The following is a 72,089-nucleotide window of genomic DNA, read 5'->3' on the forward strand; positions in this document are numbered from 1 at the left end:
AGCTTTTACATTCCTTCAAAATTCCTTACTAGTGGGAATGGCCTTGACCTCCCTGAGAAAACTCTTCAGCATCAATGTTGTCATTCAGACTTTTGGACCTTCTTTTCTGGGGGTGGGGGGTGAAAACCTCACCTATTTTGGGTATTGCTGTCCAACAAAAGATTTCATCACAGAGTTTCATCACAGAGGTAGTTCAAGAATGCTGCTTCTCATCATTCTCCTTCTTGCCCACACTCCCACATAAGTTTGCATGGTGTTTTCCACTTGGATTAGCTGCTCCAGTTACAGCCATAGGCTACACTCCAGCTGTATCTGCATTACTAAGGTAGTTTGGGGATTTTACTTTGCACTTTAGTCTGGTGCACAGGCATGAATGCTCCTTCCACAACATGGTTCAAGAACGTTTGAAGGACAAGTGATAGTTTAGAGTTTGCTGTTGTCTTTACAGGCTGCACCATACCTGGGGAGTTCCTGGAGAAGTGCACCTGGTTTAGTTTCCTTAGAGAGAAGCCTAACTTGTACACCTCAAAACCATTCTGTGAACCAAACCAAATGTTGAAAAGTGGGAATGACTGGGGCACTCCTTTCAAAGCCAAGATACTATTCCAGACCAAACGTGGACACAGTCTCCAACACTGCTTTCGTCAAGGTTGTGTGTCTCTCTGCTTTGCAGCGCTGCGATTCCTCTGATAACTTCCCCCAGACTGGCTGAGCGAACCCAGAGGGAAGACAAATTCCCCCACGAAATTATAGGCAGATTTCCTGAAGCCCAAAGGCCCACACAAGCTGATAGACAGGTGACACACGGAGTGAAATATGTGGTGATACAGAGTGATTTCTGTGCTAATCTGTACAAGGCAATGACTGTGCCTCTAAGGTGCAATTCTTTGAACGAACAGTTAAGATCAACCAGTACATTGAGTATCCAGATCTATCTCAAGATCCTCCTACTCCAAACTTTGTAGGAAGGGAGAAAACCCCTATTTTTATAACGTTGAATAGAAGAGTTGCAAGTTACTGAGTGAAGTGTCCAGGAAGTACCAAAGCACCCAGTCTTTTTATTACAACATTTATTTTAGTATAGAAGGCACTTACAATACAGAAAGAAAAAAAAAAATATGATAGGCACCAAAAGTGAAGTTAGAATTAAAATGACAAAGAAACAGTTTACCAGACAAAAGGAGCACCCTTCCCTGTTAACAATACAGCACACAGAAATGAAGCTATTGATGACTAATTTTTTAAACAGTTGGGGCATTTTTTTTTTTTTAATAGAAAAAGATAAGAGACTGTTCTACTGTGAACTGAAATTAAAAAAGAACCCCTCCACACACCTGTACAAGGATTTAGGAGTTGGTGGTGTTCACAAACATGGGGCCTTTCAGCTCCGGCACTGCAGGAGGTCCTGGTACATCTCAATGAGGTGAGCGGCCTCTCTCTGCCCAGAAAGCACAGCACCGTGGGTAGTGGAATAATACTTCCTGTGAGTGGCCTCCCCTGAAAACATCACCTGCATCGGCTGGAGAGGACAAGAAAAGCAGAAAAGCTCAGCAGCTTTGGAAAGCAGACGTGAGGCTAAAAGGAGACAAAACTTTCCATGCCCTCCCACATCCCCACGAGCTGACACCAGTCTTTTTAGAGTGCTGGTTCTCGAAATCCTGATGCGGTGCACCACGGGGACAGGCACAGCATGGGTCTGTCAAGGTCAAGCTTGTCCTCGTTGCTATGCGGAGCTGTTTGCAGGGCTGAGGCACCATCATAGAGCCAGACACTAGCTCCAATGACCTCAAACAAATCTGCATGAGTCACTGAACACCTTACTTCTCTGTTGACTCCTCTTTTTGCTCCCCCAAATTATGCTTCAGTCTTTTAGGCATTAAGGATTTATTTTTCTGGACTGCAGTTTCAGAAGGAAAAATAGTCATGTCTCAAAACCCACAGGGTGAGACACAGTGTCTTATCTCTTACATCAATAGCTAGGTGCTTGCTAAAATTGCTGCCAACTCAGTTCTGAGGCAGGAATTGCAGGTACCTCTCTTCCCCGAGAACTACAGAGAAAGATTCCTAAAGCTCCTGCTACCTTTTTTAATAGAATTCTGTGCCGAACAAAATTACATGGTGGGGTCGGGCTCTGGATGGAGAAGATGGACTAGGTAGATGCTTAGAGGTTGCATATTCGTCAGCCATTGTCTTTGGATTTGGACACATAACCCTGAATGACAGGGTGAGTTTGGCTTAATACGTTACTGCTCATCAGCTGAGCTCTGGTAACTATCTCCATGTGTGCTCTTGTTCTCCATGCTATATTCAGAAAGCAAAGGCAGTGTCTGAGGAGCAAATTCATTGTCTCCTGCCAATGCATGAGTCCACCAGCCAAGGACTGGGCCTCCCTCACCCTCTACTGCCAACACAGAAAGATTTCCTAATATGCACCTCTGACACATTCAGACCTAGCCATTAGCAGGGATTGTGCATTTAATGCTGCATATTCAGACTATGCTTTAAAACAGAGTAACGTGCTTTCCTAGGGAATTTTGAACCGGCCAATAAGGCTAATGGTCTTTAAACACAGAGATCAGAATTCCAAAAGTCACGCAGATGCCCAGCTCTCGATAATTTCAGAGAGAGATGTGGGAATCCCTGAGATGTTGGGATTCCAAACATTAAAGGTAAAATCCTACATACATTATTTGTCTAGAGGGGTATGTATAAAAAAAAAAAAATGGAAAACACACTAATGGAGGCCCAACCTGTCTCTTTCAACCTCCCCCCAGAAAACCCGCTGCCCACCATCATGTTAGTCTTCTTCCCACAGAACTGACTGGGGCCATACTTACAGCACTTTTGGAGCTTTCAGCATAAGGCAGTGGTTTAGCGAGTTTCTCTACATCAGCCCCACTAGACCCAACTTGGGTGTAAGAGTAGGATCCACGGAAGTTGGGATTGCTGCCCCAGGAGGACCGCAGGATCCGGCGAGGTTTCGGAATGTTTGGATTCCCTGGGTGGAAAGCAGGAGAAGACAAAAAGTAAGATTGTGTCTCAAAGAAAACATGACGATGCCTGTGCAAGTTGTGGAGTGGTATGTGTTCAGTCTGATTTATTGACAATACATCCTAGCAGAGCCTGCACGCTACAGTAAAGAGGCCCTAAAACATATCTCTTTTCTATTACTGAGTTGTAAATATTTATAAAACAGAAATAGCATCCCTTTTAATCTCAGCTGCAGTGTTCCATTTTGGGAAAGATCATTAAAATGCTTATGTTCCTAAGAGATTGGGAAGCTTCAGGGAACCCTGGATACAGTTTGTTTGAAAATACAGAACATTTCCTGGTCTCATTTGCCATGGTGGTGATCAAGGTATGATTCATCTCACCTAGGTATTTAATTGGGTGCCCAGTCTAAACTGGATGTTTAGGTAGTCTTGTGAGAGAGGTTTGCCACCAAACAGGGATGGAGATAAGGATGTTAGAAGGCAAATCCTCACTATGCAGGTGCATAGGAAAACCTGTCAGAAAGTTTTCAAAACCTGTATTACTCACTCCAACTGCTACCCAGTTGCTCCCCATAATTAACCTAAAATTCAACAGACACATTTGGTGGGATGCATATGGTATGGAAAGAAGGCTTTTGAGGCTGGAAGTAGGATTTCTAGATTGCTGTAGGATTTCCACTGCTAAAAGGATATAGGACCTAAAGTTGAGGGGCACCTGAGGGAAGCAATGATAGGGCCATCATCAGCCATCGTCCCCATCCCAAAGAGTACAGCAGCACATGGGATCCAGGACTGTAGCCAAAGCAGCTCACCAGCTGGTGCCACAAGAGCCTCTGGTAGAACTGAAATAGGGAGGGTCATATGTTGGAAAGCCTCTTGCTAGGCTGGTTTGAGACCATCTCAGCATCATTAACCAAGATTTTGTTGGTGTCCTGTGATCATATCTGGCTTGGCAGGAGAATAGGGAGAGGGGACATGGAGAATTGCAATGAAGATAAATTCTCTCTGCAGGAGAGCTGAGACCCACCCTTGAGGCAACCTCCCATAGCCAGGCAAGGTTCAGCTACTGGAGTCTGTGAGATTGTCAGCACAAGAAGCAAGAGTAATTGAAACATGTTTACATCTTGCACAGTTCCTCTGCCCGCTTCAGACCCTGACTCTGTAACACTTCAGCATGCTTAGCCTGCTATGAAGATGATCCAAATTCCCCCACTTTCTTCATCAGGGCTTAGAGAGGGAGACATCCAACTGTAAAGACTAGTTAGGCACTACATTATTTAGTCCTACTAAACAATTATTTAGTCATGCCTTTAATTCCTTAAAATCAGGAGCAGGTTACATCCTGGGTTCAGCTACTGTTTTTAGGAGTATCATGTGTCAGCCAGAACTATGAAATACAAGGCTAAAACAGAGCAAAGGTACCTGGATGGCTTGCCAGAGCACACTGTGAACACTTTCTAACCACTAACCCCCAGATCAAAATATGGCACAGACTAGCAAATAAATATACCCTACAAACAAAACACATCCTACAAATGAATGTTGTTTCAGGAATAAGAACTGAGCATAACAAAGCCTCTAAAATATGCTCCTCCAAGAATCTTCAAAGCAGGAATGCCTGGGATGGAAGTGAAAAGCCCAAGGGAGTCTGAGAACAGGGAGCTCTCAGATGCGTCAAGGAAGTAAGTTATCACGTTTTATTTTTAAGGGCTGTGGGAAAACCCAGGAGAACACACCATGAAAGCTGTTAGACAACACAACACCAAACAGGGCCAAAGCATTCATCCATCACACTGCATTACACAAAAACAATCACACAATGGATTTTCAAATAAAAGGAATCTCTGCAGTGGGCTGGTGGTGCCTCTGCTGTAGCTGGCACATATTCTCATGTTCCGCTGTCAAGGTACCCAGCAGATTTTCAATACAGGAGTCAACAAGTAAGATGTCAATAAAAAGATGATCAACATTAGGAAAACACAGTGTTACAAGCAATGAGATGAGGGCTTGTCAGCCTGCAGATAAGGCCACAGATCTGCTAAAAGACTGAAATTTGTTAATGAAAGGGTTTGTGGAGTCATCAGCCCAATCAACGATTGTATAAATCCAGCAATATTTAATAGAGCAATCGTTAAAACTGGTAAAAGCAACAGCTTTGTCTCTCTCTAGTGTTTCCCACGGATGACCTTGTACTGTGTATACAAGCAGGTGAACAGCAGCCTTCCCACCAGGGAATTATTCTTCACGTAGAAACTTCATCACAAGGGAAACTGCAGCACAGCAACATGAAGCATGTGGCACTGGGCAGATGGCAGAGCTTCAGGCAGAGACGCCTGAGCCAGCTGCCAGCATGGAGCAGGGCTAAGGAGCCTGGGTGCACTAAAACACAGCTGTACAGCTCCCAGAACCAAAGCCAGTCTCCTTACCTAGCACTATGCTGTGAGGTGCAGATGTACCAGCTCTTGTGAGCTCCTTTAAGGACCTCCAGCACATCAGACCGCGTGAGCATGATCCACGTGTCCATTGTGCAACTATTGTGCCCCTGCACTTCTGCATTTATGCACCTTTTAATGTGAGGAGCTGTTTCTAAGAGAAAAATCAGGAGGCTTTCATTTCTGCTGCACACAGGAGAAGCTTGGTTGAAGGTCAGACAGGAATGTGTAACACAAGCTCTGATCCTGAACTGTTGTTTGCAAGACAGAAACTAGAAAGACTAGGAGGGCCACACTCATTCAAGGAACGTATTTAATTGGACTTTCTCAATCTGCCCTTAAATAGATGGGTAAACACGTGCCTTTCCCTGCAGATAAAAGTAACAATTAATACAGATGTGGAAACTTCTAAGTTTCCAGAGAGAGACAAAATGGCTAAAAAAGGATCTTAGCCGCCACTAAAATAGGAGGGCACAATCTTTATGCCACAGATTTCCACTTGTGAAGCTATGGAAGATAACTCTGTGTGCCTCAAACAATCTCATCTTTATTCAGATACAGGGAGGTGTGGCTACACAGATTTATTGGTTATGGGGCTGATTATAAGACACAGGATTATCATAAAATCAACTCACAGATCTAAATTAAGACACCCAAATTTAGTTGCCTACCAGTGAGCAAGGTACCTAAGAGCCCATCAAGGCCAACAGAGATCTGTGGTACTACCCACACACTAGCACCTACAGCCACCAGACAGACATTAGGGTATCCCAGGCATGGGGCTGGTAGATACGATGCAGAACAAAAGAGATCCATTCCCCTCTAGAGAAATAGCTGGAAGACCAGGAGGACAACTCAGGGCATCTCCAGCCACAGCTTGACAAATCAGCAAGTCCTTCAGAACTGAGCATGCCTGCAATTACTGCCTTCAGGCTTCTAACACTCTCAGCTTAGCCAACAGAGAAACCAGACCAAGAATTCTAATTGTTCGAAGGTATCCCATTTAATCAGATTTAGAGGACACTGCTTTTCAGCCATCCAGTTGTGAAAACCAGTAATTGTCAATGGTTCTTAGGTTAGAACAATCCTCAGAGCTTGTCACAGCAAAGCCAGATAATCCGCAACACTAACCTGCATGTGAAATGTAAGGTCACAGAGGCAGATCATCTCCTCTCAGAGAGGCATTCTCAGTGTGAACTAACACTGAGTCTAAAAAGTGGTTTTAACATAGGACTGGTCTAACATCCTCTGAAGCCAAAGCAAAGGACTCCATGAGCAATGGACTGGGAAAACACAGCTGAAGATGGGAACCCACTTGGTAAAGCATTAATTCTTTAATAGAAGAGTAAGAAATAAGAACTTGAGGGATTTTATAACCAGAACATGAAAGCTACAAAAGGCAAAGTGAGCAATAAAAGGCTCATACTACCTACTTTCATTACTGAATACAAGGATCTCTCTATACCCAGTAGAGAAAAGCTTCTTCTTCAGATGTCACAGAGCACCAAGTGACGTATGGAAGATCTGAACTGCCTCATGGAAGAGTCTTTCTTTCCACTGAGCTTAGGACCCTAGGAGGACTAGTTTCCCAACTCAGTTAGCTGACTTACATGAAGTTGGGTGGTGGGAAACACTTCAAAAGCTGGGTTTGGTGGTGCTAATTGGACCAGAGGAGTCCATTCATTTTCAGAAATAACTACAGTTAGATCACAGACAGGAGGCTGCTTTGTCCCCTCAGAGCCACCTCCCAGCTGGTCTAACCCACTCCCACACTCCCAATGAAACAGATTAGTGGAGAAGATGGTAGGTGCATGGAGACCTGAGCACGCTTCTGTTGTTTAAGCCTGCCTGGCACCTGGTCCAGACTACCCTTGAGGTATTGCTTCTTCTGTGAACTTGCTAGGGAAAAAGGGAGCAAGGGTAACAGGATAAACCCAGCTACCTTAGCAAGGCCATCCTGGAAGATCTGCGAAAAGGTTTTCTACAAACTAACAAGTTTTGGGGGCAGAAAGTGGAACAGGTCATATTGTGTATTGGGTGCTCCAACAACAGGTTTTCTTCTCGCAGTTTTGAGCAGCTGAAAGGCCACCTCTCAGCTTATGCACAAAATGTTCATTGCAGGGCAAGGCCCTGGTAAATTCAGTCTAAAATTCTCCAGGGTTAGATAACCCAGGATTAGCAGAAGGCTGAGACAGAGCTCACACTGCTGAAGAGTCTGATGGACAGTGACCAGGTGCAGTATCAGCTGGAACAGCAACTGCAGCACATACCGACGACCCAGTGCCAACATATTTCCATCCTGGGAGGAAGAAAGGAACATCCAACACATGTAAACAATAACAGCGAAGGAGCCCAAAAAGGAAGAGCGAGAGTATACTCCTATCTGCCAAACTAAGAAAGACCCAAAGAGCCAAATTCCCACTGACGAATCGAGGTGTTTTAAAAAATAAGCCGTCTTAAGCAAGAAGAGCTGCAACAAACAAGGTTGTTTATACGCTCTGGGAGACACCAGCACTGGAACAACTTGGCTGTAAAGAGGAGAATAGCCTCCTGCTACGCCTGCGTAGGGCAGCAGTTGGCCTGCTGAGGTCAGGAGGAAAGAAGGCATGTATGTATTGACATTGCAACACAACGTAGGGATACCCAACACCGCTCAAAACAAACAGCTCGGGAAGCTGCCCAGAGTCCAGCATTGACTGATTCATCCTACTTCTCTGCAGGCTGCAGGGGAGCCACAGGTTCATCATCCAACATAAATGCAACACTGAACAAGCTGAAACAAGGATTCAGTTTTGGTCACTGCACTAGGGTTTCTGAATCCAAATTATACCCTATGATTTCTGAAGAGAGTAGTAAAATGTAAAACCTCCCGAGAACCCTTTCTCTAAATCTCTGCGTTGTCGGTAGCAAATGTTCTGTAAGCACAGAGGAAAGCTACACTTGTGAAGGCAATTTTCTGCAGCTAATTGGAGATCCATGGACAAGAGCTAAGGATGGAAACCCACTGGGTGTTGAGACTTGGCTAACACAAGCTAGCAAGCAGATATAAATAGCTTAGTCATAGGACCCATCTCTAGAATAGCATAAAATACACCTAATCTTGGAGGACACTGCTCTTATAATTGCTTATAATTATGTATAAATCCAAAATCCTTGTTTCAAGACTGCCAATAAGTCAACCGCTATTTCTTTCAGCATTATTACCTTATGCTTGAACTTATACAGTGTCCCCCATCAGAGGGTCTCTAGTAACTCCATAGAAACAAAAAGCCCTTTCCTTGGTAAGGTGTGCAAGCTCTAGAGAAGTGACTGCAGACAAACTAAGGCCCAGCTTGTTCAAATATTACTACCTTTAGTGATTTCATCTTGGATTTTCTCAGCATAATACACATAAGATCTGTCTTGCTCCAACTGCTGCCTTTAATGTGATGTGTGCTCAGTACATGTGAAACCTGTGAAGTCCAGGAAGATTTAGGTGAACCACCCAGAAATGGAAACTCTCCGAGATCAATGGATTCGTTGAAATTTAGGCCAATGAGATTTCCATATAGCCTCATGTTAAATGGAAGTCAGGGATGTGATTCAACCACTGCATCTCAGCTGATGTAAACAGGTTCAACTCCACTGGCTCTGAGCGAGCTATGCTGCTTTCCACAGCTGAGATCAGTCCTCAGGAGTACTGAGTCAGACAGCTCCAGCTGCTGAAGAGTTATTTGTGATTAAATAAAGCAGAGGATGTGGAATCCTCAAGCACTTCTGCCCACCACTTCCTGAGCTGGTTATCAGCCCCTCTGTATAAATAGCTTTCAGGAACACCCAAGCAGGAGGTATGCTGGAAGCACAGGCACGGCCCGTTCAAAGGGACATAAAACGCCAAAGAACTAAAAATTACTTTAGTGCATTTCCTTCCTAGCGGTTATTCAACAGCCCAACCCCACTCTCCCTCTCCTCTCCACTCACCAAAGGAACCAGAGCATGGCTGACCTGTAAATTTACGTAGCATTTCGGTGCAGGTTTCTGCCACAGTTTCATCATCACACTTCTCCATAATCAAAGCCTCTTCTCCACAGATCCAGCCACTCAGGACATGGCCGTACCTCTCTGGTGGGTAGAGTACATCAAAGCTGCAGATCTTCTTGTACCACAGCTCCTCGGGATAAGTCAAGCTCTCACTCTCTGCCTCATCTTCCCAGACAAACTGGATGCTGTTGCATTCAGAACTCCAGAAAGGCTCTTCGAACTCCAGGAAAATCTTGTCAGTTGTATTGATTCCTAGCTTCTCAATGGCCATCACCTTCTCCTCGGGCAAGCGGGGATGAAACAGGCTCTCGTGGCGTTTCTTCAAGACTCCCAGGGACACAGTCACAATGACATGGTCAGCTGGGATGAACTCACAGTCCTCGCACTCTACGAAGACATCGGAGCCCTTGTCCTCCTCGGGGAGGTCACTGTTGTGGTCAGCCACCCTCTCAATCTCCTTGCTGACCGATTGGTTCCAGTGGATGCACTTGACTGGCTTGCGGAGCTGAATGACAGACTCGGGAATGGAGCGGGCCAAAATCTCCACAATTTTAATGAAACCGCAAGGAATGATGTGATGAGCCCCAGGGATTTCAGTCCATTCCCCAAATTCACTGAGTGAGACTTCATCCATGCTGTGGGAGCTGCTCTCACAACTCTCTACCTAAGGAAAAGCAACACAAAAGCAACATTGTCACAGAGCAACTCATTTTGCCACAGCACAACACTGCAAGGGTACAGGGGAGCTGCACAAGCTGGGAGTCCTGAATACCACTCTTAAACCACATTATTTTTGCTATTAAAGAAGTGTTTGGCCATAGGACCTGGCAAAATCAATCCTTAGCTTTCCTTCCAGCCAGAGAAACCATGTTGTCATTGTAACAAGCTGCATCAGCTTGTGTTGTATCGGCCACGGTTGCATCATCCAGAGTTCAGAGATGATGTCTTTGCTTCTGCATGATTCTCGGTTACAGTTCTGACTGTTTTCTATCATTTCAAACCCACTTCACTGGTCAGGGACTGGCTGCTTGGTGCTCCTACAACAGAAGCTGGAGTTATGTTAATCAGATGTTCTTTCCAATGTTAATAAATGTTCCCATGAGGAGCCATGAAAAACTTTTGGCAGCTATTTCTGCTGTCTGCAGCTTTCAACATGCTGTCAAACAGTCAGCAATCAGCAAGCTAACAATCTGCCAGAGGTGAGAGGACCCAGCACAGAAGGAACTGAAGGAGACAGAAAAGGGAAATGCCAAGATGTGAGACACTTGTGTTTGATTCACTTGATGTGATTATCAAAGCTTTAGATTCAGGACCTGTTGGTTAATGTTTGTAGGAGTATTAGGTATAGCTGTAGCTTCCAACAGTCCCTGGAACAAAGGCAGGATGTTTGGCCTGTCTTGTGATAAGTTTCTAATGATAATACTGATGCATGGGACACAGTGATCTTAAAATCTTCAAATCACCGGAGTCACAATGATTTGCACACTGTAATTCTTTAAGCATTTTAGACAAAGGGAACATTACAATTCCTTGCCTCACCCTTTGGCCAATTATTCCAGGCCTTTCCATACTTTAACGGCCATGTTTGGAAGCCTGGCAAGTGTAGACCCTTTCCCTGTGGAGCATCCTGGCGCACGGCAGGAATCTCTGTGCTGGGCTAAGATGTCAAGCAAACAAGTGAAAGTTGTACTGAGTAGTTCACAGGCTGCTCCTGTGACTGTACTGACAAACACGTGGTTGCCCCTTCCTGGTCATTGCCCAATGACTCCAGTGAAGACTGAGCAGGCACAAACTGCTGGGACAGGTTGCCAGCAGCTAGGTCTTGAAGACCTATCCTCTGAGTCTGCTGTGGTTCCACCCCATCTGATGGCTGAGCAAGCACTCTCCAACACTTACCCAGGGTCAGTTCTGCTGGCCCACAATACAAACCCTGCACCCTAGGTCACGCAACAGGCTGCTCATCCTGCCTGGATGCTCCAACAGGACACTCCACATTATAAAGATAACAAACAGTGATGACTATTTGATTCTTTCAACTATGAAGGAAAAATGCCAGGGAGAAAAACAGGCAGCTACCAAGCCTATACTTTGCCTGAGACACCAGTTAATCCCCACTCTCTCAGCAACCACTCTGATCTGATAGTCTTAAGTATCAGAAGCCTTGTTGTTCTCAAGTGTTTACACATGAGAAGGGATTTGCAGGAGTTGCAGAAAAGTCTCTGGCTGTGGCAACCTGTAGCAACCGCAGAAATAACCACCAGGAAAACCAGAGCTGTATCAAATGACTAATATTGTCTGCATAGGTGATGTTACATGGATAACATGATAAATAACTAGTCTTTATGTGGCAGCTGTGGAGACACCCTGTGATACAAGCTCTTGGGTTAGGACACTGAGATATCAGAACAGCGCTCAGGATGCCTGGGTTCAAATCTCAGTTTTATCAGAGAGATAAAACTGACTCTTTAGGTCTTTATTTCTCTTTATTTCAGCTTCCCACCTGTAAATGGTGAATACCATACACTTACCCACATCACAGAGTGCTTCTCGCCTCCCCTGCCTCATTTCATAAGCCTTTAAGTCATTATAATTGAAATAGGAATGACTGTTACACTTTATTTGTGGAGTGCTTGATGCAGCATTAAGTCCTCATCCCACAGAGATCTCATTTAGGCCAAGGCATCAAGGAGATAAAAAGAACAAGGGAAGCCATAAGGAAAGATGATTAGGACATGGGTTTATACAATCTACCTTTGATTTTATTGCTTTACCTTCAAAACGCCTTCTAGGGATTTCCTCAGCAAATTACTAGTATCAAAGTTACATTTATTCTGGTCTCTGAGATATGGACAGAGACAGAAGGGGGTAAAAAACACTCAGGTAGGAACATGGAGTTCCAAGTGTAAGGCACAAGACACAACATTACTAAAAGAACCTGACAATAAAGTAGCTTCAGGTGGTGAGAAAACATTAAATCACACCAGAAAATTTAACAAGGCCTAGGAAAGCCCCTTCTAATTAGAAAGCTGGAAGTTTAAGATAAGAAAAAAAAAAAAAAAAAAAAGAGTAAAGGCATTATTTCTTGCAGCCCACTGTCTTTGGATATGCAACATGAGGAAAAGCTGTTAATATAAACACAAACTTCCCCAGCTGCAAGTGACCACAGAAAGCAATTCCCCAGTGATGGGCAAGGCTTAGCCAGGTCTCTGAGGTTCAAGATTTGTCTGCTCTTAGTTAAAACGAGAAAAACCAATGACATGCACACACACCTTAAGGTACTGCTGGATCATAGCTAGTTTCAGCCTCTTGACGGCCTCTGTGTCATCCGGATCGGCCTTGACACGTTTGCGCACTACGTCCCGTGTAAAGACGCCCACACTATTCTGGCTCTCAGCATTGACTGGTTTACCTCGTTGGAAGAACTCCTGAGTCAGGTTATAGACCTGCCAGAGACAGGACAGAAAGACAGACAATGTGATTCACAGCAGAATCCAAGCCCCGTGCGGGATGCTTTCTCCTCCATCCAAACCCAGCACATTCAGATCACCTTCTCTTGCCAACTTGAGAGATCAGCTTTGGCAGTTTATTGTGCACACTACTCCAACACCATGTCAAGTCGCACCCACAGCTATGCTGGTTAGAAGGCAGGAAGCAGCACTTCCCTCCAGGCAAAGATAACCACCCTGTTACTCACCTGCAACAGTCTAGTTAATATTAAGTCATTAAGTTAGTATTACTATTAAGTTATTTTTTAATTTGAGCATGTCCATTCTATCACTTGCAGAAGCCCAAGTGAGGCATTCCTGCCATTTTCAGGAGCTAAAGCCTATCGTTCAACCAGCTGTTTAGATACCGCAGCTGGATCAGTAAGCTAAGCAACGGCAGACTGCAGAGCACCTCTACAGAGCGGGCTTCGGTTTGCTCTGTGTAATTTCTGGCTCTGCTGAGCAGTGTCACAGCCTAACTTGGCCCCAATGTCCATCCAGTCTACTGGGAGTGAACTCAAGCACCAGGACCTACACTCTTCCTCGCATCTGACAATAAAGCACCAGCTCTTCTCCCACCTCAGTCTCTCAGGTGCAATCCCAGGTTGCAGGGCCCATACATTTGACTGCTCTAACTGGGAACCAGCCCTTCCACCCTCTCCATTATTTAGCAATAATGCCCAGGAATCCACTAGGGTGGGGGAATTCAGTTTCATAGTTACTTTTCTGTTGTCCCCAGAAAAATAGGAAGCAACCAACGCAGGCTTAGCGAAGGAATTTTGTATGCACACACATTTGACTTGAGCATGAGACAGGTATAGATCCATGGAAAACCATGACATCTCTAGTAGTTCCCTTCCAGTAGCCAGCCTGAGGAGGACCCACAAGAAATATCCCCTTCTAATAAATCACTCCTCTTTGAAGGACATCTTTTTTTCACTGCAGTTTTCTACCATAAAAGCTACTTAAAAACAAGAAAACCACCATCCACGTTGGCCATCTGCTTGTGGCTGTCTGGAGTAACCAGTACTTCTGTCTGTAATATTACCAGGAGAGCCTGCAGTTGAATCATGGCCCTTCATCTCCATGGAAAAACTCCAAGGAATCTTTTAACACAGGAAAGCTTTTAAAAGATGCCTTTGCACAGAAGTGCAACTCATCCCATTAATGACTTGTTTGTCCAGAATTAGTCACCTTCTTATTTATATCATGCCACAGGGGTGCACAGTACTCTTGTAAGCAGAGAGGCCAGATCCCATCTCAGTGAGTTTTTCCTGTCAAAGATGGTTTGATTACAACTTATGATCCTTTTTTGGAGACAAATTATTGGGACATACTGAGAAGTTCAACTCAAAAGTAAATGCCTGCTAGGAAGCTGGCAGAACTGTGGCAGCCTCTCCTTCAAAGGCTCCTAGAGCCTCCCATTCTCTGCTGATACAGCTAATTCACTGTATTTTAGTTTCTTCCCACTCCAATTCTCTCCAGAAGCTTGATTTTCTCTTGGGTTTTAGGAATGAAGTGAATTTGATGAGGCAAAATAGAGGGATGATGAGGAAAGGGAAGTAGTGAGGGAAAATGCATGGCAGTGGTAGAAGCAAGAGACAGCAGGTCTGTGAGTGAATGCAGGAAGGTGAGTAGATAAAGTCAAGTAAGGGATGAGGAGGAAATTGAAGAAGAAAATAGGTGAACGAATGAAAAAAGGGGAAAATAAACTACAAAACCAGAGAAGTAGTAATCACAAGAAAAATGAGTGGAACTGGTGAAGATAGAATACAATCGCAGACACTGATTGGGTCACAGTCTTTCCAGGGAGATTTCCAGACAAGAAAGGTTGAGACCAATGCCCTATATGAAATGAAGGCTTCCAGCAAAGGAAAGGAAATAGTGCCTTCTCTGTTCCCCAATGCTAAAAGCTCTTTGGCAGTTTCAACATCCCACAGTTCTCAGGTCCACTGATTTCTGAGGCCCAAACCACTTCCAGCAAGTACAAGCTGCATAGACCTTGCGTCAGCATAATGCAGCTCAGCTTTCATAAGCTGATTGCACACTATAAGCAGATAACGCATTCACAAGACAAGCAAAGCTGTGTTAAAACCCAGCTACCATTTGGCCAAAAGGCTAAGTGAGCCATGGGTATGTTTTTATTAACCATTGTATTCTTCATTGCCCAACAGAGAAAAGAGCAGAAATGCAGTTCTCTGTGCTGTAAACATCAAGTCAAGTCCTTCCTATATATGTTATCCCATCGATCAGACAGCAGGTATGTATAATCACCATCAGGATTTATTATTTTTTTCTCAGAATCCCTGTTATTTCCTTGCTTTTCTCTTCTTGAGGGTGCCAAACCATTTGATGAAGAACAGAAGGCAAAGCTGTTATAGGCAAGAAGCAAAAGGAGAAAAAACAGCAAGTCCTACATTAAGAGATACTTTGTCATAATAAAAGAATCAAAAAGACGCTCAAAATGTATTCTTTAATGTACACATGCAGCAAACACATCCTGTATAAGAAACTAGGTTCTTATCCTGTGTAAGAAAAGGTTTACTAGAAGCCCTCATTTAAGGTAGATTTCCAATGAAGTATGAGCAGAATTGTACTGTCTGGAGTTGGAGTTACCTAGGCTTTCCTTCCCCAGGTGGGAAACGGCTCATAATAACAGAAAGCATCATCATCATCCCTATGGGACCACCTTTGAAGTCACTGGGAACAGGCATTTGTGAGATTTGAACACATTCTCCTTCAAACATTTCATCATGATGTGATGACAGAAGGGCTCCTGAGAGAGTTCAAGTGGGCTTTATCTCAAAGATCCTGGTGAAAGGTAGCATCAAGAATGACCTGAAAGATTCTGCTCATTTTCTAGTTAACCCTACAAAATATCCATGCATCCAAACTGAGAGCACTGTGCCCATCAGCAAGGAGAGCTACACCATACACAGTCCAGACTCATCTCCCTTTTCTATTATCACACACTTGATACAAGCAGGGGGGGAAAAACAAAAAACCAAAAAACCAAAAAAACAACAACAACAAAAAAAGGACAGACCATCAACTCCCACCTCCTACTACTGGCAAACTCACATCCCAGCACAATGACCTCATCATTTCTCACTCTAAAGCTCTCCCGGGGTTTAGACCGAACAACTGGCCCTAGAAGCCTGTCTGCAAGAACCATCAGCAGAAGCAAAAGACACAGAACATCTCAAGTGACCATTCTAAGCAGATTTTCTTCCCTAATTCTGAGGGTTTACATACAATCCTGCAGGGAAACGGGGCTTAAAGTCAGAAATTAAAAGGAGTTAATTGAATGGCCATAATCCCAAAATGGCTTCACTTCAGCTTACATCTTCTGTCTTCTTTCTGACCAGCTTTGGGGCATCCCACAACCAGGGTCTCTGCAGAAAACGTGGGTTCCACCAGGGATGTCCTCTCGCTTACCCACAGGCTTCCACCTACACGTTTACTACATACGTGCTCTTCCACCACAGGAAGAGGCAGTCTCTTAGGAAGAACAAATCTAAATAAAGAAGCTTCTCAGCACTGAAGGAGATCAGGAAAGCACATCCCAATCCACACTCCTTCCTGTCAGCGCCGGTGACGATCCGTAGCATTGTCTTTTTCTCACTTGGCTTAAAAACTGCAGTGACTTAATCCCCGGTCAGTAAAAAAACCTCGATGGAGATAGGTCCACGCTGTTACCAGGCCAGACATCTGTCAGTGCAATAGAGGGGCAGGGAGGGAACGGTGACTCTCAGTGGCCCTTTGGTCCTGCTTTCTATGATAATGCAAGGCAAGGCACTCGAGCTTAATTGGGGATGGCAGGAAGCCCAGCACAGGGTGGGGGTGAGAAGGGTGGAAAACTTTCTCAGTCTTTGGCTGCATCTCTCCCCCAGGAGCTGTGCAGCACACAGGAGAAAGCTGACAGATAACAAGGTCATTAATTAGCTGATTGTTAAAGGGAGGGTTCCTGTGAAACAGGTCTTTAGGGACCATGTCCTTACTGAAAAGCCTATGTAAAAATAGGCACTTTTTCTAAATCAGGCTGGCCGATGGACTGTGAAATTCTTGGGCAGGTAAAGCAGTGTGATTTTTCACCTGCATTTAACTTGTCAAGTTCACCACCTCCCTCCCACCCTTCAGAAATACCTGGGAGATGGCCTTAAATACCTCTTTGGAGAGCGAAATGAAGACTTCGCAGGGACAGAAGAGCAACTCTGAGATAGGTTGTCCCTATTCACATCTTCCCAGCAGTTAATAAGCACACAGAGACACTGAAGCTGCAGACGTTACCCTCAAAGGTCACACTCCTGTCGCTTTTCTTTGAGGGTCATGCAGATGTGGTATAAGCAGGCAGAGGCAAAAATCCTCTCCCAGCCCCAGGATTCCCCCAATTATCCTAGCAGGAGTGGAGAGAGAAAGGTGGGAAGGTTATGAATATGTGGCATCGCACCCTTCCAATGCTGGTGCCCTCTTCCTTTGAGAGACTGACCAAATGAACTAGCAATGACCCTGAGCAGCTCCAGCCCCGCTCAGTACACAATCTAAGAAGGATAGTCGTAAAACAACAGTGCCTGGAGAGCTGTCCTGCCAACAGCAGGCTCGATGCCCTTTCTCATGGTGCATCGCGTGGCAATGCATGGTTGGAAATCCAGGTAGCTGCTCTGCAGGACTGGAGACCTTCCTTGCAGGCATTGCTCAGTTTTCTAGTGCTCCCACGGAGGAGGATTCGGGTCACTTCAGTCACAAGCTTGTGATAGATATTGACCGGCTTCAATGCAGTGCAACAGCCTCTCAGTCAAGACAGCCTCTCATAAGAACACTTCTGCTACAGAAATGAAGAGCTGAGCAGTCTTACTGCTGGCTTTCTCGTACCCAAATAAAGGCTTCTGTGAGGCATCCCTACAGCTATTAAAAAATTCAGGCTACTGCAAACAAAAAGAAGCAAAACTTGTACTGAAGTAGAAGCCGCCAGCCAAAAAAGATTGGGTAAGTGCCCGGAAAAAGCATAAGGACTTTCCAAATGAACTAGCGAGGCAAAGCTCTGGAAGTACCGGGGTGCCTTGCCTTTCACACCAGGAAAATTCAGCACACAGAGGAGAGACTTCGCCTTGCTAGGCTCCAGCTTCAGTGACTCCACATACCCAAGTGGAACACTCGAGGGAGACCCTCTGCACTTTGCATTCACTAGAATTTGGTGTCCAGATGACAAGATGATTGGGGCTAGAGAGATACAGATGGAGAAACAGAGCTGGAGGCATATGCTCGAGCCCAAGCACGTGGCAGCTGCTGCAGCGAAAGAAGGGCAGTGTGTGAGTGCATGGGAAGTGAGCCGGCTGTGCAGGGGAGGGCAGGCATTTGAAACTGTGACAAATTTAGCCCCATTCATCCAGGAATACATTTTCCACTGTTAATGCCAGTGCTCCATCCCTGATTAGGCTTTGCATCCATCATGCAGTTGCTGGTTGTCGTGTTTGGTTGTTTTGGTTTTTTTTTTTTTCTTTTCAAGCCAGGACAGCGTGTGTCACAGCCTTTGCTATCTCAGCCTCTTCTAAAGTGGGAGATGCAGCCTGACAGATGATATGACATGATGGTGGGATTGCTAACAGCAGGCTGACCCAAGACTCTGAGAAGGGTCAGGGAGCTCCTACAAGGCAAGAAAGGAGCCTGACCCCAGGATTTGGTGATCTGTAAGGTGGCTTTTCATCCTGGACGACTTCAAGATGTTTTAACAAAACCTCCCAGAAAACCTGCCTCCTCAAAAAAACAGAGATGCAGAACTGAAGACCAAATTCCTACTGCTCCTCCTCGGCACCCATTTCATCACCAGTTAAAGCAAGAGAGTATTGGCCAGCCAGGATGAAGAAAAATGATGGAATGGACTTTAGTGAAAATGGAAAAAAAAAATGCAGGGGGAAGTCAGGAACTTAACAAAACACAGAACAGAAATGCACCAGGCAGACTCAGCACTTGTAAACAGAAACATTCTCTGCACCTTATGCGAGAGTAAAAGGTCCCCAAATCCACACGCCTGCTGCACATGCTCCTGACTGCTCACCCACTGGGGCACTTGTATTTCATACAGTCTTTTTTAACTGGAGCTTTTCAGGAGATCACATAGCTCGCCTTAATTCCCACTTTTCCTACGCAGCACAGGGAAGAAACCACAGTCAGCTGTCTTAAATCACTAAAGATCATCCAATCTGACACCCCAAAGAGGCTAGGACAAGAAGCTCAACAAAACCGTGAGCTGCCCCTGCAAGAAAGTCCAGCACACTTTGAAGGAAAACAGAGAAAGCACCTCCCCAGCAACAGCAAGTAGAGGTTGGCTGATGTCCTCTTCTTGGCTTAAGCTGTCCCTTACATATTTTTTTATCACAGGGAGTAGCTGTAGACATTTTTACAATCCATAAATGTGAAAGCCTTTTCTGTCTCCTAGCGATAAAGATATCCTGTGGCAACGATAAGCTAATTATGTGTTGCTCAAAGAAGATTAACTTTTAATGTGTTGTTCTCTCATGTCACTGGCTGCCCCCTTTCTCTTGCTTTAAAAGAAAGGGTAGATTTACCAAATTAATAATTTCTAAAACACTGGCACCTTGTTATAGGCTTTATCATATTGGCTGTACCTCAAAGCTAAGCAGGTCTCATCTTTATATTCTCTTCTCATTTCAGAGTCTGCCTGCCTCTGACACCTTTGCTTTGCTGGAGATTTTCCTGTCATCTTTGAGACAGGATGATCACCAAGCACTGCATGCAGTTTGGCGGTGTTCCATTTACATAAATAATGCTGCTCACTGCAGTATTTTCATATACTGCCTCTTTCTTTTCTAGTCTTAGTCACTGTTAATCTTGCTCCACACACACCTCACCTGTCTTTTTTTCCTGGCTGGCTCTGGTTCCGTTTTCAATCCAGTAATTTGAAAAAATTGTTCAGATGAATTATCCCCATCTGCATTTGTCCAAGAAGAATTCCCTCCCTGCCACAGGTTGCTAAATTCCTTCCATAATGAGGAGGTTTCTTTGAAATTCCTACTACCCCTCTCTCAAACTGAAATGATTTTGTGCCACCCCGTCACAGATTCCAGTTCAGAGACCCAGGGCAGTGTCAGAAGTCTTTTCAGACAAAAAAAAAATCCCCATTTCTGCTGCCCATTCAACTCTTGATAATTCTTTACAGGCTACAGTGACTTTTCTCTTGGTGGCTTTCTAAATGCTCATGGACATATTTTTAAACACAAAGTATGCAACAGTAACCTGAATCTAGTGTGTTTAGCCAAGCGTCAAATACTGGTGAAGTTCACTGTCAGATGATAATCTGAAGGTTTTAGGCATGGCTACAGCCTGATGAAAATAATAATGTTTTGCTCCATTTTATATAACCCACTGAGAGATCGCATTACCTGGAGGACTAGACATTCTGCATTGACCCCCCTGAATGTACTTCATAAGTGACATTAAAAAACATATGGGGAATAATTATAATTAACTTTGGCAAACCTCCTTCTTTCACTTCACTCTACCTAAGGCCAAATCTTCCTACTGAAAGCAGGTAGAACTAATACCAGTCCTTCACACGTGTTCAACACACAAATCAGTAAGAAACCCCATTTTCCCTCTGAAAGAAATACTGGAATGACAGCAGCAGTACCAAGTTACATGAAAGTAAGTTTGGCCTTTTTGTGAGTCTAACATCAGCTAATTGCTTTTTTAGCAGAGGTTAATCTTTCCACTAAACATGCATTTTCATTTCCATCCTGCAGGCTTCTATTTAGTGTTTTTACGTTCTGCATCGGTAGTTGGTTGGTTGGGGTTTTTTTTCTGTTTGGCTCTTCTGTCACATACTGAGGCCCTGAACTGAAGAGGAGGTCACCGAACATAGAGCAAAAGAAGTTAAAATAACCTTAAATTTAAGCCCACGCTGGTCTGAGTCTACTAGAAAAGATGTTCCTTTCCTTCTGATGCAAGAAAACTTGCAATTCCTACGATACTCCGCTGACTTTGGCATACTACACAGCACACTATGGTATTTATAACGTCAATAAAATGTCACAGGGCTACAATATTTAGCTGGTTGTTGCTAAGGTTTTACATTCTACTTTGTTTAGTAATTTGATCCCTCCTTTACCCTTTTAATTAAGTAGCAACTTTCTAGAGCAATGACTGGATTTGCCCAGCAATAGTTGCTGGAAGTGATTAAATTGATGACAAATGTGGAAAGATTGTTCTTCCTAACAACAGTGAGTTAATCCCGCATCAGGGACAAATGGGGTATAGTTATGCAAATGAGAGCAAACTAAGTGTTGATCTTTTGCAAAGAAATTAAAGACATTACTGGTTTTCTAGCTTTGTCCAATATCCAGAACCTTAAAACTGTCAAGGGTCCCAGTGTTTCAGGCAAATCTACAAACTGACAAAGCAGCTGAATACCAACCTCGTTGTATAAATCACTGAATTCTTCAACCACATCTTTCGGGATCCTTTGCCCATTGTTGGTAAGATGATAAGCCACCCCATTCTTGGAGTAAAGACTGATCCGTCCAACACTTCTCTCACCATCAGTAGTCTCTTCAAGTAAACCATTGTCTTCTGCTAGATGATAGACTGGGTTTCCATGTGAACCATGAATCCACGTAGCTCCCAGTTCAAAAGTGGCGTGCCCTGCAGGAGAGTAAACCAAGCAGACTAGTTACAGAAGCCCATTTTTCTGAAAGCGTGTCACACTCAACCCTAAATAAAATGTACATGTGCAAAACCAGAACAATTGCTCAAGGACACCACGTGTTTGAACATCACTTAAGCGAGCTTTCTCTGTTAGACAAGGGCAATGCCAGTGTCCTTCAAACCACTCTTTCAGGATACAAGTTTAGATAGTGCTAGAACGATGGGATGTTTCCAATAAAGATACATCACAGTGACACACCTCTGATACTTGAGGTGAAATTCAGAATCTTCTAGGTTCCCAGTTCTTATCATGGTTGTTGCTAGCTGCTCTGTCCTTGCTACTTGGCCCTTCTAAAACATCTTCTCTAAACCTGCACTTAAGAACATGACCAGAAAGCAGAGAATGTACTGCTTGGACTGCAGCACAAGCCATGTGCTAGTGAAGGGGGTGTGGGAAGGAAAAGAGCTGTAAGAAGCCACACTGTATTATTGCAAAAAGGACATATAAATATACTTACATAAATATTAAAGTCGTAGGGAAAGAACAGAGTACCTAAAGACTTCAAATATCCACTGTATTCGAGAGGAGGGGATGCATACCCAGACACAGGAAGAAAAGCATCTACAGCAGGGAGATACAGGAAAAAATTGGATTGCCCTGGGACAGCAACATTGGCCTGCATACTGAACTTTATCCTATGATTAAAAATGCATGTTATTTACAAATATACCGCAGACTAACTGCAATACAAAAATGCATTTCCATTCCCCAAATAAGTAAATAGGTTATAATTTATTACTTATGCCTTTGAAAATTTAAATCAGGTTCTTTAAAAAGATGCACTGTAAGGTTAAACACCAAATACATTTAGTCTTCATCACCTATACTCTGCCTGCAAAACATAAAGAGTTTGGTCAGCCCTGCTCTCTCCCTTCCTTATAACTAATGGGGTTTACACCAGGGCTCTGACCCCTCCTAAGCCAGCGCTGCCACAACTGGGCTGATAGCACAGGGAGATGTTCAGCAGCTGAAAGGAGGTGCTAAAAATAATAACCCTGGGTCATGTCCTCCACCCACACTTTTATACATTCTCAGAAGTCCAAAGCTACCTGTTTTAAAGTCTGACAAAGCTGTGTTCTCCCAGCATCCCAGCCAACACCACACTGTGCAGCTCGCTCTGCAGAGGTGCGTGAATTAAGTGGGATAGTTAATAGGATGCTGCTTGATGAAGAAAGGATTGTGCAGTTACCAGTCATCGTATACTGTTTAACATGTAAATATATGCTCAGACAGAAAGACACTGCAGCACTGCTATAATGCAGTCAAGTTTAACGGGTGAAAGCTCGAAGAAATGCTGCTCTCCAGCTGAGACACTGCCTCCAAGGGAAGCTCCACATATCTTGTTTTTCAAGCAGACAACCGCCTCATCATTAAGGAGCATGCTTATTGCCCTTCAAAATATGCATTACGGGACTCGAGAGCGCAAGATTTCTATGTGTACCTAAAACAAAGCATGTGCTTCAGAGTGTGCAGCATCAAGTCACAAACGTGTGAATATTTAAGGCGCCACAAACTCCAATACACTCCCAGAGCACCCAGCCTAGCGGAAATGACTGCTGTACGTTGGCAGCCAAAGGTACAAAGCTCATAAATATTGCATGCAGCAGTCACCTTGTTAATGCAATCCTCCTGCGAGTCATCACATGCCAGATCAGCAGCAGGAATACTGCCTGCTGCTTTATGTCAGGAGCTTGCTCTCTGCTACACTAACAATCGTCCTGTATATAGCCCTTATTTATAGGGCACCTCATCTTTGAGAGAAAAAAATATGCCAGCAGGTCCCACTGTATTGGTGCCCAGTAACAATTATGATGTGTTCCAAGTTCTCCTGTCTTCAGTAGCTGTGTGGAATATAATCAAATACCAACAAATTAAAAATAGTCATTCTCGCCTGTAGAAACTCACTATCATCACTACCAAGCAGATAAGCCAGTTGTTACCTAGTGTACGTTACATGATAAATTATTTAAAAGTGTAAAATTAAATAACATCTTTTTGAACAGAGATAGCTGATTTACTTGCAGGGCCTTAAAAGATTTTAGTTTCAATATTAACCTACTTTGAATGAATCATCCGATACAACAAAAAATAGAAAAAAATCTGCTTCCTATTCTGTGAATATAATTACTGAGACACAAGCAGCAGTCAAAACAGGCCTATACACAACAATATACTATACCAGCAATTTTCCAAAGGAAGGCACAGGTTGTGCATCATGCCTTCTAAATACGCATGGGAACTTTCACATTTCCCTTTGCAGCCCTGACTATTCCTTGGGCATCCTGTGGTGAAGTATCTGCAGCAGACACAGGTTTTATAGATCACGTACAAGAAACACACTCACAACCTACAAACACACAGACCCTCTGCCTCACCTGTGCTAGAAATGATGAACCAAACCTCTGAAAATCCAAATTATTCCCCTGTGCTGAGTAGCAACATACTCTATGCAGTTGAGGGAAAATACTGTCCCCTACAAGACACAGCATGGCTCAGTGAGAGTAGAATTATTAGAATATAACCCTGAGAAGGTGCCACAGATCTAAATTTTATCTTTAGTCAAGTGTGCAGACAGGGGAGTGGCCAGAGAAGTTTAACATTTAAATGCCATTTAGACAAGCAGATCAAAATGGTTGTGTGTTGAAGACCCAGAAGAACCACTTCTGTAACAGTTTTTTGTAAGCTTTAGCCAGTTCTGAGAAAAGAGCAGGTCTTGCATGCCCCAGGTGCAATCTTGCTGCTCCAGGCAGTACAGAACAAGAAAACACCCCGCAGGACCATGCTCCCCTTTTGCCCTTGTACCAGGGATTAAGGAGGTTCTGAGTACATGCTGCTTCTGAAGATTTCACCACCCAACAGAGCTCCAAAATTATTTGGCTAAAGGGCATGGGAATCTGCAATGAGCACAAGGAGTCAGAACATGGACCCACCTTGGGAGAGAACTGCAGTCCATACCTACACAGCAGAACTTTGATAGTTTGCAGAAGATAAGAAAAGACAGACAGTTTGTAGTTTTAGAAAGGTATTAAAAGATCGACTTTGGATTCCAGTCCTCTGCTCTGCAACTAACAGTTACATCTACAAACTGCAAGATCCCCACCAGACTGAAAAGCCTGCTCTTGTCTCATGTTAGTTAAGAAGTGTTAATGAACAGGAGGTAGATTCCCAGCAAAAGCAAAGATATAAGTAACCGGTGAAGGTGTCCAAAGGTGAGAGGATTGGTCTCAATACTAGTACAACAAAACTATTTCACAGGTGCACTGACAAAATGATATATTGCTCCCTGAAGATTTCAGGCCTTTAGCACTTCCCTCCTATCACAGACATGATCCAGGATATTTTTAATACAGTGTATTGTGAGTAAAGGACACACTTCCCATTCTAACCTCTATGCCAAGTCTCAGCAGAATGTAAAGTGCCCTATTCAAACCCTGGAGATTAGACTTGTCTGACTGCCTTTTCATTCATTTCCTTTCTGAAAGCTCATAGGACCCTGCTGTTTATTTACTGTAGTGAGTTTATCGAGTAAAATATAGTAAGTGATGTAAGCACCTGACAAAAAAAGAAAGGAGGGCAGCAAGAGGCCAAAGTTAATAAATATAGAGTGGGATCAAGAAACAGAGCCAGTTAATTGAAATCAGGAAGGCAATTCAGTAAAAGTGAAGAGCATTTTGCCTCCTGTGGAGAAGAGACAGGCAATGCCCTTCTAGATACCAGGGAAAGTTTCACTGAGTACTGTGCTGCAAAGGGTAATGTTTGTTCCAGTAGTTTTGCATTTAGAGATTTTACAAGCCCTTCCAATTGACATGGGATTAAAATATCCAGTGTCTGCACCTTTATTACACACTGAGAAAGGAAGCCACAGAGGTAGGAAAGCTGCAAATCAGGATGAAAGGGTACATTGAAGAGGTTTTTCCAGAAGCCTGATTCACAGTGGGTAGTGCCCTACACAGTAAATTAGTTCTAGGGAAATGAATGGGGCTATTTGTGAAACAGAATAGCTTGGAGCTCACCCCTTTGCAAGTGATGTAAGTCACTGAGAAACAGCCGTTTGCTAGCCAGGAGATTTACTGACTGCTCCTAGTCAAGAGTCAAGCTTGAAAACGGTGGAAACTGTCTCAATACAGTTATTTAATCACGGAACGCTTCTCACAGACCTGTTACACAGAGCTCTTCCTGTACGAATGAAAACGATCACCAAGGTCTTTATTTTATAGAAGAATGGGTTTGGAGCAGCCCTCCCTCAGAAAAGATGCACAAGATAGCTCAGATTCACCCATCCACCCTGAAAGGAGCCCAAGGTTTTATGTTCCTGACAACATTAAACCTCAAATAACCTTTTGCATATTGCACCTTGACTGAAAAGGCACATTTCCAAGCTCAGATTAATCTAATGACAACACAAAGCCTTGCTAGCAGAATAAAGCAAGCCCAACGCATTATTCCCAAAATGCTGCTCTTACCAAGTTTCACACTTTGCACGCGGCCTCCAATTCGGTCAGTCGCCTCAAGGATAGTTACATCCGTGAAACCGCTTTCCAAGAGCGCTTTTGCTGCTGACAGGCCTGCAAGCCCAGCACCGATAACTACTATTCGAGGCTGTCGTTTTCTCTGTAGGCCACTACTAAGAGGATCATCCGTGCTGTCTGCAGATATTTCACAACTTTGCATGCCGTCCAAGCTCTCTTTCTAAGGAACCTATGGAAAAAACAAACAAGCGTGTTGAGGGAACTCGGCTCAAACTTATTCTCTGCAGTTAAAAATCCTAAGGAAGTCTATAAAAAAAAAAAGTCCAGCAGGAAAGAAAGAAAACTTGTGAACTAGACCCAGCCTTCAAAATGGGATGCATAGTAAGGATAACTGAGGTCAAACTGGGATGCAACAACTTTTTGGCCTGGAGCACCAGTACTGGAAACTCCAGAAATCTCCACCCTCTTGTACCATGTAGACTATTCCTGGAGAAGTCAAAGGATTTTGAAACTCCCATCTCTTTATATAACCTCCAGAAGTGGCAATTTTGTGGTAAAGACTTTTAAAAAAAAAAAAAAAAGAAAGAAAACCGCATGCCCAGTGCCAACAAGCATCCCCAGTGCCTACAACACAGCAATGAAGCTTCACTTTGCCTCTGTGGCAACCGCAAAGCATAAGCTTCAGATCATATAACTACGGGACTAGGTAAAGAGGATTTAGCTCAAAGCATGGAGATCAGATATCAAACCAATCATTACAGAAATGGTACAGACAGAAAAATGTTTCAACTGATGAAAGCCAAAAAGAGCCAGCTGAAAAATTCACAGCCACATGATGCAGCCCCTGGAGCCAACACTGTCCTGCCACATCAGGATCAGCCTCAGTCTTTGATGGAGAGGTTCAAACCCATACCAGTCCTGACTAGTCCAATTCTACCTCCATCTACCCAATGCATCCAACTGCTCCTCCAAGCAGTATCCTATTTTAATTTGCAAACTCCTAGAAGTCGTCTTTTTAACCACATATACCCTTAGTTCTTGGGTCCCATTACCTTATTTTAGTACATGGCCTGAGTCCATGGTTAAGGTTGAACCTTAATCAGGGATCATCAGTGTAGGACGTCTTTATACATGAATGTCAATGTCTAGTCATCTGGCTCTGGGTAGGTTCACACCTGCCCTCAAGAGCATGAAGAAACAGGGTACAGAGACCCATACTCCACTGGCCCAAGCAGACATCAGTCCTGACTTGCAAAGGATAAACACACAGCCCAGGATTCATTGGCCCTTGAATCAGCAGGTGCCCAATGATTTGGATAAAGCTTACACATAATTCCTAGCCTTACCATCTTCACTACCCAATGCTTACTGAACACAGAGAAATCCAAGGAGCTAGTGTGCTGCCTCCACCTGTTGCTGAGCTGCTGGATACAGCTTCTGAGCTCTTCTCCAATTCTCCCAACACTTGGCCAGTGTCAAAGGCTCCTGTTTCTCTCTTTCATCACCAGGAAAAGAGTCAAACCTTTGCACTTAAGACACTGCTGGACTACTGCAGTACATGATCACGTGTACTAATGAAGTACACAGCAATATCGGTTTCATTTGCAAAGTCCCTTTTTTCTCTGGGATCTTAAAGCCTTTGTGTATGTTGACCAAACGTCTCCTGCTCTCTGTGAGAGAGGTGACACCAGACTGCAGTCAGCAGCGATTTAAGCAGTGGTATAAAAAGTAAAGTGGTCCTACTGGAGCTCTTGACAACTTTTGAAAATGTTTAGTTTCAGCTGGAACAACTTCAGCTCAATCCAGCCTATCTAGGCTCACCTGCAAGAGAGATTAGCACAGTGCCTGTAACAAACTCTGCTCCTGCCAAGACAGCTTGTTCCAACTGCCACTGAACAACGGAACAGGTGACATTGAGCCAGCTCTGGCTGCAGCCACGCTAAAAACTTCTACCTGCGATTACATCAATCATCTCACTGTTTTCATCTCCTGACCAACAGATCTCAACTAGCAGATATTTGTCATAGGGAGCCAGACATCGGTGTTTGGAGAGTTATTTCCAAGCTGAAGTCAAACATGCCAAGCATCCAATGCTTTCTAGTCCATGGCAAGAGTCATGAATCATGGTCATCTGACAAGTGGAAAAGCTGTGAGCAGCTAAAATCAGGCACGGGACTTACTTCTCAGCAAGCTGGATTCAAAACCAGTACAACAGTCTGAAGAAGTAGCAGTGAACAATTTCTTCCCCGTTCCACAAGAAATAGTAAAGATCTGGAGCAGGCAGCAGGGTGGAGGATGCAAAGCTCCTTCCCTACAGCAGCTGGTGAGATGGGTTCAAGTTTCCAGTTGCAGACACCTTAGGACTTGTCTCTACTTGGCTTAGATGCGGATTCATTCCTCTTGTGGACTTTCCTCACCTGTGACAGGAGTGTTTTGTTCTTTATCTTAATCCACTCTGAAAGTGGATTTGCAGAACAGGTTAAGATAAACAGGAATATGGCACTCCAGGTATGGAGGGCCTCCCCTGGAAGTCAGTTGGGAACTGCTCCATGATGTGTAGGTTAAACCCTCACCAGTCAGAGGCTGATATGAAAGACGAAACCACCCCTCAACAGACACAAGAACACACATCACAGAGATGAGGGTCAACATTCTAGTTAAAAACTGAACCAAAAAGGAAACATCACTTTCTCTATTTACTAGTGCAGGACTATGGGAAGGAGCTGGGCTTCCTACAAAGAAATGTTTTTTCCACCATCATTTTTATCTTCCCTTGAGGTTGAGTGAAGCCACTACATTTCTCGGGTGCTGTCAATCACTAGTCCTTTACCTCCCCTCCCAAGCATGCCTATTTATTGACTTTTAATCTAACAAGATAAGAAGTGAAATTTCCCTGGGTTCTTTTAAGATGGGCCCCGAACATTGGGATCTCTGTATTCAGAGCTTCAGCAAGTCATATTGAAGAGTTTGGGGTTGGTACAAAGAGGAATGACCCTCTTCTGGTCATACTAGCTTCCAGCAGTAAGTCCAATAAGGACATTGTAAGGTAGAGCTAATGTCCAGACCTCTGAGCATAACAACCCCGGGGACTTCTGCCCCTTGCATTTGCCAGCTCCTTTTTGAATCCCTCTATACTTTGCAACAATTTTGTGGTGAGGAGCTCCACAGTCTCTTAACCTTATGCAAATATTAATGTCCTTTCAGTGGTTTCAAAATGGCTACCCAATGAAAATTGAGGACATCCCCAAAAACTATGTTATAAGAAACAGTGAACAGTCATTCCCTGTTCACATTCTCTTCGGTGCTAAGGACCTTCATATATGATCCTAGTCATCTCTTCTTCAGGAAGAAATAAATCTTAATCTGGCTAGTCCTTCCTCATTTGTGAGCTATTATAAACTCACAGCTGAAATAACTCTTATTGGAAATGTCTTCGGGATTTATTACAACCCATAGACATTCTACAACACTCTCTACTTCTCATCCAGTCTCCAGATAACACTTTGATGCATGTTATTTTAATTGCCACAGTAAATAAACATCTTTTCTGCCATCTACATCCTATAGAAATTGAACCATTTAGCTCAGTTCTTTAAGTACAGCTTTCCTAATCCTGGCTTGGGCAAACTCATGTGAATTCTTCACATGAAAGCTTCAAGAAAATGTTTTCCCCTCCTGTTTCAGCATTTTAATATTGGATTAGGTGACCTGCCTAGACAGATGAGAAAATAACGGGGTATTTTGTGTGTACAGAATCCTGATTTAGAAGCTACCCTTAATTAGCCAACAACCTCTACCATATGATCGGCAGGGGAAGGCAATTAAAATTTAGCAAGAGCTTAAGCTTTCCAACCAGGATACATACTCCATCGTGAAAAGAACAGACAACATAAATATATGAATCCCCACTACACTTTATTTCGGTATCAATTATACGCTCTGTTAGGCTCATAAGTAAGACAAGCACATAAAACATGGTCTGTTACGTGCAATGTTCTGCCTTCAGTACTTGCCAAGCCACCAGCCACAGCTTGAGTCAGTGAATATTACTAGGTCCTCTGACACAAAGGTAGTTTGGCTTTTTACTTTTTCTTGATTGCCAAAAAGGGTTGTTTCTTTTTTTTTTTTAAATCACAGGCTAAGAAGTGTTAGCTGTTGTACTGTGAATCTCTGAGGCTGTAATTTTACTTTGTGTCCATCTAAGAGCATGGGTAGTACTAAATCATAGCTTGACTAACAGTAAAATTCCTCCTGCTTTGTCTTGCTTATAGCTTTCCTTTGAGATAGCTAACAGGCACAGGCTATCCACAATAAAATTAAATCTAAAAAAATCCAAATACACATCTTCCTTCTGTCTTAAAAAAAATAGCTTTGATCCTCTTACCTCTTGTGCATCTAAGTGTCTCACTCATGATATTTAAATAACCACTTCTTCCAGACCTGCTGCCTTTTCTCAGTCTCTACCACCATTCTGCCCTTGCCTCCCTAGGTGCCACTACCTTTCATTCATCCCTTCTCACTACCATCCATTTCCTTCATTCAAAAAAATACCTAAAAACAACCCCCCTCCAAAAAAAAAACCCCAAAAAACCCACAAACAACAACCTTGAGCTCAACTGCTGTTTCAAAGCAGGCAAATCTTTAGAAAAATATCTTTTCAAAGATGGACTTCATTCTACCAACCCAGAATCATGAGTTTCCATTCCTTGCATTCGTACCCTTCAATCCTATGAACTCCCCATCCCTTAATTTCTGCTGATCTTAGTTATGCACCCAGCCCACTGACTGCTCCCAGGGAAACAACTCTTCATCCACATAGAGGAGCCTTGTTAGCTCTCCCCAGGACTCCACACTTATTGCTATCCTAGCAATAATTTAAGAAATAATTTTGAACAGATTCCTTTCTTTCATCCTTTTAACAAAGATATATTCTGGTTATATCCTCTTTAACGCAGAGTGCCTTCTACTTATTTAAGTTACAGTGGCCCCACAGACAATGGCAACCTAAAAACAGCATGAATGCAAATGTCACACTAGCCTCCTCTACCTTTAATCCAGCAGCAATAGCAATAAAGTTCAGAGGTATGTCCACTTCATGATTTTTTTTTTCCTCATTTTTCCAGTAAAACCTTGCATGTCACAAGGAAAAAGCCAGAGAATTAAGGCAGTTCACAACTGCCTTCCTTATTACAACAATACTCTCTGATCAGGCTATTCTTCTAGGACCCTTAAGAAAAAGGTCACCAAGGCTCCAAGAATTTAAAAATACAAAACCAAAATAAACAAAAACATTTCTCAAGGAAATCTGCTATTCTTAGCTCACTCAAATACTCTTGTGGTACTACTGTCCTAGCTGTGATGACACAAAGACTTAGGCAAGGCAACATACTGAAAACAAGGCTTGCGTGCTTAAAGGCTTGTCTGGTGGTTGGTTGGGTTTTTTTGCTTTGGTTTTTTTTTTTCCACCAGGATTGGTTAGTCTTAAAAAAGTGACCTTCCTCTCCCTTCAGACTTCGTATCACACAGCAGGTTGTCTTATACCCATGAGCCATAGCTGTGAGCTCCTGGCATACCACTGACCACAATCATGGTCATCCCAGGTGGGACTCCTCTCACCCCATTTCATTACTTGGGTGTCCAACTTGCATCTTCTGTCTGCAGCCTTTCAGGCGATGGAGAGGAGTAATCCATCCCACTGATCTTTGGCATACCTATCTTAGGATGGACAAGCTGAAAGGAAGCTTACACACCAGTTTAAAACAATCACCTAACCTTTCCGAGTCCTCTTACGTTAGCAGTTTAGCTAGGATCAGGAGTTTGCTTTGGAGTGACCTCAACACCTCCACTTCCCACGCTTTCATTCATGCTGTGGAGTGGTACTGAAACAGCCAAACAGCATCACTCCTTGTGGATGAAACTAAACTACAAGATGCACTCCAGGAGAGCCAAAAGGCATCCACAGCCACTAAGGGGCATTCATGGGACCAGCGTACAGCAAGTCCAACCTGAAGCCTCCAGGGACATGCACTCGCAGACACGGGGACCTCAGCACTGACTCTTTCACTCAATCTATCACCTCATATTACCATGACATACTTACTGATCTAGAAATAGCTTTTGACAGCTAAAATGAGGTTGAGAGGAACTGCACCTCCAGAAGAGGCAGCCAGTGGCTACACTTCCACTTGCTATTCTGAGACTCCTGCACGAGGACCTGGTGTTCTTTAACCACACTATTTGCCTGAATTTTTTAGTCCTTCTGTACAGTGTTGAATTGACAGTCTTCACATTAACAAGCGTAACAGCCAGTCTGGAGGGTGAGAAATGCATCATCAACACAAACAAATTCCCTGCTGACCGCACAGACCAAGCAGCTCCAGCATAAACAGACTAAAACTTACCAGAATCATTTTATTCCATCTAGGTTTTTAATTGATGGAAATTAAGCATCATCCTTAATCAGAAACCTAAACAACAATATTGTGTTTGTTTGAAAGGAACTCAGATAAAAACAACAAGACTTCATTTCAGTTGAAAGACTAAAAGGAAGCACAAGAAATAAACACACTAATAATAATGAAATTTATTATTTTAAGTGCAACTATTCAAGATACTATCAACACATGAAGGGGCACTACATACACATCTGTTTATAATGCAGGTTTGTCACCACAGTCTGAAAATGTTTACAAACAGAGAATACTTGACACCAAAGGATTAAATCCATCTAAGCAGAGACAAAGCGAGATTGAGCAACCAAGAGCAGAAGCTAGAAAAATTCAGAACAGAAATAAGGTGTCTATTTTTAACAGTGACACTAATCAGCTGTTGAAATACTTTTCACTAAAGACAGATATGATATTGCTTGAACCTTTTACATCAGGATCCAATCTCTCATAGACATTTTCACTCCAATCCCACCAGAAGACACGGCTGTGGTGCTAAGAATGCTCCTGCCTATTCGATGGAGGTGGCCAGGGCAGATTTGCAAGGCAAAACTTTGTGGCATTTGCACCTCAGGAATCTACCATGATGCAGAACTGTATGTCTGTGACCACACGCATTATTAGCATAGTGTTGTAGAGATGGAGAGCACACATGCAGGTGGTGTCCAGCGATGCCTAAGGAATGGAAATTTGCACAGACCACCCAGTGCAGGACATCTCCTGGGCCTCAGAAAACTAAGAAAACACCCAAACAAACAAACAAACCCCAGCAAACTTTTTGATAGAGTTTCAAAAGCCTTTTTTCAATAGATGTAATAATCTCTATTATTTCATCAACTGCATACAGAAGAGTGGTTATCTGAAAGCACTGTTAGCAGAGCCCATATGCAAAAGCTCCACAACAGAAACAGCAATGCAACTTATTTAGAAGATGTGAAGACACTCCAGTGTTTAGGCCATTAACTCATCACGCAATCCAGCACTGCTTGTACTGAGCAACTGCATGGCTGTAACGAGTAACCTCTATCTAAGTAACTGCAATAACAAATTTTTCAATTATCACCTCTAATGCATCTTTTTTTCTAAGCTGAGGGAGAAGTGCTTGGAAGGATTATTCTAATGAGAGCAATTTTATCTCCTTTAACACCTTTCCAGGCTTCAGACTCAGGCTGTCCACTGAGCATAGGTCAGGATAGAGCAGATAGTATCTCTGAGTAGATAGGAAAATGAAGTGGAAGGAGATTGCTGCACTGGCCCCAGCACTGCCTGTCACCAGCACCTCCCGTCGCTGTTAGCTGTGGTTCTCCGTGGCCCTTGGCACAACAAACATGCATTTTATAACTTCTCCCTCTTTTCCCCTTTCATCAGCCTTCTCAGAAGCAAGCACATTAATCCTTACTGCATGTTATTTCAAGATGCTCTTTCCAAGCTCTCCAGGCTGTAAACATGTCAAATTGGAAGATATGTCTTTTTTCCTTCTCCACATAGCCCCCTCCTCTTTAATCCAGAAGGTTGCACGCCAAACTCACTCACAGTCCTTTCCAGAATCACCATTGATATCAGCATGGGTTAAGCCTGGACACCCTTTCAACAGAAGGCAGGAGCATTATTAATTGAACTTAAGTACTCCACGTCAGTCAGATACGTGAGTGAAACAAACCTGCTGTTATAAACTGCCTTTGGACAGTAGTTGTGCAAACACCAACCCGGCAAGGTTGCGTATGCAGTGCAACGGGAGGTTTATTGCATCGGAAGCAGACACACCTCGTTTACTCAGCTACCTGGAGAGCTGCAGGAGCAGGATAATGGTCTGCAGCCATCTATGTAAATACCAGGGCCCTTCCCAAGCTCATAAACCTGTGTCACTGACAGCATACGCACCAACGAGATCAAGGTTAACTCGTGTTACGCCTGCACATGCTGGAAACTCGCCTCCAACCGCTGGGCTGAAACCACCTGGAAAGTGGCATTTCATCATCATCCTCATGCTCAGGCTTTATCCAATTCAGTATTTTAGTCTAAACAGGTTTGCCAACTGGATGTGGGCAGCTGGAGCAAGTCACTCAGCCCCAGACCAGTCCTGCTGCCCTCTTTCGCAGGCGTAGGCAGGCAGCAGGTCTTGGCAGAGGAGACCTGTTCTGACAGCTCACAGAAACTGGAAGTGTTGGTCAGAAGCAGACCCTGAAAGGCTCTACTCCAACCTCCTGCTCCAAGTAGGACCATCACCAGCACGGTCTCCTTGAATGCAGTGTTTTCCAGTACTTGAAACAAGCAAGACAGATCCAAAATCCCTGCTTTTGCCATCAGTGCAACTTCATCCCTTGCTCCTCATCACCTCTTCATGCCTGACTGGAGCTGGGAGCCTTGCAGATGCTGCATAGGGACATGGGAGCCTTAGTGAGCAATTCTCCCTGGACCCAAGCAGGTTTTGAGTGGACCATCTCCATCATCTCTGCAGCACCCTCTCTACTGCATCCCACAGCATCAATACAACCCATTTATCCTGTGTGCCTCACCTTTGCCCCCCAGCCCTGGTGATGGAGAGATGACCATGCTCATCTTTCTCACTGTGGTGGTACAAAGAAGCCAGACAGCTTTTCACAAAAACAAGACAGCAGTCCTGCTGCAGACGAGCAGCTGGTATCCTGCCTTATATTTCTGCAGGCAGAAGCCAAAATGAAATGGTTCAATTTCCAGAGAGTTGCTGGAATTTATAGGGGCGGCTGTGAGAGAAAAACAAGTTGGAACTGAAGACAAATGCTACCATCCACTAAAATTTGCCCATGTAAAAGCCCAAGCCATCAAATGTGGCTTGAGGCACTAAAAAGGCTGCAGTTCAGTAGCATTGATCTTACATTAGCATCTACAAGCCCCATTTACAAATTACTGACCCACCCCAATGACTGACAGTGAATGCAGAGCTGGATCAGACATCAAGGAAGGAAACGCAATAACAACACACCACGCATACTCTTAAACAGCCGCATGAACAAAATGCTTCCTGTTTTACCCATATGCCAAACATGCAGCCTTGCACCCAAAACATCCTCAGCATCAGTTTTTTGAAGGCAGCAGAGACCTTCAGGCTGACTCTGCACTCTTCTTTCTCTGGACACATACCAAAAGAAACAGAGGGAAATTACAGCATTAACCTTTGCCTGTCCAAACTCAGGTCTCCTCCAGCCTGAGAAGATGACCTTAGCTGGGCTGCCTAGCCTTTATTCTTGTAACAAAACGTTGCAAGCCTTATCCTCATTTACCCCCTCACTTCCAGAAATATCACCTCCCTACATCTCAGGAGAGACAGAGATGGGGCCATACTAAATTGTTTCCTCTTCCCAGGCTGGGAAGAAGCTGTGCTTCCTCAATACACACACAACAAACAATGGACTCCTACTCCTAGCGTGACCACTGATGGTCTGTGGGATCTCCAGCAAGCCATTTCACCTACCTGTGTCATATAAGGATGACCACCCAGAGCCACCTCTGTAAAACTAGTCTACTAATTATGAATGAGAAGCAGCCCAAAGCTGCTAGATCTCAGAGTTGAAGCCATCAGACCTTATACAGGCTCCAGGCTCTGATGACAGCACTACTCTGTGGTCCTGCACTGCTGGCCTAGAAGAGGAAGCAGAACTGTTTAAGTTCTTCAACAAAAACAAGAAATTGTTCTAAGAAACAATATTTTTCATAAGTGTGATCCAAGACAGCTGTCCCCTTTGCCTCTTCCTACAACACTATCATCCAGGAAAAATGCGGGGGAGACAGAGAGAATAAACTGCCAAATCTGACATTTTATAATTATCTCTGAATCAGCAAAGATGGTGGAAGAGGCTCCACGATAAGACCTCCTGCTAGCTTAGAGGCACTGGGCACCTCCTTTGCCACCTGATTTTCTGAGCAGCTTATCTGAAGCTGTGTTGCAAGAAAAGACATAGTTGGCTAGTGTCCAAATCTCTGAGCGATCAGACCAGCAGCCCAGGGAGAGTAGGAAATGTGGACCAAACAGCATCTGTGCTAATTGAGTCTTCAAGACAAGGAGGGCCGGGAAGCATTGCAACAAGCCACCAGCTCCCAAACCCATCACACGCAGACTAGCCTCCCCGCTGAGAGATGATTTGCAGAGCTGGCAGGGGAGCAGGCTAGGCAGACAATTTCAGACAACAAGCCAGCAAAGATGGAGCAAGAAGGGAGCAGAGCTCACTTTGTAAATGGGTGCCACAGTTCTGACTTTATAAAATAACCTGTTGAGGAGCACACAAACATCACATGTGATTTATATACCAGTGAGGAATCTGCTGCTGCAGCCAGTGAACCTCATTGAATAATACTGACTTCAGGCAAAGAAGTGTCAGGATGCTTTGTCTTGTTACACCCATATCCCTGCACACTGACGTTCAGTTTGCACCGACTGCAGCAAGTATTCCAGTAACACACTGAGTGTCTCCCAGAAACACTTGCCCCAGTAAGCCTCCTCCACTCTACAAAGTCACCAAAAATTTGCTAACCGGGAAAATTTCTGTACTTTTGAATGTTTAGAGGCGATTAAAACAAAACAAAAATAAAAAAGGGCCACTGGATGGTTCTTTTGATCAGTAAACCACTGCACATTTTTACCACTGTGATCCAACTTGTTTTAATGCCTGCAAATATCCCTTGAGTCAAATGAACTTGTTCAAAGCTGATTCACACCAAGGCTACTTTTTAAATTGGGTAGTTGTTGACAAGTAGAATATATTTAACAAGCCCCAAGCATCTTGGCATGCAGTATAAGACTTCCTATTATGAGTTGGTTTTTTTTTAAAGCTAACATATGGGCAAAGCAGGTTGTCTGCCATAGGGCACTTCCATACAGAGCTTGGCACTAACAGAACTGCAAGGATATCCAAAAAATAAACCAAAGAACATCATGCCAAGAACATAGGGGATGAATCACACCATTTAAAACTCACTGATAAAATGCACCATTATATGTTTTTCAAATCTTTCTCATCTGAGGGAAAAGAAAGTAAAATAAATCAAAATAATTGGCTGGCCTATAGCCGATTCTCAAGCGCATTCCTCTGGCTGAAGGGTACCGTGAAAATACAGCAGGCTCAGCCAGCTCTCAGATGCTGGGATGGGAGCAGACTATCTTGAACTACTCTTCAAAGGCTGCTCTGACAGCCTGCTGGAATACACCTTGGCCAGTGGGTCAGCATCTTGATTTACAGTATGGGAATAAAATTAAGGACTAGATGGTTTCCTCCACCATCAGAAGCTCCCATTGAAGTGCTAGGAGGCAGTCACCATCCCCAGATGATTCCCAGAGAAATGGCCTGAGAATGAAGACAAAGGCCTTTCAGGAACACACAGCAAGGGCACCCTGTGATGGTAAGATGGGTCAGCTGCGGTCAGACTGGCTGAGCTTTTGGGACAGTCTTGGAGGCATAAGTCTCTTCCTTCCCCTTTTTATTGCAGCTTTTCTGCTCACACAAAGCTGGTTAGCTCGTCTGCAGCTCAGACAATGACTTCCCTGCGCCATGCGGTCTAGGCTATGGCGCTTCTCATGCGGCTAGTAAGATCAGAACACTGTAATGCTGTGGTTCATGTGCTAGAGGCTACAGTATTACACAGGACACAATTAAAAGTAGTTTCACAGCAGTGACAAAAAGCACAGCTTCAGCATGTTCCTTGCACAACAGAGGAGCAAATCCAGAAAATCCTCTGCTCAACAAATCCCCCGAAGACAGAACAAGTATATGCTGTAGCTGACATATCAGCATCCCCTTTATTTGGGGAGATTGCAGAGACAGGTTCAAGGGCCCACCTACATAGAAGGCTTCCCACAACATCTACTCCATCACCAGGGACAGATTACACTGCCAGAACACTCCCCTACCGCATCAGGAGCAACTGGAGAAAATAAGGACACTAGCGTGGTATTCACCCTGCTGCAGGGAATGCGATTCCTCTCTTAACCCTGGTGATAGAAATCGTGATCTAGCCACAAATTCTAACACCTGTGGTAGAAATCACTATGTTTCCACATCCTATAGACCATCAGGGACCTATCAACACTGGGAGCTGGCCAGAACCTAAACCAGTACAGCAAGATGCAGTTTGGCTGTGTTAGCCTCAGACAAGACAGAAGGTTAATAGCTCAGGTTAGCTGTTGAGCTAACCAGGACAAGCAACAACCAGACCCAAACTGGCCTGCCTTCTACTGTGTCTCTACAAGCTTGCCACACCCTGGTTGACCCTGTAGTGGGAATCTTCCCCTTATTTCCAGCTCCTCGATCACGTTCAGTATTGGGAGGTGTCTGCCACTGCTAAGCTTCTCGTGAAAGCAAAGCTTGGTGTTTCAGGGCTGTAAAAGGAAGGAGAGACAGACAGTAAACTACAGAAAAAAAGAGGTTACAAAATAAAAACACTGGCATACTGGATCAGAACAATGCTGCAAACAAGTTTCCTATGGAACTTGTATTCTGACTGCCAAAAAGAGCTGTACACTATCCCATCTGCATAACCCTGCGATCTTATCTTCACTACCCTCCTTCTCTCTCCGACTGTTTGGGAAACTTAATTGATAAAAACAGCCTTGATTAAATAGGAAGCTTGCCCGTGTTTGCACAACTCAGAACACAATGGGGTCTCAGTCAAATAAACACTGATGTCCATATTACATTTGGGAATTCTCTGTGGTTGGGGTTTTAAATTCATTGCACCAAGCTTGGAAGCAAAGTTTCAACAGGAATCTTTTCTTCTCCTCCCATCCTGTGTAATAGGAGGGTGAGACAGGGAATGAATCTGCATGCAGAGAGGCTCAGTACTGGTTCCAACTCAATGTGCACATGAGGATCATTTCGGGACACACCATATGAGACACGCTAGCCCAAAAGCAATTATTTTTTCTCACCACTTCTCAGAACCCAGACCTAACAAACTGCCCTGAAATAGCAGCACAACTCTCTAAATAGCATCATTTCTTCTCTATTGAAAGCAACACCCACACTGAATCTTTGATTTTAAGCCATCCCCAAAGCAGTTACCACATCTTTACCATTCAAGCCACAGGGAAAATCATTAAATGCAACAGAAACACTAAGGGATCAGAAGCAAAATTAGAAAAGCCGAACACCTCACGGATTTACTCCCACAGTAACTGGATTGACTTCAGCCTGGAACAGACTAGACGTGACTCCAGGAAAAGCATGTTTGTCCAGGTGAAGATGTATTGAGGGGACTTCTCCCAGGCTCGTGCTTTGCTGGAACATTAAATGCAAACCACATGCTCCAGCTTTAAGACAGCAGACACATAACCAGGGCTGCCTTTAGCACGCTGCGATACACACCGTCTTCTCCATCCTGCTGTCTGCACAAACACACTCACATATCAGATGAGAGCCCAAGGAAAGGGAATTCAGGTTAGGAAGCATGTCCTGAGATCTCGATGAGGTCTGGGCCATGGCTGCCAGACTGGCTTTCTGAGATTTTTACCCACCAGAAGCTTGCCTTGAAGAAGACAGGCATTTTCCCCATCATGCTTGAGGTGTGGGGTTTTGAATATGACAACAAGAAATGTTTCAATACAAAAGCACAGACCTTCTCCTAACGATACACTGTCTGCATTCAGGTCATCTAGAGATATCCAGAGGAAATCGGTGACTGCTACAAAAAACATAGAAGAACGCATCCCTGCTGTAAAGCAACAGAAGCAATTCACCCTGCTGAGTGATTTTCCTCCTGAGTGCTAGGCACACCGAAACAGAGCAGAGAGCAGAAACAGCTCATGAAAGACAAGGAAAAGAAGGGTGGGAGAAGAAAGAGATGAAAACACAACATTGACACCTTTGGCTTTGTTTCCACCTTGTTGCAAACCTCAATACAAACACCAAGGATAAAATTCTGTCTGGAGATTCCAACAGAAAACCTCCACCAGTCGACTTCTTGTGCTTTGAGGTTAGTAAGTGCCCTGCAGGCAACTGCAGCCTGGAGTGCCATGGGATGCACACTAATGATGGATTATCACTTCTGCAAGGTGCCTTTCATTCCTCCTGACACACCTGAACTCAAAAACATTTCTTCTCTGTGATAATTAAGACATTTTACTGAAACAAAGGGAAGTTTACTTTGCATTGCTCCTCTTCAGGAAACTGTGTCTCAAACAGCTTTACAGAATTAAGATAAAACATTGCTCAGAAAGAGAAAAATTAAATAGCACAGGCTGAGGAAAAAAAGAGAGATTTTAGATCTAAGAGATTTTTCACAGAGCAGGAAGACTTGTCATGTGGTAAACAGTAGAAACCAGAACTGGGACACTTGTGATTTATCTGTTCTTCCACAGCCTTCCCATGTGACTGGGGGTAAAAGAATGACAATCCTACCCATAAGTTGCTAAAAATATAGCACAATTTCAATGTGTTTAGATGGGAGCTCATTTTATTCAGCATGTCACGCTTTATCCTTTCAATACTTCAGCTTCACCATATGTAAAACAGCATTAGCACCTAGCTGTGCCAAAAAAGCATTTTGATTAATGCCCTCAAATGAAAAGGAATCAGTGTAAAGTATTAGATACCCACCAGGACTGAGCTATGTGGAAGTCAGAAGAGATAACAAGCCAGTAAATTTCAAATCACTGTTTGCATCCGCCCTATAACTACATGCTGAAATCCATACAGCCTACAGATAGGCTGGCACGTTGGCAAGAAAAATTTGTCATTTCTAAATTTAGCAGACACTTCAATTATTGTGCAATGCTTCAGAAGCAACAGAGATATAAAGTGGAGTTTGTAGGATGACTATTTAAACTTAAATGAGAGCTCTACTCACTGAGCAAAGTCTTTTCTTAATTCCCTTCCTGTTTGGACAATTTGATCCACTTCTTTTTTTCCACTGCAACCGCAAGGGTCTGTCCTGCAGTGAATGGATAGGCTTTTTTCTGGGATAACTTCCAGGTTAAAGAGAAAGGATTTACACTTGAATGAAACATAGGCTCTGTATTTGGAAAATTTGTTTTGAAAACTTGGGAAGGAAGCAAAGCCTCCTTCATTTAAAAAGGGACTCAATTAACATTCTCCAACAAGTCTTCCTATCGAAAGAACAGTACTTGCTGGGGGACATGTGATTTGAAACTTGTTCTCCTCACTCACAATGTCCCTTTCTGAAATACAGGCTGCTGTTTTTCAGAGACACGAGGATCTTTGCACAGCTTTCCAAAGGACTGCCTGTCACAGTCAAGGCCTTGACTCCAGACATAAGATGTTCTATGACTTAGGCTCAGGAAACTTAAAATAGTGCTTAAAGACCCTAATAAAGACCTAGAGTGACACATTCACTCTGTGAGCACTGTGGATCCCCTCTACAAGGACAGCTCATCCATGCTCAGCCATAACCACAAGATGAATCCTCCCAAAGAGCTAAGAAGCATCACAAATCTCACCGCCTTGTCTTCTTGAAAACATACAGCATTGCACATCTGGTTTTGGTTTTAAAACATTTCATGAAGAAGACACTAATGACCAACCAAGCAGGTGTTCTGCTTTTGATTCATAAGTTACTGGGTGTGGGTTTAATCTGCAGCAGGCAGCAGCCAGACAGGACCACCATAATGGCTACCTTGGTTTTGAAAAACAATCCTGGAAGTGCTGGGCATGCCTAGATATTGCCCACGCAGGAGGAAAACAACCTGTGCCATTATTTTCTTCCAGCCAAAGCTAAAGGGAAAAAAAGGCCACTGACAATTTAATATGGACTTCCCTTATCAACTGCATATGACAGAGCATTCCTCACCCTTTAATAAGTACAGGTCAAAGTCTAGCCCAACTCAAAGTTGATGATGGATTGAGTATGGGAGTTTACTTCAATACACAGCAGACTGGGGTGGGAAATAAAGGTATTATTAGTGTATATTGTTACAGAAAGCATGCAACCTTCACCTCATTTAACACTTTGGGGAGACCATCTATAACATACCACTTTCATTCGTTCCTTCTGGATGCCTCAAATTGAAATCTGACCCAGGCACGCAGCAACGGAACCGAACAGTTACCCGTAGCTACTCACTGTCAGTGCCTCAGCTAGGAGGGCAGGCTTTCTGTGTAGTGAAAACAAAGACACAGACTCTCTCCAGAGCCTGTCCCAGTAATTTAGATGCTGAGATGTGAACTACCCTTTGGAAAAAATACCATTTTCCCTGCTGATCACGCTTTTAGTCCAGGCACTAAATCAGGTGTGGATAACTATAAAAACTTTTCTGCATTCAACAGCTATTCTCTAGTTCATCCAAAATAAATTGGTGGTTTGGGAGTTTGTCTACACTGAAATGGACCAAAACAGTTACACTGCAATCTTTTCCCTTCATCCAAAATAAAAGTGATTTAGGGCTTTTGTTATTTAATAAGATTTTCCATGGGAAAGTCAGCATGCTTTAAATTCACACCCTGCTTTACAGTGGAATAGTTTTCTCACGTGGACAAGTGCCTAACTCTTAACCTTTGCTAGGCACAAAAACACAGATGTCAAGACAGGAAGCATCAGAGAATCCTCCAAACCTCCCATATAAATGAACCACAAGGTACTTTGCACAGCTGATAAATGAGCTGCTTGATGATAAACACACTTAACAGAGTTTACATTTGCTTAACACACTTAAAGATTAAGAGGTCTACTACTGTCTTTTCTGCCTGCTACAGACAGATGTTGGACAGCATGACAAGCTGAAGATAACTTTTAGATGAGGTAAGCACGCTGGAAGTGAAAAGCCCTAGACACTTCACCCAAGATACAGGGCCAAAAGTTGGGTTCAACTTGAGCCTTGTGTCAAAACCCTCCATCGATCCCAAGGGAACCCACAAAACATTTGGACAGGACATGTTTCACATAGTCACTCTCCTATTACCTTGAGCTAAAGATCCCCTTGGCAGATGGATCTTTTGTACCCAGAAACATCCCCTGAAGATACCTTCTCCTGAGAATATAATAGGTGGTGACAACTCATGAAATGTGCTCATATCCACATCTTTCAATAAATAAGCTAGCTGCTGGGAAAATATAAACACACATCTTCTACAAGAGTCTGACTTTGTTGTCATTATGCCTTTGAAAAGAGTTGATCCCCTCCAAAAGTTTTAAAATAGGTAAATGCAGTAACTGCGTCTTCTCAGGAAAGAAAGGGAAAAGTATTTCAGTAATCAAAGAGCTTCTCTCTTCCATGTAAAGAACTAGTCACACCCACCCCTGTGCAAGCTTTCTGATCCTGTCCACTGTGCATCTTCACATACTGGAAACAAGCTTTAGGACCAGGAATGTGCTGCAAAATCCAAGTGTCCAGACACGCACAGGACGCCTCTCTCTGTTACATCACGCTGGATTTAAAAATAGGGATGAAGTTATCCTACATGTTAAAAGACACCTCTGAAAGGGATTTAACCACTAGAAAAACTGTACTTTTAAAAGTAAAATTGCCTGGCTAACATAGGCAAAGTCTGAAAATGTTGCAACTCTCTGCTCTAGGACTCAAATATTAATGTAAATGCTGCAGACATACAGAGCCTCTGCCTCAGAAAGCTCCTGGAAATGAAGTGATGGGGACACAGACCATATTTACACCGCTGCTCCACTGTGCATCTTCTTGTGTCCATTTGTCACCAAGCACATCTTTCCCTCCCTGCTCCAAAGCAGATTAAGCTTAATATACTTATGTAGTTGTGAAGTGTACTGCCTATTATCCAATTAGATAGCTAACGAGATCTGAGTAACAGCACGTAGGCACAGATAACTGTTGGCTGATATCTGGTACAGATTAGACACGTTCTTTATTTTTCCAGCCCTTGCAGAAAAAGGGTTGGGATTCGTTCAAAGGCTGCTCTGAAGACTGGATTCAGGTAATTGTTTAATTTAGTTTGGAACCCATAAACACATCACGTTTGTTTCCTATTGATCTCCTGGAGCCGTTATATTGCAACTGTCCCGTTACGAAACTCCTGATAAATCTGGCATGGCTTGCACATTTAAACTTTCAGTGCGGACAGGGGCAGAGCTCACCACCTTCAAGGTCCCTTGTAGCTTCAAAAAATCTATGGAACAACAAAGGATCTATGCACCAGCAGGAAAAAAAATGTCTGTCTGTACAAAAGTGATAAGGATATTCAGGAATGCAATCTTTATTTATCATGACACTGTCCCACATGACATTCCCATAAGATACAGCTAAGAAAACACAAACTAGATGTAATCACCACAAAATGGCTGCTTGACAACATAGTTCTTGGAGCAAAATTATCAAGGGTTTGCTATCTAATTGGGAGGGCACTGGAAAGCGGGTCCAGCCAGGCATAAGAGCTGTGCAATATTTTCATTACAAATTTGGATGATAGACTGGAATGTATGGCCATAAACCCAACAGATGATTCAGCTGGGAGGATTTGCAAGCACTATGGTGTACAGGTTTAGATTTCCAAATGATCTTGACACACTGTTCCAACATCAACAAGAGGAAATACTTAAGAAAGAGAAGTCACAGGTACAAATGCAAAAATGGGGAGCATCTTCCTATACAGCAAGACTCCAGAAAAGACCCTGGCATTTTAGAGAGTCAAGGTACAATTGCAAGGTTCAAGAATGTCCCACAGATGCATAAAGGCAAACCTCAGCCTGCAGTGATGATACATGGAAAGCACTTAGCTACACCTTGCAAAGTTTTGCCCTTAGCTGGTCACTGCTGTGCAGCTAATACGCTTTTTATAAAAGCACACTGGAAAGAATCTTGTAGAGAACAATAAAATAAAAACCACCAGGTATGAGACTAAGCTGGATCCATTTAAGCCAGACATGTTCCTAAGAGCAAACTAGCCCAGGCAAGCAGGCAGGCCACAGCCTGAAGGAAGCCTCCTTCTTCCTACATCCAGCAAGAAAAATTCAGAGTTTAGCTCTTCTGAGTTTAACACTCCGGCTTTAATCTCTATTTAAAAAACAAGCTAATGGCCATAAATGTGGATGGAAAGCACAAGAGTCCATGGGCTTATCAACACAGAAAAAGAGACCAGAAACTACTTTTTAGAATCCCATGTGCTTTTACTTCACACCCCTCTTCTTCCAGCATACTTCCCCCATAGAAAAACTCCATGTAGCCAGTCTGAACACAACTTTTTCACTGTTTTGAAGCAACTCCCTCATTAGCAGATCTTTTAAAGAGTGACCATCCTAGAGACACTTAACCAGTCCCCACAAATGGGGGGATAGAAATTGGATGGGTAGAACACAAGGTGGTTAAATTTTGCTTGGATCATTGAGCTCAAAAGGTAGCAGCCAACAGACTGAAGTCTTAACTGGCAGCCCTTTACGAATGGTGTTCCTCAGTGAACAGCCAGTACCAATGCTGACACTGTTCAACGTCCTAATTAATGCCCTGGATGACAGGATGGAGAGCTCCCTCAGGAAGTTCAGAAGCAACACCATGCTGGGGTGAACGGTCAATACACCAGAGGGCAGGACTGCCCAGCAAGCTGGAAGAATGGGCTGAAGGAAACCTCATAAAGTTGAGAAACAGAAGTAAGAATCCTGCAACCGGGACAAAAAAATACCCATTGTCAGCACAAACTGGGGACTGGCTGGCTAGAGAGAAGCTCTTCAGAAAAGCACCTGGGGTCCTGGTGGGCAATAAGGTGAACAGGAATCAGCAGTGTGCCCCTGCAGCGACAAAAGCCAGGCACATGCTGGGCTGTATTGGGAAGGACAATAGCCAAGAGCTCGGGGAAATGGCTCTTCTTCTCTTCTTGACACCAAGCAGGCTACATCTGGAGCACCGTCTAATTTAGCTGCACTCCCCAGAAAAGACATTCACAGAGTTCAGTGGAGCACCACTAAGGTGGTCTGGTCACTGGAATACATGATGTAAAAGAAAAGAATGAGGGAACAGGGTTTGTTTAGCTTGGAGAAGAAATGGCAGTTAGCGGGGGATCTAATTTCTATCTTCAACTACCTAACTGGGGGGTTACAGAGAAGATGGAGCCAGACTCTTCTCAATGAGTATGAACAAAAGGACAAGAAACAATGGGCATAACTTGCAGTAAGGGAAATTCTGATCAGACAAGAGGAAAATATTCCTCGCCATGAGAGCAGTAAGCATGGCATCAACCTGCCACGATTGACTGGAAAAGGTCCGAAACTTGATCAGAAAAGTTCAGAAGAAACGTACCTACGATTCTGGCCTTGCTTGGAGCAGGAGGTCAGATGAGAGAGCTCCAGATGTCCTATGCACCCTAAATTACTCTTCAGTTCTAAGAAATCATTATGAAGAAACACTGAACAAGGGATTTTGCCCAGTAGCCTACAGCACTCTACACCTGTTCAGCGATAACAAGTACTTTAGACTCAAAAGCTGTCAATAAAATACCTTCCACATGACTAAAGATCCCTGTATCTGTAATTAAGGGAGAAAAAGAGTGGGGAAGAAAACACTAGAGCTTTCACTGCTATTTTGCACAGAACAAGAGAAACTGGAGACTCACGTTATACAAGTTACCATACAAAAGCCCTGCAAGAAAACTGTGAGAAATTCAAAGAAGATACGTACTGATAGTTCAAACAAACAAAATCAAGACTGCTCCTCCCTACCTGCTCTTGCCACTGCAATAAACATGAATTGATGCCAAGAGGTGTTTCAGACCTGTCCAGACCAGCCTTCATTTTGGTGTTAGCTTCTTCGGTTGTCTCGGGACAAAGGCTCCCTGTATGTAGACATACCTTTCATACATATTTCCTACTCTCTCCCACTGAAAGGTATAAGAGGTGTTAATAGATCTAGAGAAAATGCCTGCAACAATACACATAGACAGGTTGGGGTTTTTTTCCCCCAAAATAAAGTGAAGCACTCTGCAAAGTGAAGCACTTAAATACAGTTCAAATGAAACTGCCACCGTCCTCTGAGTATCCTGTAAAATGAACCCCCTAAAACCTGACAAAACAGATACAACTACGGTGTACAAGAAGGTCAATGAATGCAAACTACAGTGTTTTGTGTAATGTGGACATCTGTCCACCTGGAAGCAGCAAGACCCAAATTCACCCAGACAAGACAAGCAGCCCTCAGATATCTGTCTCTGTCACACGACAGCCATTTGGAATAATTTTCCTGAAACTGTAATGATCAAACAACAATCACCTTCAAGCAAACAGCTAATTGTTCCTTTAATGTTGGCTGGCTTGTTACCCAGTTTACCTTGGTAAGTAATGTTTCTAGTGCTTATCTGCTGCATTTTCTGTCATGTTTTATGTTTGAGTGCTACCTCTCCGCTCAAAATAATCTTCACAGTCACATTTTACCAGCTTTAGAAATGCACGAATAACTGTATCCTTCACAGAAAGGAAGGGATAGTACGTACAAAATCAGATGCATAGAGCATAGCCACTGCAGGGAGGGAGAACAGAAGGTCACTCGTGAACTACAGCTGGGAGGTCAGATCAGGAAAGCACAATTGCCCAAGTCACAATCAAGCTAGTCATGGGGAAGGACTTGGTGAGAGCAGCTGGCAAGGACCTCCACCTTACAACAGACAGGCACTATTCTGGAACAGTCAGTGAAGATCCATAATACATCTCTGTGGAAGAGATGGCACTTGAGCAAGAAGAGCATATGCCCTGTTTCTGTGCTGGGTAAAGAATCATAGAAACACAGAATAGTTTGGGTTGGAAGGGACCTTAAAGGTCATCTAGTTCCAATCCCCCTGCCATGGGCAGGGACACCTTCCACTAGACCAGGTTGCTCAAAGCCCCATCCAACCTGGCCTTGAACACTTCCAGGAATGGGGCAGCCACAACTTCTCCGGACAACCTGGTCCAGTGCCTGACCACCCTCACAGTAAAGAGCTTCCTCACATCTGATCTAAATCCTCTTTCAGTTTAAAGTCATTACCCCTTGTCCTATCACTACATGCCCTTATAGAAAGTCCCTCTCCAGCTTTCTTGTAGGACACCTTTAGGTACTAGAACGCTGCAATAAGGTGTCTCCGGAGCCTTCTATTCTCCAGGCTGAACAACCCCAACTCTCTCAGCCTGTCCTCATAGGAAAGGTGCTCCAGCCCCCGATCATCTTTGTGGCCTCCTCTGGACTCGCTCCAACAGGTCCATGTCCTTCTTATGTTGGGGGCCCCAGAGCTGGATGCAGTACTGCAGGTGGGGTCTCACCAGAGCAGAGTAGAGGGGCCGAATCACCTCCCTCGACCTGCTGGTCACAAGAGACAAAGCCATAATGAAACCTTCCATGACAGAATACTTTATCTGTGCTGCTGTCAGCAAAAAAAAAAAGAAATGCATCCATCATACTCCAAAGTCTATATATGAGAGTTATAAAATTGTATCTGTCAGCTCAGTACACGTAGGTGCCAGATGGAGCACTGTGAGCAAGTTTGGGGCCCTGCAGCTCAAGGAGGACACGGCCCAGACATTCCCAAAGTCTACCGCAGAGGACTGAACAGCTCGCTCTGTACAGTAACAAAAGGGCAAGAGGTCAGCAATTTTCAACTGTAACGCAAGAAATCAAAGTCAGAAACTAGGAAAATCTTGGTAATGGTAAGAACAGCAAAGGACGTTAAAGGATCACCCAGGGAGGATGGGGAAAGTCCATCACTGGAAGCTTTTAACAACTGTGTTGGACAAACATCTGCTGGGAAAGTTTAGATAGATCTGACCCAGTCTTGGGACAGGAGGTCAGATTAGACAACTTATTAAGGTCCCTTCCGGCCCTGCTGTTCTTTGTTTGTAACAGAAATATGACAACAGAACCTAGCAGCCACAGCCCCAGAGCACACGAGCTTCCCTAGTATTTCCACAATACGTCGGAGAAATGCTGCGAGATCCCGTGCGCAGCAATTGCCCATTCCCATATGGTGACTTCTCCCTCCATTCCTAGAGCAGCAATACAGAGATAACACAAACAATTGGTCTTACAGAACAGGCGCAGGAACGGGAACTCCCCAGCACAGCCTTCCCAATGAGACAGTCCCTCTCACATCCCACAGCATGGGGATGGTTCTTAACAGGAGCCTATCTGCACTTTTTCCCCCATTCTGCCTCCTTCACATCTCACCCCGCAGTCAGAGGAGCTCTCTCTTTTTTCTCTTTAGGCCTTTCTTCTGTTCCTCCTTGGAATATTTTTGTGTGCAAGATCTTCAGGACTGGATCCCCTTCATGTTTTGGGGAAGCCCTGAGCAAAATGTCTGTGCTTCTACCAACAAAAAAGCTTGCAGATCATCTGCTTAGCATTACAGACTCCCGTCTCCTCCCCAGCACTGCCTGTCTCTCTGCTGGGCTGGGAGCCTGGCATGAGAAATCCCACCTGCATAAACTCTTCATGCAGAAATGCCTAGTTAGTACTGACCTTTCGGTCATCCCCAAGATCTGCAACCTTCAGTGCTTCTTACCGGCTTGCCCGTGGCAGCCAGCTATTAAGAGCAAAGCTGACTTTATGTAGCGTTCTCATCAAAACTTTGGATCCCCTCCTAACGCTCTGCTGTGCTGCACAGGGAGCCTACCACACAGTCCTGGATCCCACCCCAAGGGAATAGGGGGACAAAAAGGGTAATGACCCAGTGCTTAACTCTAAAGCCCATGGTCGCATTCAGCCGGTTGTCAAGTTCTCTTCAAAGTCCAAATAGAGGCACCAGATGCTATTGTATAACTGGAGCAATGGTGTGAGCTCCCCATGACTACAAAAGGGACATTTAATTTAGTCTACTACATTACTGGAAGCACTGTGCTTCTGCAAGCATTAATTAACGGCACATAGCGTTCTGTGAGATCAGACCATCCAAGCAGCAGAGTGTAAACTGCAAGCCCCAAAGTACTAACCTTTATCTCAGGGTTAAAGCTTGACATATCAACTTCAGCAGTACAGAGGTTTTCGGACTTTTTGCTTCCTTGTGCATCCCCCACAACTCCTCCCGGCTCATTCTTGTAAGTGCAAAGCCAATCTCCAAGCTCTCAGTCACATCTGTCTGCAGAAGCACGCAGTGAGCAAGATGACAGAAGTGGTCCGAGGCAGAAAAACCCACTCGTGTGTGCGTGTTTGTGAGTACACCCCAGCACATCTGAGGGCACGGTTTTGCAACCCCAGGAAACTTAGATCTAAGTTTGCACTGTCCTTAAGGACAGTCGTGACTGACTATGTAGTGCTGACAGCAGCAGTCATGGGACAGGCCAGGGATTGGATCCAACTGAAAAATAACCCTATAAAAATAAGTAATAATCTGCTGCCAGGTGTGTGGGCTCCCTGATCAAGATCTCTTGCCCAGTCACACCAGAACACGCACAAGAATAGGACCAACCCTTTCACTAGAAGTAGTGCCTTCAATTTGTGTAAGTCACCCATGAGACTATGCCCTGATGGGGGTGGAGAAGAGTTATGCAAGAGAGGAAGCAAGCAGTCGGAGACAGGACAGCACAGTGAAAATATCTTAATGCAGTTTCACTGCTGACGCCAGGGTCTTGCAAAACGACACTCCTTCCAGCCACCCAGACTTTCCGAAAGGGTCTATGATTTTTAGGAGTTCAACCAAAGGATTACTAGACACGCTAATGATGCACATCTTCCTGGCAGAGTCCTCTGGGATCACAACTGTAACTGATTCCAAAAAAGAAAATCCTGTTAGAAGAAGATTGGAGATCAAAGCAGGAGGTTACACCTACATCCTGGAACATGCATGCCCATGGGACAGAAGAATTTTTAATTCTATTTCAGACTGAATGTCTGTCCGTCCAACAGAAACATTAGGTTAGCACACTTGAATATTACACCTGTACAATCTCTTTGGAAGAAAAACCATTCCTCACCTGCCCTGCAAAAGGAATTAAACTGAACAGAACTCTTAGAAAGGAAAAGAAACTGCTCCTTTCCTATGCAATTCCCAGCTTAGGGATAGGCCAGGACTACCTGCTTAGCTTAGCACAAGGTATTTTCTGGATATCTTAGCTACAAGGTAGCATGAGTAGATACTTCACAACAGAAAAGATCCAAACTAAAGTGCCTTTTTTTTTTTTTTTCCTCAAAGTGTGCAAACATCATCATATCCTGTCCAATATTTCAGTCATTCCAAACATGCCAGCAACCTACACTGTTAAATGCCACTCAGCTAAATCTAGAGGACACACTTAAGAAAAATCTGGCATTATGCAGAATAATGAATGATGAAGAAATGAATAACTAACCATCCATTCTTCAGAAATTATCTACCTTCATTTAGTTCTCTACTTCAGCCAGCAAAACAAATATTTCCTTATTTCTTAAAAGGTAGTTCCTTTCTTTGAACTCAGTAGGTTAAAAAAAAGAAAAAAGAAAAAATTGATTTTAATGACATTTTCAAGCCATTATACAGACTTTGCAGACCTTTAAAGACCTATTGGATAAAAGAAACGCAAGTGACCAAAACTGAACATTTCCCACAAGCTGAAATTGTCTTTATTTATGTCAGATCAGCTCTCTGGGCTCCCCACAGCTGAGAATCTGCCTCGCTCACTGTGACCTCCATTCTGCCACTGATCTGCTCCGTGGCCTCCAGCTCTCTCCCTCCATCCTCCTACTCTCAGAAGAGAGATAAACGTGGTCTCAGAGGATGATGTGGATAACGGCTCTGAAGAAGGAATATGCAACAACCAAAGCCCTGTGTAAATCACTACTCTGGGGCTACAAAATTTGTTTCCCTCAGACCCAGCAGTCTCCCAGCCACCATCATTTTAAGTTATCTGAGAGCACTAACAATAGCCGTCTTGTTTTACCGAGACTTAAAGGATGGCCTGGTAGCAGAGAACTACCCTGAAATAGCTCAGGGATCAAACTCCAACATGAACAGCAGGGAGGGGCTTTTTGACTCCCTCTTGCATTACATTCCTGCTGATGAGCTTATCTCACACTACCTTCAGAGCAATCCAGGCCTTCCTTGGTGCCAAAAAACTCCCTGCTACATCCATCCTTACAACCTCATGTCCCCGGCCCCAAGATGTCACAAAACAAAAACTCCAGTGGCCATAAAAAAAAAAAAAAAAACCCAACACACACCAAAATTGCACTTAAAACCAAGGGCATGATTAAAATTAACCAAAGCAACACCACTTTTTAAAAATCTACTGCCTTTAAAGATCTCCAGATGAAAAGGTCACCAATATATACAGTGCACCTCCCAAAGCAAAGGTCTGTGTCATGCTGCTGTCAGGCTGAGCCTGCAAGCAGCTTGTTATAAAAACCCCACATGCTGTGTTATCCACAGCTGGGGTGGGCAGCGTAGGGCTGCTGGTTGAATCCCCACCGCCTGCAACCTTCCTCCAGCCTGCAGTCCAATCCTTACCCCAGGGTCCCTCAAGGGTGCTGGCTCCAGTACTCACAGCCTTTTCTTCCCATACAACGAATAAAGAACATGCTGTATATTTTGGTGATGTGATGGACACACTCTTTTCAGGTGAAGGTAAAGGACACTGCCACAAACTCCACAAAGAGCATACGCCCTGGACAACTGAAGAGTAATACCAGTGCAACACCAACTGATGATATCCTACTTAAGAAAAGACAGTTGCTTGTGTCAAGTTTAACCTCAAGGGGCTTTATTACAGGTTGCAGTGGACTCTCAGAAGGTACAGGGAGGAGCTGAACCCCACAGGCTCCCCAAAATATGTTCACGACTCTACACAGACACAAACACGGGACCTCAAACTTGAGTTCTTACAAAGCCACTCTCCAGGGTAGAGCCGCACATCATATGAAACAGCTGCACCACATCAACACGCTCTTCAGGTGCCACAATGCACATGGTGCTAACGGGAGTTGCCACGAAGTTTTATTTGCCAAGTAGTTCATATTCCCACCCACAGTATTGCTGGAGTCTTTTCTTAAAATAAAAAGAAACCACAGAAACATCAGATTTAAAAAAAAGCAAGGATTTGTAACCAATTTCCATGGTGACTACTATAAACTCAAGTGATATTAGCGTGCATACACCCACGTGCCCTCTACGTGAGCTTGGAACACCTGGACACATCAAAGCCAACACATCCACAAGAGCTGATGAAAATAGGACATATCATCAAGGTGGCTGAAAATTTTCATGTTCCTTCACCAGGAACACAGCAAGGACGATAATGTGGTCTGGAAACACCACAACGTTTTGTGATGTCATTTGTTATCATACAAGGAGTCCATCATACAAGGGATCAGTTGCATTCATTTTTTTACAGTGTCACAGACCTGCTAGCACACTTGGTGTGCAAGAGGATTGGAGCCCCAGCTCCTACCAGCCAGGAGAGAGCACCTTGCTCACCAGCCGTGGTGAGTTAGTATCCCTATCCCACATTACTGCTGTGCTACAGATTAATTTTTGCACCCAAGCAGAGCAGGACAGATCCTGGAGTCAGATGGTTTAGATGCTCTCTTGAGAAGGAAGAGTTCAAATCCATTCTTCACCAACTTCGTTTCCAAGAGGTAATCTTTATACCTCTCTAATTTATGATTTACCACTCTGACACAGTGTTTTAGCTCACCAACAGAGCTAAAAAAAATCAGTTATTTAATTTCCTTAGACTTGACTTCATTAACTTCTGGAGAGGACTAATGTTTGTGGCCACTGGGAAAAGATATTTCTACATTTTTCCATTTTCTGGTCTGTTAATTACGGTTACTGAGAGAAGGAGACAGTAGTTAGATTTGTGAAATACAACAGGCTGTGTTTTAGTATTTGTCAAGGGCATAGAGAAAATAATTTCTATTTCTCTTTTACATAACTCAATCATACAAAGTAAGTAAATCCACATACTTCAGAAGTCAGCATCAGCATTCTCCTTAGACCCTCATTTGGGCCAGCAGGAAATTAGTTGGAGAACCTTAGATTTCATTAGAAGGGATTACTTTTCTGTGGGATTACAGTCACAGAAACCATGAAGCAATACAACTGGGGTTGAGAGGACAGGCAGCTATACTTCTGTAGCAGGCAGAAGGAATACACTACATGCAGGAATACCCCTCCAAGCTTGAGGCAGAGACGGGCAGGAGTCCCGCTAACTTTTGCAGATGGAGGATTGTGAAAAGCCCAAATCATACTACTTGACTAAGGTGGAGACCAGTAAAAGAGCACCATCACACCTTTTGACCAAAGGGTCCTGTAGGGAGCCCATAAACCATAGGTACCCTTCTGTTTGTGAGGAATGTTAGCAGTTGCACAGAGCTTTCCAAACTCTACCTCAACTGCTCCATCCCCACCAAGTCAACTGAGATTCCCCCACCCCAGGAGAAGACTGTGTTTCAGAGGCACCACAGTTAACTTGTGACAGCAAGTCAGGGCACATTTTGGTGGGAGAGACACAACAGAGAGAAAGCCCTTCAAGTGAAAACCAGAGGGCTATCCAGCAGCACTTTCAGCAACAGCAGAGATGAGGACAGGGGCTCCCAGGACACGTGTGGTGTGTTCGTGGCGTTCCAGCCACACACTCTGCCATTTCAAGAAAGCATGGCACAAAGCAGTACAGCTCAAGAGCAGCTGCTCCACCGAGCCAAAGGATTGAGAAGGATAAACGACCACAGTACCCAAAATCAGCCGGTATTTTCAGGACTTAAAAGACCCAGACCTCTACACCTATTTCCACATATAGTTTGGCCAAAGTAACAGCTAGATGCTCCTCTAAACCCAAAGATGCCCAGGTAAACATTTGAGCAGCTATGTGATGATTCAGATCCAGGCACTGAGTCAGACCCAAGACCATCGTTTTTTTGCCAGCTTGGTAGTCATCCAAATCTGTTTCCCAGTCCAGCTACCCACTCCACAATGGGGGTACAAGGGAAAGGCAGTACTGTCTTTTTAGAGGCAAAGCCAGCTGAAACTACAGACCTTGCGACTCACTGAAAAACACCGTACATCTGTTCCACAGCAGCGCCATAGAAGATTAGTAAGTGCTGGGCTAGCAATCTGGAAAGGGAAAAGGACCTAGAAGAGCAAAGTGTTATCACTAAGTCAATAAAACAACATTTGTAAAAGACTGAAAACACACAGCATTCTTGCACAACGCACAGAAATGGTCCTAGGCTGATTTCTCCTCCTCCACTAAACCCGTCTGGTAACTCCAGGAACAGGACTGTGTCGTACAGGCTAAGGGAAAAGTGGATCAACAGGGTGAGCTAAGGACAGAGCTCTGGGCTCGACTCTATTTGTGCAGGATCACAGAGTGGACGTGCATTAGCCGATACATATGGTTTCACTTTACATAAAGCTTGTGTTTACATCTAATATATCAGGGCAATTACAGCTGGTCCCAGCACTGGATTTGAGACAGCGTGCCTATACACCAGGCAAAGGATTTTTTAGGGGTGATCAGAGAGCAAGGATCCAGCTGAGCGGCTGTATTTCTGGGGCTGAGGATGTAAATTGCTAAAAAGCTTTGTTTTGAGGGCGGGTTTGGTAACTGACAATTGGCTTTGTGCATTTCGCTACTGTGCGTCCGAGACTAATCCCTCATCCACCGCAGCGATTTAAAAGACGGAGCAATTCTGCAGAAGTCAATGGATTTGACTAAAAATGAACTGCCAAGCCCCCAGTATTGTAACAGCTTTGTATAAACAAGAAACACCAAAACGCAAATGAACTGCAAGCTTTCACAGCTCGTAATTTACATCCCGCCTCGCACATCAGATTATGGTGACTTTCCTACTTAACCTTTACTCTTCATGTCATCGCCTGAAACGCCGAGGCAGAGAAAGCGGAGACGCACGCAGACGCACATCGCGTGCGGGCGATCCGCTGACATAAACACATGGAGGAAATAAAGAAAAAAAAAACAAAACCAAAAAAACCCAAACGAACAAACCAACACAACACCCCAAAACCCCCAACACGACCGCAGACACCAGCGGGTGCTCTGCCCTCGGTGGTCCTTTCCCCCACCCCTCCCCGAGAACACAGGTAGGGATAAAAGCAGCACCCGCAGCCTCCTGCTCTCCACCTGGGCTCGGCGGGGCACCCACCCGGGTTCCTCGGGGCTGAGGAACGAGGGTGAGCACCTTTACGAGGAGATTTTGTGGAGCTGGCCGTGTGGGATGGGGCGCCGGGGCAGACCTCTCAGGCAAAGACACCCCCCCCCCCCCCCCCTGCTCTGCCCCACGGCGGCCACCCTCTCCCCACCGCCGGCCGGGAAACCTCCTTGGCCATTTTAATGAAGGAGGAGAGAACCGGGCTGGTCACCGCTGAGGTGGGCGCTGGCCTTCCCGCCAGCCCCTCGACGCCGGCGGCGCTGACGGCCGCAGGTGGCCGAGGGACAGGCGGGAGCGCGGCAGGTGCCTGCCTGAGGGGAGCTGAGGGGAGCTGAGGGGACCCCTCGCCCGCCATGCCCTCTGAGGAGGGGGACGGGGACGGACCCCCCGGCAGGCGGGAAGGGGGCGGCCGCCTCCTCCTCCTCCTCCTCCTCCTTCTCCTCCTCCTCCTCCCCCGCCTCGTACCTCTCTCTTGCGGTGGCCGGAGGGGACGGGGTCTCGCCGCCCGCCCGGCTCGCCTCAGCGCCTCGCTCCCCTCCCCGCTTCTGAGCGGCTCCCGGCGCGGCTCCCGGCGGCTGACTGGCACTGCGAGGCGAGAACCAGCGCCGGCCTGTTTTCCAGCCGCCTCCCCTTCGGTCCGCCCCGGCTCCGCCTTAAGGATCCCCCCGCCTCCTCCTCCTCCTCCTCCTCCTCCTCCTCCTCCTCCTCCTCCTCCTCCTCCTCCTCCTCCTCCTCCTCCTGCTGCTTCTCCCGCTTCTCCCCCGGCAAAGCACCGGCCCGGCGCGGCCTGTGAGGCGGCTGGGTGCTCTCCCCCCGCCGGCAGCCTGCCCGGGAGAGGGAAGACCTCAAACCCAACCCAGCGAAACGGCCAAAAAAAAGAAAAAAAACCCAAACAAAACCACCCGGGGTTAATAAATGCTCCTCTCCTCCTTTGGGACAGGGCTGGTGAGGGACGGCACTGGGGATCCCAGCGTTAAGGCCGCAGTGCCCCTCAGACATAACCACCTCGGCTGATACGGGATATATACTCTTAAATACCTCTGGGCACAGAGCCTCGGCCATGCAGACCTCTCCCGAAGGCAGGGGAAAGCAAAAAAAAAATCCCATTACGGTCTAACAAGCTGGGAAACGGTGTTCGGAGCCCTAAAGCGGAGGGGACAGGGCTCTCCTGCTTCTGAATTCGATGCCTCTCATGCGGCTGCGGTGTAACAGCCTCGTCTCCAAGCAGCAGCCCCGTAAACAGCACGTTTTATTAAAGGACAGTCTCTTTCCAAAAAAAAGTTTGCAACCAGGAACGAGCGCTGTGTGACACGCGGGATGGGGATCCACCAGTAGAGCTGAAACGCTCAGACATCCCCCAGCCTGCCCATTAGACAGACGCTGGCTGAAACGGCTTTTGGATGTCTGGAGAAAAAGTCTGGAGAAAAGACTGCGCCTTGGATGAAAATAGCCGTGTCTGCAAATTGCCTTCAAGCGGTTTCAGGTTTTATAAAACACGCTCAGCTGCCTGCCGGAGGTTCACACCTGCACGACTGGGGTGAGGTTGCTTAGCCAGCCGAAATATCTGGAGAAAACAGCAAGAATAATACAGGATTTGGGTTTCCCAGCTTCAACCAGATATTAAATAATAACTCTGCACACTTTTCCATTTCGTATATACAGTGTTTGCAGGCCATTTTCTTTCAGACCTTCCGCTCTTCTGACTGCCCGTTACTGCCACTGTCACCGCTGGAATCGATACCGGCAAAGCACCTCGAAGGACCCAGTTGCTGAAGCCACGGTAGTATTTTGACAATCCGTGTAGGACAACGGGCATCTCATGGCCACACGCTGTGTTTGAAACGTGGTTTCTGAGCCTGCAAGCCATAAGGATGGCTGTCCCCGTCCAGCACACCGCAGGAACCAGCCAGCGCTGCTGGGCCAGGCTGGGCATGGTGGGGTGCTAACGAAGAAGCAGCAGCAGCTCTGGCCTTTCACACGTCATGCAGCCTCAGCATAGGGTCTCCACCAAGCCTACAGGTGGAAGCAGAGCTTTGCAAATTAAAGGACTTCGGGGAAATGAGCCATATCCCTGTGTTAACCAGCTATATCTGGAAAAAGGAATTGGCAACGAGGTTGGTTATGTTGGCTGGCAAGAGCAGCCTTTCCCACCAGACCGGACAGAGTCCAAGATGATGAGGAAATAGGGTCAGTTTGATGGTCCAACATGGAGCTACCTATCTGGAGGGGACGGAGGGGAAGCCGGGATTTCCTGCCCGTGGTCCTCAGCATCTCACAGAGCAATACCTGCCCCCGGGGCTGCCTCTAATCGAGGCCGCATCTGTTCGTAGCCAAAGAGGAGCCACGGTGAAGAACAGGCTGGTGCTCCCTGTTCCCACAGAGAAGCTGACCCATGAGAGATGCTAGTCATCCAGCAGCTGGGAAAGCTGGTGAGCCAATTCCTACTGAATGGCACTTCTATTTCCTCCATAGCAAATAAACAACCATTCTGCAGGACTGCACTAGCTCTCAGCTCGCTTGGCTGCACTTTGAAGGATTTGAACTAAATCTAGAAAGCTCTGAGTAGCTGGGGTCCCCTGGGCTCTACCCTCTTTCTCCAGTTTAAATTTGGCAACAAAGCCCAGTCAGCTCAAAAGCCCTAGGCATGCTTGCAAGACATTTTGAGGGTACATAGAAATGCAATTACCTGTGGGAAAATAAAGCTAAAATGCATTGCAAGCACATGTTTAATACAGTGTTTGATGCATTAAGAAGGAGGAATTGACAGATATGGCTGACGCTGGTGCCATACTCAGACAGTAGTTCCAAAGAAATTTGATGAAATCCTAAAATAAGCACTTTTTGTGCCTCTGACGTTTGTTTTCTTAGCTTGTGGTCTGTGAGCAGCTGGCCTTCAAGGTAAATAGAGCATCCTTCCTGGGACGAATCCATGAACCACAGGTTTATGAATGAAATGCAAAGTGAATGATAAAAGTCCAGAGAGTGTAACCCACAAGCTAGGAAGAAAGACCTCCTTGTGCAACATGCCTGAGAAGACTGCCAAGAGCTGCAAGCCAGAGACATAATCAGCATGAAGAAAGAAAATGGTAGTATTGCCTGGAAGGTCTCTTTCTGGGAGGATTGTTGGGGCTTTTTGCACTACAGCAAGATCTCCCAGGGATGGACAGAAATAGCTCAGGTCTCATGTCCTTCGACACACACACATTCAAATGGGGAAGGGAGGCTAGCAAAGTAATCTGGAGAGCTCACGGTGGGCACAAGGAGGGTAGAAGGATACCTGGACACCATATTAAGCTGTACTTCTGGCTTTGGGGGTGTTTGAAGTCTTGTCAAGGGGACCTATGGGATGGATTGATCCTTTTTTTTTTTCTGCCAAGCAAAATAATGATTTAAAGCCATTAAGCAATTGTCCTTTATTGACCAACATAATACCTCATTCCTAGAACTGTCAGATGAGATGAGGATCAAGCCTGGCATGAAGTTTTTTTTAGAAAAATAAAGATCCAGCTGCCTGGAAAAGAGAGCAGGAGTGGAAATGAAAAGTAGGCAGCATTCAGTACCCCTCCATGCTCCAAAACACCACATTCCTGACATTCAGCATAAAAAGGCTTTGCCTCTTACCGTTCTCACACAGCGTTTTTCATCCTCGGATTTAAAAATGTTGGTAAAAGTGCCGTTATCCACTTGAAGTCAGCAATCTTGCAATGCAAAGCCACCTGATACAAGCCACAGGGTGTGCTATGCTTTACAAATTGCCCACACTTGCTAAGATTCGGAGTTGGCATTAAGAGCACATCTGCAGTCAAAAGGCCTCATTGCATGTCAGAAGTTTGGCACATGCTTAAATCTTTGGGGGATCCACTTGCATGCTGACATCTAGCAGGACCCTTGTCAAGTTGAAATATAACTCAAAAACAAACACAAAATATGTAGGTTAGAACAGGAGTTTTCCAATTTTCTAACCCAGGAATCGTTGTCATTAGGACTCCTGGGCGCTGATTTTGGCTCCTGCTCTGGGCTCAGCGATGTGCGACTGCAGAACTGCTTGTGTTCCCCCATGCAGTACACTAAGTACAGTTTGGAAATACCCGTGTTAAACAATTACATTACAACAACTCCAGGCAGCCCAGCTGACTTTTCCATCCTCTACACTGTTTGTTTACTAGAGAGAGACTAATCCGTTTTACCTGCAAAGCAGACAAAGTAAACTTACTGTGAGGGCTCAGATGTAATGCTTCATTATCTTTCCATCCATACGTAATACGGAATTTCCATGATTCATTCACCCACTTGAGGAACACTTGAATAGTGAAACAAAAACATACATTCCCAGGAGAAAAAGCAAAACCACGTCTGGTGCAGGAGAGAGAAACATTCTGACATAAATACAAAGTCCCGCTAGAAGTTTTATCTGAAGCAAGACTACTGATCATAAACACAACGGGGAAGGGCAAAGATCAAACAGTATCACTTCTTGTGAATGTTTTTCCCCTTTTCCTCACAATCCCCTGACAATAAGTCAATAAAAGGTTTTACCAAGACTACAAAGGGAATCTGAAAGCCCAGCAGCCTCCCTTTGAAAGTATATTCAGGCTACAGGCACTTTCAAAAGTCACTTCAGAGTGTCTGCCCTTTGCTAAAAAGCCTTGTCACCTTCCAGCCATTCCAGCGTAGCTGCAGTAATTCATGGGAATGAGTAATAATGACATTTGCTATTCAGTCATCATCTGACAAGCTGTCTATCATAAATATTTCCCTGTGATGATAATCTAGACACAGGACGACCATCCATCTCACCTTTATGGTTAGAAACAAAACAAGCCCAGGTGAGGAGGAGAACTTCTGAAATTCCCGTCGCAGGTTTTTTCTTCCTTATTCCCTTCTAGGAAGGTGATTTCCAGGATGATACAGCTCAAACAATAATTTCTTCTAATATCCTGAGAGCAACAGGCTTTAACACTTTCCTACATGGATTCCTGGAAGGATATAGCTGCTGAGAAAAGTATCCAATCTCAACAACAGAAAAAAAAATCTCCGGGTGGAAGATCCATTGCAATCCTCGATAAATTGTTGTAGCGAGCATGCACCCTGAATGCTTGAAATGTGTCACTATTTCTAGCTTGTATCCATCAAGCTTCAAGTCCCAAATACTTATTCTTACCACAACCTTCTCTCTGCTAAATTTAAAAATCCTTCATGATTCCACTTCTGCGAGTTCTCGTAGCTAAAGTACCCCTTTGGTTTCATTTGGATTAGGAAAATTGGGAATACTTTCCCTGGACCACAGGCAGAAAGCAGGCTAAAAGATGGGACTGTCTCATAGACACACACAAACACATATCTGCGTGCTGGCCGGGGGCTGTGCTGTCCTACAGCCGGGATATCTCCCAGTGACTCGTTGTACACAACATCTGGCTCATTCAGGAAGGAGCTTGGACAACTGCTATGCCTTACGTGGACTATGTAAGTGCTGCAAGATTGTCTGGGATATATGGTGGCAACAACCTGAGTCAGTACAGGCAAGGCTGTTGTCTGTCCGTACTGGAGAGAGAAAGTGCACGGGAGACAAATCCTTCCTGGACCTTCAGCTGAACAACTGTCCCAGGTGAGAACAAATGTCTGTCCAGACCAGTGTGCTGCCTCCACAAGTGGAAGAAGAAGACTCACCCCTATCAGCTCCCAGTTATTTTCTGCTCAGGGACTTCATGAGATAGACATGGTTTCTCTGTATTTAGTAACCTTCTTTGGATTTTGTTTTCATGAGCTTGTCTGCTCTCCCCAGGTAAATACTGATGACCCCAACACATTGCAGCAAGGAGTTCCACTGAGGAACCATATCGATGACACATCCTTTGATTTGCTTGGAGCTTGCTATCTTCATTTGACACCCCCATGTTCTTATATTGGAAGAGACAGTGAACAGCTGACTTCTCGGCGAGTCTTTCGCTATTTTGTACACCACTAGCATATCTTTCTTAAGTTATGCCCAGGAAAGTCCTAGCTCACCTAGTGTGCCTTCTTATGAAAGCAGTTATGGACCTTTACTCCGCTTTGTGGCCAATTCAGCATAGGTTGCATGAAACCACAATCGCTTAAACTATTCTGAACACAAAGAATCCAGGAAATTAAAACTTGGCAGGTACAAAGGAACAGGTTTGAATGTGGAAATCTGGGAGGAGGCTTTGCCAATGATAGCAGCGCAGCTCCTGCCTTATCTCACAGCAGGTAACAGAGGAAAGCGCAAGTAATGGCAACTGCAGTGAGAACTAGTCCTACGAGTCTCATTTTCTATCTCTGGCACTGGCCAGGTGACAGCAGTACTTCCAGCCCATATCTCTCTCTTCCAGCCAATATCTTGCTGGTTTGGATGTTCCCCCTTAAGAGCCAAGGGCTGAGACCTGCAAAGGCCAGTGAATGTTCCTGAGAGTCCTCCTGCCCTCCGCACCGTTTCCATCCCGGTCTCAGAAGCCCCTGCCTCCCCTCCCCTGCCTTTGCTCCGGGCACTGCGATGCCCACAGATGCCTGCTCGCAGACTGCAGCCGTTCTCCCTGACCAAAACAGCCCTGTTGTTTCGCTGTGCCCCGCTGTCTGTCCGTGCCTGTCTCTCAGCTCCTGACGATGCCGAGTTCACAAGCTGCCCAGTACAGAGGCTGCCTTTGTGTTCTGCACGTGTACGCTGCCAAGTGCTATGAGCCATCCTGGTACTGTGTTTCCTAAAAATAGCTTGCCCCACAGATAACCTGCAGTCTTTAAAAGTCGCAGGTCTTGAAGTTAAGCCCTCATATAACCTGCACAATATGAGAAGCAAAGGCACTCCTGGGGCGAAGAGAAAAGCTCTGAAGAAATAGGCTAAGAAGTATAATAGAGAACACAGCCTCGGTACACACACAAGCCGCAGAGGCAACTAGTGCCAAGGGGCCCAGGGAGCAAGTATTACGTATAACCTGCACACGGACATAATATGACAACTGCTGAGCCACAGGGGATTTTTTACAGACAGCCTCCAAGTTCTGTGCATGAAGATACAGCACTGCTAACAAAAGTAATCCAGAAGAATAACGATCTACCTAAATAACCTGAAAAAGCACTCAAATTTAGCTCCTTCTTTACGTAAGGGTACGTATTTTGGATATGAAATACATCCAGGTAGAATTTTACCCTTCCACAACTTGCAACATATCCATTTACTCTTTCACGTTTTATTTTAATGACAGAGGAGTCAAGCAAGCTCGATTGACAGGCTGGTTCCCAGGGAAACATGAGCAACTTATTTCTCTTAAATAGCAGGCACAAATGTTTCCTGTGTTAAACCATGCAGCCTGCTGTGACATTCAGATCTCAAGGATATAATCCCCAAAGGACAGAATGTGTTTGCCTGGCTCTGAGGTGGGGAAGGAGAAAGGTAGCAGCACACTACAGCTGGTGACAAGCACTAGCAGGGATCTGGCACCCAAATCACTTTTGTGGACACAGGTTCCTTGTCCTAATCCCCAAAGGAACGGCAAAACAAGACTTTAACAAAAACTGGTAAAATTACCGAGCCTTGCTGGAAGAGAAACGGAAGAAAGGAACTGGTAATAGCAAGCCATCAAAATCTCAGTCAAAATGCTAGGCTGGCTGCCCGGTGTTGCTGGGACATATTAAGAGCATAAAAACAGCCGCACTGCTCTGGCCCAGGGCCTACGCAGCCTGGGAAGCTGCTTTGGTGGGTACAGATAAAGGTGGGAAGGGACTTGGAAAAGAAAATGGAAGACAAAGCTGAGCATCCTCATAAGGTGCTCTCTGGTAGCATTCAGGGCATCTCAAAACCTGAGACTAGCTACATAGAGACGTGTGGAGAACACATTCCTGCTGCATGTGACCAAGGATGCTGTTCCCAACTCCGATCACATGCCATGAGGTGTAGTGTCTTTGGTGGCTAAGCTCATTCTGCTTCCTGCTGTTTCAAGTTAACAAGATGAAAAAAATAGATAAAACCAGTGGCCATGAGCAGGCATTCGAGGATGGATCAAACACATACGATACTTTTCCCCAAAACTCTCCCTGCCTCCTTTATATTCCGCTCAAGGGATGTCTTGAGCCTGATGGGATTTGTCTGCTTAGTAAATCCCAGCAGATCTCTCTTCCATTTGCCCATTTACCTCTTGAATCCTCTTGTATCCACAATATGCTTCAGCAAGAAGTTTACATCTCAGCTACCCATTGCATGAGGACCCACCTCCATGGGTTTGCTTGGAGCCCATATCCCATTAACTTCATTTGCTGGCCACTAGTTCTTGTGGTGGCCGAGATACTGGACAGCTGTTCCCACACCACTCTGTCCCTGGCACACAGGATTTTCCAAACCGTCTTCCTGTGCTCCTTCAGTATCTAGGGCCATATTCTGCTTTCACTTATCTCCTCTGAGCCACTATTCAAGGGGTTTTTAAGTGAGCAGGTGATAATTTGGCCTCGGGACAACTTCTTCCCCACCTCGCACAATTTGCTTTTTTGTTAAAAAGAAAAAAAAAGATTAAAACTTTTTTTTTTTCCCCTCAGTCACTTTAGGATTCAGAAGAAAAGAAAAAAGAAAATGAAACACAATTTTTGCGTGCCAAAGTTTCCAGGTGCCCAATGTCCTGTTACCGGGACGCTGAACAAACAGCCTGCAAACATGATCCCCTGCCTTTGTTCTGCCAGCTGGAAACCTCAGGTCACTCTGCACCCAGACACCACCACAGACCAGATCCTCAGAAGGAGGTAATATTCGACTGAGCAAAATGCTCCTTTCATCAGACAAAGGATATCGAGAAGGGACCTGGAGTTTTTTACTGAATTGATGGGGGTTTTGTTCACCCAGGAACATTTTCTGTGGAAAGGTCTCTGTCCATGCAAGTGACTCAGCTCAACAAACAGCATCGGTGATTCATTACAGTGGCTGGTGACCTGTGTGGTGCTGAGCCTCTTCCTCACCAGGAAACAGTCTTAAATAAATGTCATTCAATCATAAATGACATCAGCAGTGTGATTCACTCAGTAGGACCATGGACTGCAAGTCTCCCACTCAGGTGCTCGCTCCAGATTTCCCTTCCCCAACCAGCTTTTTCTCTCCTGTTTCCTTCAGCTGTTGGCTCCCATGCAAGGACTGGATCTTGCTGCACATCTAAATGGTGCCCAGCACGGTGGAAACTCTAAGCTGGGCTGTAATGCAAACACCGAAGTGACTGCATCATGAATTCACTCAAATGACAGAATTCAAACCACTTCCCTGAACTTTCCATGAATACACACCAAAAAAAAAGGGTACCAAAAGGAAATGAAACAGTCCAACGATCAAAGGTGAAAGATGATCCTTCATGGAATTACTTGCTCACAGATACGCATCCTGGGTCATACGTCCCAGTCCAGCTCCAACTGGAAACTTCTTATCAGGTCATTAAAACAAATCAAAGTAGGAGATGAGGCAGGTTTCTAATGCGGTCTAAGAAACAGTGAGAGTGCATTAAAAAGTCATTCCTCTTCTCTGCATTTATGCCAAATATCCAAATACCCAGCAGCTTTCCAAGTCCTGATGTTTCAGGTTTGTCTGAATCTTACACATAATTTCTGCACAAACAGACAAAAGTTGTCTCAAATAAAATAACTGTGGTCCTAGACAACTTAAACATAAATCTTAAAAAATAAGAACACCTGTTTGATGAAACAAGCACATTAAGCCCAGCTGTCTTCCTAAATGCAAAGGGTCTTTTTCACCTTTTGCAATTGCTGCTGTACTTCAAGGCTGCTGTGATATTCCTGCTACCGAGGCATTGTACAAACCACAGAACAGACTCAACGTGGAAAGGCACTTAATTCATGTACAATTTTTTCCTATTCCTGTCCAGATAATGAAATTAATCTCATTAGAGTCCATCTCACAACTAAAGCCCAGCCTGTGGGCCAGAAGACCACAGTCCACTACAATCCTATCCAAACGCTGTCAGGTTTTCTTATCTCCCAGCCTCCGTTTTCCCCCTCTGCCGCTCAATCGTATCAGTGTTTATGCAGCTGCACAAGGCAGCGTGATATACAGAAGAAAAATGCTATATAAACGCAAAAATAGGCATAGCTTTAAACTTTTTTTCAGCTTGAAGACCCCTAAAAGCTAGTGGAGGATCAGCTCCCTCTTGTGCACAGTTCAGCCTACAGACCTCGGTCCTACTTGTCTTAGTTACCTTCTGCTGAAACTCGCTGGTTGTGTAGCTGGATCAAAGCGGGTCCCTTTAAATGCTTTGTTGTGCTTGCACAAGTGGAAAACAGCTCCTATAAAAAAAAAAAAATCCTCTCTGTTTGCCAAGCTGTGTGTAGAGATTATGAATCACTAAATGGCAGCCACGTGTCAGCAAAAGTAGCAGGAAGTGTCTTGCGTTTGACCTTTATTTATAGTAGCACTTTGCAGCATATAGTTAGGACGATCTAATTATCCTTGCTTACCAAGAAACATCGGATCAATTGCCTGCATAGTGTGTTTTTTCCATTAAAAAAAGGAGTATCTGGCTAATAGTTATTGGTCCGGAGGAACTCTGAGAAAGCCCTTTCAGTCTGTTGCCTTTGTGTTTTTGGAAGGCGGAGGGCTTCTTTGGAGGTTTTCCTCTGGGATCCTAATGGAATGGGGGACTTGAAATCAAGACCACTTGACAAACCTGTTGACCGATCTTTTGGCACACCTCTCTTGTTCAATATACGCCCTTGTTTCACGGAATTGAGCTGCGAGTTCAGGAGGCAATAAAGCACTGAACCCTCTCCTTGCTGTACACAGGTAATTCGATACATATGCTTATTTTTTAGTAAATCCCAGACATCAGAGAGCGTTACTGAGTCAAGACAAAGTATCTCCTGGCTGCTATCCAGTGGGGAGCCTGGAGATGTGTTTGAATTATGCAAGGGTGTAAGTAAGTGGCATGCCTGGTTCTTCCTTGTATACAAGAAAGCATTTTGGTACCTTTTCAGATTAAGGGCCAAGTCTAGCAGATGTGATGAGTTAAATTAACAGCTTCCTGCATTAGAAGAGTGTTCTTTATTTCCCCTCGTCCTCTTTGTCCCTGGACAGTGGGATAGCGTTCTGCCAGATTAAGGAGTTAAATCTGCTCCCAGAAGGGTCTGCTGCAGTGGAGGGAGGAGATCTGCATGGCGATGGGTAAAGGTGGAGGTGAGAAACAAGGCTGAGATGATCTCCATGTAAGGTCAATGCAGCCTAAGCAATGGCCATTTTTTATAGCGTGGGCATCTGAGAGCCACACACTGGGTCACACAATGAAGTAGGTGAGAGGTACATGTTGGGACATATTAGGAGCACCCCAGCACATCCAGCCATGAGACAGAAAAGGGATCTGTTGCCCAGAAGGGATCCCATGAGCAAAGATCCCTGCTAATAACGGGGCCACAGCATCACTGCCTTCCCTCCACTTTGGGACTAGTGAGCAAGGCAACCTCCTGTGTTTGGCGTATGGGAAGAGAGCAGGAGGGCAACTAGGGTGCTTTTCCCAGAGGAAAGGAGGGTGAGGTGGGGTCCTGAAGCATGAAGGTTAGTCCCTTGGGCTCCCCAGACCCCTACCCTGATGAGGAAGGCCAGCGATCACCCTCTTACCTCTAGCCTGAGCAAACACAGAGCCAAAACTGAGACAGGCTTTGTCCTGTATGACCAAATGAGCCCTGCAACTAGGTCCCCACAGGTCCCAGCTAGCAGCATTTAGAAGAACCCAAAACCATGCCAACCGGCCCTTGTAAGCTCTGCCAGCCACGGCAATACGACGTGCTACCTTTCTGCAGACCTGTCGCTGAGGGATCCGGCAAGGAGATCGCAGAGGATGGTCTAATCATGCTATCAATCACAATGTGCTGGCTTCCCCGTGCCCACCATGCTCTACACCTGGAAGTTCAAACCTGCCAGGAGAAGGGAGTGCCCACCTCTGCTGCTTCATGGTCTTTCTCTGCCCTCCGCTGAGATCCTCTCCGTTAGCCCCAAGACAGAGATAAGCCAGCATCCCTCACCCTTCAGAGCCTAGGGTCCATCCTGTGGTGAGCACTGCTGCAGCCCGACTAACCAGCTCAGTGACACCATGCTGGGCAACCCTGCTTCTCCTTCAATCTTTTTTAATTAAAGCTCTTCTAATCAGATGGAGGTCTCCATTCTGTTTTGGACACGGGTCAGGGATGCAAGAGCACCCTCTTGTCTTTCTTCAGCCATTGGGTCTCCCTGTTCAGTCAAACCAACTCAGCAAGAAACTGAATGCTTGTTGGTCAAATGCCACTGACACCTAGGTTAGTTGGTGGCCGCTCCCAGAGGTGGCGTGTGTCACCAGGATCAGGCCTTTAATCATACTGTCCTTCACAGATTCCCCTTGTCCCCCTCAAATTCCTTTGTGGCTCCTTCCTACTCTTTTCCTCACCCTGCTTTTTCTGGTTTAAGATTGTGCTGATCCCCATATTTCATTCTCCAGGACAAGGCTGGGCCGCTGTAGAGATCCAGTCACTGCCCCACACGCTCAGCTCTTCTCTGGAAGTCCTTTCCCTGTGTCCACGGCAGTGCACCGGAGGGAGTCACCCGGATGGCAGGCACACTCACGTCTGTCTCCGAACAGCCCCAGCACCATCTGGATCTCACCCAGCTCGGCCGAGGGCTCCAGCTCTGACTCCATGTCAGGTCTGCACCACAACCACATTCTTGGAAAGGGTGCATGCACCCTGACGTTGGGTTGCTGCAGCAACCACGTTGACATCACCACCTTTCCCCACATCCACCACTGTCATGCGAAAGGTTGTGAAAGCCTCTTTGGCGCTGTCAGGCAGCTGCATATTTTGATGTTAGGGAGGGGATGGCTATTAAAACCGAGAGCGTGAGGAGCAGATGTGTCGTGTCTCCAGAAGAGCAAGGGTCAGAGGGCAGTACAACCAGCCTAGCACAGCATCGAACTGCTCTATCATCGCTGCGCTTTGTTTGGTTGCATCAGAGTTCATTCTTCATTAATCTGGTTGACTTCACTGTAATACCGTTGATATGGCATACAATCACCATAGAAGTGATGATATACAGTGGTATATAACAATTAACATGGAGCCGCAAAGCAAAACAAGCAAATGAAAGCCCATGGTCCCACGAGGCTGGAGTTTGCTGCCTCCAGCAGCAAAAAGGAGCAGGTACAGAGCTTGGCAGCACCAGGATATTCTCCAAAGAAATTCCTGGCTGTCTCCACAGGGGCTTCCTACTCCGTTAGAAAATCCTTCTTTCCTACAGGACTCAAGAGATGCATTTGGGAGCAGAGTCACCATTCAGCCCACATACACCAACAGAGTGGAGCCACTGTATGGACTCCATCCTCAAATGACTTTGGTGTCCTTGTTCCTAGGACGAGGGACATTGCCAGCTCACACCTTGTCATCAGGAGTGTCCTGAGCTTCGGCATCCTTCCTAAAGCCCATCCTTGCAGTTGCTCAATTAGAGGAGAAACCCAGGTTATATGATGTCACGTACACATCAGAATTCCTTGAATCTTCTAGCCTCCCGTTTCGTGCTTTATGTGAAAGAGTCAGATAAGCCTACTTAACTTCAGTTAAATGCCATGCTTGTGGGGAAGTGCAGGAGGAAGGACTGACTTATGACTTTCAAACGTGTGAGCTGGTTACTCCTGGAGCCTCTCTGCAATCTCTCAAGGAGCGCATGAATTTTCAAGCAGGAATGTTTGTTGTTTCCACAGCATACTCTTCTGGCTAGCTAAGCCAGGAGTGCTTCATTAACATGAAACATTAACATCTCCTCCTTTTGTAAAGCTGCAGAACCTCAGAGGGCTTTGGAGGCCAATACAGGATCTGGAGGACAGCTTCCTGGGCAGTTAACACCAAGTCTCTTCTTTGCTCTGCTGAGGAACATCCAGAGGGGAAACAGGAGGGACCCAGCCTGACTCACAGTCAGGGAGAGCTACTACAGACCCCACACAGGAGGCAGAAGAGAGACAACCCTGCAGCCTCCTTCTTCCAGCCATGGATGAAGACTGTGGACCTTCCCTAGCCCCCTCAGACTCACCCTGCAGGGACAGAAAGAGAAGAGGAGCAAGAACGAGTAGTTCAATATGCAGCGGAGCTGATAATGCCCAATGGCTCCATGTGGATTTGTGCCTTGTGATCTGACTCTGGTACAAGTTGACTGCAAACTTGTAAAAGCTTTATATCTATGACTCTTCTGCCATGAAATCTGGTGGAAGTTGGTCAAACGCTTCAAGAGAAGTAGAGAAGGGCACAGGTGAAGACAGTCCTCTCTTCCATACATATGTAAAGTGTGCTCACAGAAGTTGTGTTTCCTTTGGAGACCAAGATAAAGCTATCATCTCCATGGCAGACATCTGTGGAAACAAGCTGAGTAGAGAGAGGGAAGCCGGGAGCAGGGACAGAAAGCCAGAGCCTTTAGCCAGGAGTGACAGGTTAGTCAGGTCTGGGATGAGGTTACACCCAAGAGATGGGATGGACAGCATGACACAGTCACGTTTCTCAACACCACCCCACTCCCAGGCACGCTTCACACCATGCAGACCCAGTCAAGCTGCTTGGGAATTTTCCAGACAAACATTTTTCCTATCAGAACGTGCAGATTCATGGAACGCTGAACATTTCACAGAAAACACATTGCGTTTGGTGAACCTCTGATGGAGCACCGGCAGGGAGATGTTTCCACTGGACAAGACAAATTTCCAGTGGGAACCTGGCTGCCAGTTCATGTGATGTATGAGGAACTCCGTATAAACCAACTTGTCCTTACTTCCAGGGAGCCAGGCTTGTAGATTTGCAATCAGGATCCCAGGCTGATGACTTGATGAGCTCAAGGCTTCTACAAAAGTCTCTCTTATAGGTCCTAGTCAAATATTGGGGTAAGCTTGGCGGTTCATGGCTCTGGGGCATCTCACTGCAGGTGCAATCCCAACTCACATTATCTCCAGGCTGTTGGACTGTCCTTTGGGGAGCTTCACTGCCCCATCAGTCAGGCAGCCCAAGGAGCCATCCAGCCGAAGGACCTAAGTAGACCTAAATCTGTTTGGATTGCTCGAGGTCATTGCTCCTTCTTTTACCCCTAGAAATTCCTGAAGCTACCATCTGAAACCAGCACAGTTCTTGTCAGCTTGAAATAGCAGCTTTAAAACTGGCAAGAATCACACCAGCTCCAGTCCTCAGTGCTGGGTCCCGGGGTTCATGTTTGAGTCTGGAAGCACTCAAGTTTGGCACTGCCTCACACAAAAATGTTATGAGATTTCCATTTGGAGGGGAAAAAACATATTTCTGTAGCCAGCAAGGACATAAATGAAATTTACTCTTCCAAGAAATTTCTAGTGCTGACTACACTCACACTCTGACAGCCCAGAACCCTTCAAACTCATCTGCTAGCCATGCCTTTCTGTGAGATATATGGTCCCACCAAGCTAGATTTCTAACAGGGTAGAAGCCCACTTTTTCCTTCTCTCAGGGCCAAGGATTAGCAACTCTGGCAAACAATTGCATGTGTACAGATGAAACACAGGTGAGGGGACAGTAACCCACAA

General features: G+C 44.9%; 1 protein-coding gene across 1 annotated transcript; it reads right to left on the reverse strand.

Annotated features, from left to right (window-relative positions):
• Positions 1–1,053: 1,053 nt before the first annotated feature.
• Positions 1,054–57,168, reverse strand: SMOX (spermine oxidase). Its single transcript, XM_052780804.1, has 7 exons — positions 57,013–57,168; positions 26,116–26,350; positions 21,362–21,588; positions 12,715–12,888; positions 9,410–10,109; positions 2,838–2,998; positions 1,054–1,519 (listed from the first exon to the last, which is right to left on the reverse strand). Exons 2-7 carry the CDS (start codon positions 26,321–26,323, stop codon positions 1,382–1,384), a joined length of 1,608 nt encoding a protein of 535 aa, XP_052636764.1. The 5' UTR covers positions 26,324–26,350; positions 57,013–57,168; the 3' UTR covers positions 1,054–1,381.
• Positions 57,169–72,089: the final 14,921 nt, after the last annotated feature.

The sequence above is a fragment of the Harpia harpyja genome, chromosome 2 (genome assembly GCF_026419915.1).
Source record: "Harpia harpyja isolate bHarHar1 chromosome 2, bHarHar1 primary haplotype, whole genome shotgun sequence".
NCBI lineage: Eukaryota > Metazoa > Chordata > Aves > Accipitriformes > Accipitridae > Harpia > Harpia harpyja.

What these genes read in the sequence shown, in the direction of transcription:
- SMOX (XM_052780804.1), bottom strand. Translation starts at nt 26,323, where the DNA reads ATGCAAAGTTGTGAAATATCTGCAGACAGCACGGATGATCCTCTTAGT. An exon ending in CGTGCAAAGTGTGAAACTTG is followed by an intron (nt 21,589 to 26,115) that starts GTAAGAGCAGCA and finishes ACTCTCCTGCAG; the next exon opens with GGCACGCCACTTTTGAACTG. An exon ending in CTGAAAGCTCCAAAAGTGCT is followed by an intron (nt 1,520 to 2,837) that starts GTAAGTATGGCC and finishes TGTCCTCTCCAG; the next exon opens with CCGATGCAGGTGATGTTTTC.